General features: G+C 37.1%; 5 protein-coding genes, 1 long non-coding RNA gene, 1 other non-coding gene and 1 pseudogene across 23 annotated transcripts in view; 3 read left to right on the top strand and 5 right to left on the bottom strand.

Annotated features, from left to right (window-relative positions):
* Positions 1-645, bottom strand: part of LOC141608490 (putative alpha,alpha-trehalose-phosphate synthase [UDP-forming] 11) — a 1,110-nt pseudogene extending 465 nt beyond the window's left edge.
* Positions 1-2,557, bottom strand: part of LOC141606318 (uncharacterized) — a 4,420-nt gene extending 1,863 nt beyond the window's left edge. Inside the window, exon 1 of the mRNA XM_074425404.1 lies at positions 1,373-2,557. Coding sequence (XP_074281505.1) covers positions 1,401-2,060 — 660 coding nt within the window. The 5' untranslated portion in view covers positions 2,061-2,557 and the 3' untranslated portion in view covers positions 1,373-1,400. The remainder of the gene's footprint in view (positions 1-1,372) is intronic.
* A 2,394-nt stretch (positions 2,558-4,951) lies between these two features.
* On the bottom strand, positions 4,952-9,025 carry LOC141606316 (uncharacterized). Of its 17 annotated transcripts, XR_012526669.1 has the most exons (8): positions 8,609-9,021; positions 7,639-7,737; positions 7,457-7,543; positions 5,862-6,677; positions 5,681-5,781; positions 5,512-5,592; positions 5,316-5,417; positions 4,952-5,221 (listed from the first exon to the last, which is right to left on the bottom strand). It is a non-coding gene; the product is annotated as an uncharacterized LOC141606316 (long non-coding RNA). The 17 variants fall into 17 exon arrangements; XR_012526665.1 differs by having other exon boundaries at positions 5,862-6,376; positions 6,549-7,737; positions 8,609-9,024; XR_012526666.1 differs by having other exon boundaries at positions 5,862-6,337; positions 6,549-7,737; positions 8,609-9,024.
* Positions 9,026-16,678: 7,653 nt separating this feature from the next.
* On the bottom strand, positions 16,679-16,785 carry LOC141610284 (small nucleolar RNA R71). The gene has a single exon (XR_012528187.1). It is a non-coding gene; the product is annotated as a small nucleolar RNA R71 (small nucleolar RNA).
* A 22,157-nt stretch (positions 16,786-38,942) lies between these two features.
* On the top strand, positions 38,943-39,497 carry LOC141608489 (uncharacterized). Its single transcript, XM_074427837.1, has one exon. It carries the CDS (start codon positions 38,943-38,945, stop codon positions 39,495-39,497), a length of 555 nt encoding a protein of 184 aa, XP_074283938.1.
* Positions 39,498-45,454: 5,957 nt separating this feature from the next.
* On the top strand, positions 45,455-46,011 carry LOC141608488 (uncharacterized). Its single transcript, XM_074427836.1, has 2 exons — positions 45,455-45,818; positions 45,884-46,011. The coding sequence occupies exons 1-2, from the start codon at positions 45,455-45,457 to the stop codon at positions 46,009-46,011; spliced, it is 492 nt and encodes a 163-aa protein (XP_074283937.1).
* Positions 46,012-54,530: 8,519 nt separating this feature from the next.
* LOC141608487 (uncharacterized) lies at positions 54,531-55,498 on the bottom strand. The gene is made up of 2 exons (XM_074427834.1): positions 55,000-55,498; positions 54,531-54,658 (listed from the first exon to the last, which is right to left on the bottom strand). Exons 1-2 carry the CDS (start codon positions 55,496-55,498, stop codon positions 54,531-54,533), a joined length of 627 nt encoding a protein of 208 aa, XP_074283935.1.
* Positions 55,499-69,338: 13,840 nt separating this feature from the next.
* On the top strand, positions 69,339-69,824 carry LOC141608485 (secreted RxLR effector protein 161-like). The gene has a single exon (XM_074427833.1). The coding sequence runs from the start codon at positions 69,339-69,341 to the stop codon at positions 69,822-69,824; it is 486 nt and encodes a 161-aa protein (XP_074283934.1).
* The last annotated feature ends 2,265 nt before the right edge of the window (positions 69,825-72,089 follow it).

Below are 72,089 nucleotides of genomic sequence, written 5' to 3'. Positions count from 1 at the left end.
TTAGCGGTTTCAATAGACGACATCAAAAACTTAAGCTGAACCATATGGATCCCAACTGGTAAAGTCTTAAAACTCACTGTTCTACCATAATATTCCACCCCAAGATACCCTCTTTCCGACTTATAATCCAACCCCAACATCCTACTACAACATGACAAAAAATGACTTGTAATCAAAAGTATGAAACCCAATAAGATCAGCATTTAATAAACCTCTCAAAATCTACTACTCTGTAACTGGTATGGCCCTGAAATCTCGGATGACGGAAAAGTCTTGTACATGAAAAAACGTGATATTAACCCAAAACCCTCCTTAAAAGGGTAGGCAGCAACATTAGATGATAATCTTCACCGATATATAATCTTCCTCCCCTTCAACCTAACTTACCTAAGTACTTCAATAACTTTATGTGCAGAACGAATTTTAGCACTAATATCGGCACTCCAGTGTGTAGGATCATAATAATAACAACCAAGATTACATGGAATTGGCATTTTATAATGAAACAAAAGCCACTAATAATGCTTACAAAAACCATGATGAAGCAATATTTATCATCATCATTTGGTAAAAAACAGGTGAACACTTAAATTCATAAAACAAAAACTGGAAAATTATTTCTTCTTGTTCTAGATCAATCTGAATTTAAATTCATTTAAAAAAAAAAACTGATGGCGAGTTTATAATTTCACAAAATAAACTGAACACGAACTAAGATGTAGAAGACTTGAGTCAAACCGTGATCCTAAAAAACTTGCCTGAACCCAATCAGTTTGCCATGTGCCAGGTCAAAGTTTACTTCACTGAAATTAGAGAATTTACCTCATCAAAAGCTAGTGAATAGTTTCAACAAGACATCATCACGAAAGTCCGGTTTTTCCCAATACAAGCCCCGGAGCAAGCCAATATAATTGAAAACAAAACTAATACTTCCTAGATGAAGCAAAACAAGGTACTTCACAGTATCTCGGAAAAAAGAGACAGTGATATTGCAGGCAAAAGACATACATCACACTATAACTTTACCAAAATCAATTTCTATAAGGAGATCATAAAATAATTCCGAAAAAAGACAAAGTAACAATAGACTAAGTTTATTTGTAACGATCAAAGTCAGCAGTTGCAGAGTATCCTTTGTCTACAAGATGGCGAACAATGGCCAAGTACAAAGGTGTAGATAAACACCTGACTCAGAAACCATTCATCCCGCCATTCTGGCCAAACATTTAGCTTTCAACTACAACAGAAATGAGGAAGACTCCAATACTCCAACAGCAAAAAGAGCGGCTACATTCTTGTTTCTCACGTAAGTGCAGTAAGTAAAAGGGATAAGAACTTAACTGATAAGGTGATAAAATTTTCAAAACCCTACCTCAGTAACTGAAACTGGATTACCAAATTCACTCCATAACAACATTAGCACCAACGGCTTTCATCTTCTCGATTATCTGTAGAGCTTCTTCCTTAGACACACCCGTCTTAAAAATAGAAGGTGTCTTCTCCACCAAGGCCTTCGCCTCCTTCAACCCCAAATCAGTAAACGTCCTAATCTCTTTGATAACTTTAATCTTGGAACTACTTTCATACGCCTCCAATTTCAACTCAAAAACAGTCTTCTCGGGAACCTTCTCTTCTTGAGCATCAGTACCAGGCCCACTCGCCCCCATTTGACCCAACCCAGCAACTGCCCCAGCCTTCAAAACTCCAATAACTGGCGCTTCTGTCATCGCCATCTTCTTCATCAAAATGGATGCCAACTCAGCCGCCTCCCTTAATGTAAGCAACGCCACCTCATCAACCAGCTTAAAAACCCGGTCACTAGGCGGACTCCTATGGCAAGTTGGGTCAAACATAGCATGATCATAATCAGCAGGAAGTCTCCTAGGATCAATTTCCACTTCTTCTAATTCCTCTTCCTCCACTTTCCTCGCCGGTTGCCCGTAGTTTCGACATATCACAAAATTAGGGTTTAAGGGCTTTGCACCAATTACTGATTCAAAATAGAATTTTGACATCAACCCAGTTCGCAAATGTTGCCTAAATCTCGGAATCAAACTCATTTTATATCAAATCTCCCAAATTTTGATCTTTCGATCACCCAATAGATTGAATTAAATTCCAGAAATGTCAACTATAGCTTAAACCCTGAGGGAAATGAGTTTAGGGTTTTACAATTGATGGTATATAAACCCAAATTCCTATACTAATTGCAAAATAAACACAAAATTATAGCAATTTAAGAATCGTTAAACAAAATGTGCAACGTGAGATGCAATAGAGAGATGAGATACATAAACAAACCCGGATTTAAACCGTATAAGGTGAGATGAATTCGGATGAATTTAGCAGTTTGGAGCTCTAATTTTGGAGCTTTAATGGCGGATTTACGGCCATGAAGTTGAAGTAGAGGACAACTGAAGAATGATCTGAACTATGAGTCTATGAAGGATAAAAATGGAACGTCGTTTATTCGTTTATGAGTTAAATCGCAAATTACAAGGTCTTTTTCGTCAAGGTCCGTTTTATGTAAAGCGGAACTCGACGAGAAGTTTATGGGTTTGGGTTACGACATACTCCTTCCCACGATCTCGATGAATATGGTGGTAGCTAAATTAATTAGGGGCAATATCAGATCGGGTTTTTCATACGAACGTCCCTCTAACTCTCATATCATGTCAATGAATCATCTTAACCAAAGCTTAAGCCGATGGTTTTAAGATCGGTTTTATACTCTAACATGTAGTAGGAATGTAGAATATGTGGAAAAGGAGAAATAACTTAGGGGGTGTTTGGTTGGCTCTCTTGGAATGGATTTGCTCCATTCCAATGTTTGGTTGGAGTCTTTTGGAATGGAGTTAGATACTCACAATGGATTCTAACTCCATTCCAACCCCCTAGAATCTCATACCAAACTTTCCCCCTTGGTATTTAACTCCATTCCTCTCTTCTACAATTTTAGATGAACCAAACAAATTTATAAAAGAATGGATTTAGAACCCCATACCATTACGGGTTCATATTCCAATCCATTCCATTCCATGCTATTGAACCAAACGCCCCTTAGTGTTTCGAAACACGAAATTGATTCATTTTCATGATTTTAATTGTAGAAATCAAAATGTTTTGCATTCAATTTAAAATTCAATTCCAAAAGTTCGTTTGGGAATCTACGAAATTGGATTTGGAATTGGGCGAGGCGGATATGGGTCGAGGTAATCAAATACTCCCTCTGTTTTTTTATATATAACTTTCTCATATTTCGAGACACTCCCTTCTCTTTTCAATATCTCTTAAAATATAAAACTAAATATTATGATATGCATACTCATATGAAAGAGTTTTTCGTAAGAAATTTAATGGTATCATCTTTATATTTTTTGAACAAATATATTTTTGTAAATATTAAAATCAAATATTTACCTCGTAAATGCAAAACGTCATATATAAAGAAATAGAGGGAGTATTTTTATTTGAAATTAAATAAATATTGTCACGGAAAATATTTATGGTTGAGAAAAATATTGTGATGAAATATTGTGATGAAATTCTAGGATAAAGGGGATCTCTCAGCAATCCCTACATTTCAGATTTATAGATATCTAAATTGACTGTTTAAGTGTGGTAAATCATCTCATCTGCAATAAACATGAAATGATACAGTCAAAGAGACAACGATCTTTTCAACAGAGAATTTAGTAACACAGGCATTGTAGCAAATCTCCGACCACTTTTTTACAGCCGATTATAGTCGGCCATATAACTGTAGCTTTCTGCATCATTTGTATAATCAATTAATTTGCATTTCACCTAAATATCACTATGTGTAGCTAAGTTCTCTCTCCGCCAACCTCTGACTTGATTATTAGCCTCTTAACTTCTGATATATGTTCATGCTATCTTCATTCTTCCTCTGCCCTATTTCCAACTATTTTTCTCTAATTTTCATGAGAAATGGTGAAGAGCTCATTGTAGATGCTCTTAGCATTGTGTGAGTCATCTATTTTGCGCATATAAAAAGTCTACCTACCTTGAGTCGTCTTTGACCTAATTACATACACTCATTTTATTTCTCACTACTTCACTCATTCCCTCCCATTTTCACTACTCAATCAGTCATCAGTATGGCATCCTCAGTTGTTGAAATCGATTCCTCTACACAAACTGTCGAATACGCTCGGCTACTAATCTTGGAAGAAAAGGCTAGAAGATTTGATGAGCTTGTAGTCAACGGTAAATATTATTTTTTGTTACAAGATCCTTTAATTTTATCTTTTAATTATAAACTAGTTTTGGCACCCGTGGATTCACGGGTTTTGCTGCTTTTGGTTTGTCGGTAGTATATACGACCCTATTCCTCCTGCGCGGTCTTAATTTTTGATCTCATATACACATTTTCTACCAATAAATCCCTGTTAATCTCCCCTCCCCCCTCTCTCCACGTAAGCTGACAAAGCATCGTAAAACTCTTCAATAAACCAAAATAGAATCAAACAAAAACGCGGGTATTTGTGAATGCTTGAGGAGCTATTAATAATTTAATATGACCATTAATGCAACCTTCATGATTGACGACATCAATAGAACAACACCCTACGGCACCGTTTGTATAGCACCCTTTGGCATCGGTTCATGGAGGTTCCCATGGCGTATATGCATTTGATAGGCACATTGGTATCGGTTATGAAACCGATGCTAAAGAGTACTTTTAGCATCGGATACACTGAACAAATGATGCTATAGCAGGTACACCTTTGTCATCGCTTCCTTTTAATAACCGATGCCAAAGGTATATATATTACACCGGCTGCTTTTCTAGAACCGATGTCAAAGCTTGTTTTTAACATCAGTTATTATTATTTTACGACCGATGCGTAATGTGAAAATTTTTAAGAAAAAAAATATTGGAAATTCAGATACATGACAATTCCAAATAAAGGGTGAGACCATCAAATGATTTGAATAATAAATTAATAATAGCTGTCGGAAATTTACAACACCTCATTACAAAGTGATTAATCCAAAATTATACACCTGCAAAATTTTGAGTACCAGTAGAATGATTTTCTCAATATATCTGGCTACAATTGTACAACCCATCGATATCTTGCTACAAATGTTCAACATAAAATCAAAACAAACTACATCGCTTCTATACATTTCTGAGACCAAAACTCACGAACTTGGTCTATATCTTCAGTCGTCATTCTTACTTCGAAACACACTATCAGATAAAAAGGTAATAATAACAGTGGGTTAGTAGCTACGCCTATAGTTATTTTTAAATCACAAAAACTTTATTAGAAGATAGGAAATACCTCTATTAAGCTCTCTTGACGGGTAGAGTAGGATACGGTTATGTCGTACATCCATTTCATGACGTAATATCCACACTCAAAGTCTCCAGATTGTTGAGGATACTAAAATTATATGAAAAAAAGGTGGTATGAGTTAATCTAACTCATATAACTTAAGTAGATACTAAAGAGTTAAAAAGTTAATAATGTTATTTACCTCAATCAAATTCACTGTAAGTTCATTTTTTTTTTATGTGGATGACGCCTTCCAGCAACAACACTATACACAATCCATGCCCTGAAAATATAAACATGAAAAATAATTTACCATTTTTCCTTTTGCGACAATAATTTAAGATATATCATACGCAAGAAACTTAGCTTACAATTGTAGATTTTCTTTGATCTTCAAGTCAAGTTGTCTCTTGAGTCCAAAATATATACCACATTGTCCCAAGGGCAAATAACAACCAACAACCAATACTTGCTATACAAGTATATCCGCTTAAGTTAACTCTACGAAATAACTAAACAATCAATTAAAAGAACTTCAGAAATTAAACTTACTTCTCATAGAATGCACCGCACCCATCATATATTTCTTATCTTGTTGGATTTTCAAGACATTATTAACATAATCTTCCATAACCCTTGGGTTATACAAGTAAGAACTAAGTTGCACAGGGCACATGAAGCCAACACCTTCTTCAGTTACTTGAAGTGATCTCCCATAGTCATGTAAGAAACTGTTTCGGTAAAAAAAAAAAGCTCTAAACGAATATATAGAACATATAATTCAATTGATATAAGTTTAATATGGAGAATATTAATAGCATAACTGAAAATAAGATAGAATAATACTTATACCTTCCCCAAACTTGAATTATTGTTACATTTAGAGAGTCGTAGTTGAACATTTCCCTAATATCCTTGGAATTTTAAGTACATTGTGACGTCTCCAGGCTTGTAAACCGACTCACTGATATCTATAGATACAAAATCTATGGAATCCACGATAATAAGACCAATATTCTGTCCAATTGCTGACAATATGCACCAATACTTTCAGCCTTTTCTTGAACCTTTCGTCCATCAACATTATTAACTTACAAATTACATATTTCATTTTTGTGATTTGCAGCAAGATGAACATGATACATTGAGGAAAAAGTACATGTGTTACATTACTGATCTTTTAGTTAGACTGGACATAATCAAAGAACTTAAAACAAAAAGTGAACATAAAGTACTTACAGTGAACATATATCAAGAGCTTACAGTGAGATGAGAATCCTTGTTCACAAGTTCAAAAGTACATGTGTTGCATTACTGATCTCAGCAGCTTCCTTTCTTTCAGCACCGGTCTTAAACTCAGCAAGGTACCTGTGATAGTCACCCTTCATCTTGTTATAAAACACCTTAGACTCAGCAGCAGACGCCTTAGGGATGACGTGCGACTCAAGAAGGTTATAGAACTCATACTCGACACTATCTGTTATAATATGGCTACTGCTCCATATTAAAACTGTCGGTTTAAATTTTGGTGAAAGAGGTCAGTAGACATGTTAAATAGACCATAATTAAACAAATAATTGGAAATATGCCTAAAATTAGACGTTGGAGGTGCTGCAAAGGTAGTGTCTAGTAAAGTTTCCACTTGTTGCCCGAATGGTAGTAAACAGATTACGAGGCAAGTGGTCTGTTAGGCTGCTTAGTTGTGCAAGTTAAAAACGTGAAACATAGAACGACAATTAAAGTTCAGAACTTTGTTTATCAATGAGGATTGAGGTATGGTTATTACCTGGTTCTGACTCCCGGCGTTGGGTATGTAGTAGTTAAGGTCATGGTAATGTCACGTGTATTGCTAACTATTTGAAAATGGCTCTTACAACAAATGGCCCATTTATTGAGATCCTATACTCATGCAAAAATAAGACCGCACACCTTGTGAGCTTCAATACAGGTATGCCGATGGAGACTTGATCGGCCAAGATAACATCATATGGTGGCCACATGAGCAAAGTACAAAGTGCAACGAAAATGAATCGGAAATACGCGCATACAGCATGGAGTTCGTAGAATATAAGCCGTGGTAATAAATTATCATATACGGTAACTGGGTGAGATGCTATACTGATGCAAAAATATGACCACACACTTACCATTTCTACCTGTTTTTCGTTTATTTTTGTCTTCCATTTTAAGCAAACGATTACGCTACTTTCCCACAACTTCTTTGGGTTCAATTGCTATACAGAGTGCCAAACAAAAAGGTGGGTCAAGAACACTTTTGTAGAATACCAAACTTCAAATAAAATCAACAGAAAGCAAAGAAAAAAATTACACCGAATCGAGTATATTAGGAAGAACGAAGTTGAAGGTAAAGCACAATCCCCAAATACGCAAACACGGACGAAACGAATGACGCACAAGTAAGTCGAATCTGCAGACAAAATAACATCAAAAAACAACACATTGAAGATCAGGCCATCGACTAATTATAAACACAATAAACATACGGGCATCGATTAGTTAAGAACTAAATAAGCCTTAATTGAATCAATAATGGTAAATATGCAAATATGCCTAAAGTTAGATGTTGGAGAGGTGCTTCAGAGGTTGGGCTGAGTAAAGTTCAGTCCACTTGTTACCTTCGATGAGCCGGAAACGCCACCAACCCCGCACAGAAACCAGACCGACATACGAAAAATCTATTGAAAGACCGTCTCATGCTATTATTGTATCATAATAACCCAACTGGGAAAGTCTAGTCAACTATCAATTAACACACTTAGATCATAATTAACACCACAGCTTCAAACTCATGAACATTGGCAATCACAAAATGAAAACAAAACAAAGCAAGCAGCATGTAATTAAATGGGATTACACATAAAATAGGCTGAAATTTTGAACATATTTCAATCAGTTACGCATCAAATCGGGAAAAGTCGGCAGAAATTGATTGAAATGTAATGCTAGAGAATAAGTAGCAAAAAAAATGAGCTCGCCAAATGCAAAATAATTGAGTAAAGCATACAAGAAAGGATGATTGATGATTTCGACGTCGATGAGAAGGGATGGTTGAGATTTTGTTCGTGAAGACGGGAGGTTTATCCTATCTAAATTTAATCATATTGAGGATTTTGTGCGTGAAGACGGGAGGTTTATCCTATCCAAATTTAATCATATTATATGGAGTAATCAATTTAGGGAGGCAGACAGACGACAATTAAGTGTCATGAATACAGGAGCTAGTAACCGTAAGAAGGGGAGATTGAAGAAAAGGCGTAATAAATTTAAGGCAGTAACACCTCCGATAAGCGGAACCGCCACCAACCCCGCACAGAAGTAGCACCTGGCGGCCGAAGACGGAGATCATGGGCTGAATAGAATCCTAAGCCAGCGGCATCGAGAGGGCTCTCCAAACTGGCCATCACGGCAACAGTGCGAAAGACAAATCGGGGGAGATAATATTTTGGAGGTTGGGTACCTAGGTGATTTATGTGAGTTGACTAAAAAAAGGGATTAAGAAGCTAAGGAGGGGGATAAAGAAATGACGGTGAAATATGGTCTATGTCGGAGTAGTCGTCTATGTCGATTGTCGGTAGACGGTAGCAGCCTAGCAGGTGATGAGCAAGGTAACGATGGGTGAAGTTGGTGACGTGGGTTTTTTTTTGCAAGGTGGCATTTTGTAGGTCTAGGTGGCATTTCTGACGTGGCTTTTAATTGGGGATTTAGTTTACCCTTTTAATAGTATTTATAGATAAAAGGAAAAATTACAACTTGCCACCATGTATTTTCCGTATTTTAAAACTTACCACCATGTATTTTGATTTTTACAACTTACCACCGCCTTTTATCGTATATATCCGAATTCCCACCGTATTTCATTCCCGACCTTCATTTTTCTTAATTCCCAACTTTTTTAAGTGAATAACCTTATTAATGACCATAATACCCCTACAATTATCCTCCCCAAACTTGCTCTTGAGTCTCCAAATCAAAATCAAATACAAAAACAAAACAATCAAAGATAAACCCAAATCAAAATCAAAATCCAATCAAAATCAAAAGTGAAACAATCAAAGATATCCCATATCAAAATCAAAACAATAAAAAAAAAAATACTTTCATCCATATAAAAATAAGAAATCCTGACAATTAAACACCCCAAAAATCAGAACACCAGGACGGCCGAACCACTCTTCCACCATCTACCCTTGGCGGCTCTATCCAACGCAACACGATTTACATTTGCGGCACCGCAATCAATTTTTATTTTTTATGGAACATCACCAGTAACCCATGGAACCTTCTCCTCCACCGACAAAAATCCTTAGATCTAGGGTTTTCGTGGGTGGAGAAGGGGATTTCGTGGGTAGGGGTAATGGTAGTGGCAATTTTTTGCTCAAGGTTGTTTTATCTATCACAGCGTTTCACTTGCGAGCTTCTTTAATTTTGGTTGTGGTTGAGTTAAAGGTGCGCAGTGAAGATACTGAAATGGCGTTGGTGATGGAGATCGTGGGGCGAGTGGTGAAGTGGCGATGGCGGTGCGAGAGATGTTTCGGTGGTGGTGGTGGTGGTGATGAATGAAATCAAAGAAGATGGTGGAGTTTAAGTGAATTATTTGGTGTTTGATTGTCAAATTTTGATTTCTTAAAATTAAAAGATAATTTAACTTGGTATTTTGCTTGATTTTGATTCTTTTGGGGTTTTAATTATGTTTGTCTTTTGTTTAGATAAGGGTATTTTGGTCATTTATAGGTTAATTCACTTAAATAAGTCGGGGATTAAGAAAAATGAAAGTCGGAAATAAAATACGGTGGGAATTCGGATATATACGATAAAAGGCGGTGGTAAGTTGTAAAAATCAAAATACATGGTGATAAGTCGTAAAATACGGAGAATACATGGTGGTAAGTTGTAATTTTTCCTAAATAAAAGGTTACCTAAATTAAGGAAAAGTTGATAATTAATTATATCGTCCTTCTCTCTAAAAACGTCCCCCTTCTCTCTAAACCCAAAAACAAAACAACCCTAATTTCTTTTGAGCCGCCGCCACCCCTACCACACACATCCTCACCTGCTCCCCCTATTCTATCGCCGGAGATGGGTTCCTCCTCTAACCTGTCTCCGGCGATACGTCGCCTCTGAGGTCGGTCTTTGGCTTGCTTTCACCCCCCTTTGGTCGGATCGTGGTTCCGCTTCGATCGTCCGGCGGCTGTTTGGGTTTGTTGTCTTTGCTCTGAGGTCATTCCGTTCCTCCGTTCTCCTGTCCTGTCATTGAAGGACTTGCTGGCCAATCAAGGGTGTTCCCCTCTCCCTCTCCCGTTCCCTTCCCTGGTTTGTTGCCGTTCCTGTTATGGGTCGTTGAAAAGCGTTTTTGTTTTTTGTCTCCTTTTCGTTTGTGGTGGCGGGTTTTGGATTGTTTCGGAGTTTCCCCCTTCCCCTCGCCCCCCTCCCCTCCGATCATCCATTGTCCTGTTTCATCTTGTCGGGCTGGGGTGTTTTGTTTGTGTCCTTTTCGTTTGTGGTGGCGGGTTTTGGATTGTTTCGGAGTTTCCCCCTTCCCCTCGCCCCTCTCCCCTCCGATCATCCATTGTCCTGTTTCATCTTGTCGGGCTGGGGTGTTTTGTCTAGGGTTGGTTTTGTAGCAGGTAGCCGATGGTCCTGGGGGATTTTGTTGTGGAATTTGGAGTCTCAGTTTGTCGGGGCTGTTGGTTGAAGGGTAGTCTGTGACGGTAGTGGTTGGCGTGTGGGTCCGTTTGTTGGTTGGAGTGATGTCGTTGCAGCCGGGACTTTCGTCCGTCAGAGGTGGGTGGTCATAGGGTGGAGTCGGGGTCTTTTGGTTGTGTCGTTGGTTGGTCGGTTGCGGTGGTTTCATCTCTGACTTATGTGTTTTTTCATCGTTTTATGTCTTTTGTTTATTCAAATAATAAATTCTCGTTGGTTTGGGGTGTCCTGTCCCCTTATCCTCGGGTCATTTAGGATGAAGGTAACTTTGCATCGGGTCTGTGTTGGGTCCAACTCACTGCGGTTTTCTGAGTTGGTGTTGGTAAGGGGATTGTTCAAATGGTTCCCCTCCTTGTTATCTACCTTTTTACTCAAGTTTCTGGGCTGTGAGTCTCTGGCCAACGGGGGTTATGTTCCAAAGTGTAGGAGTTTGCTCTCCTCTGGAGATAGATTTTTGTGGTCTGTCTTCCTCCTTTTCTTTCTACGTCCTTGGGGCGTAAGTGCACTTTGTTCTTTCTCGTTGGGTCAAGGGGCTATTTGGTGTCTGAATGAGGTGTTTCACAACCATGGAGATGAATCTCCAAGACGCTTTCTAGGGTCTTGTTGTAAGTATTTCTCTGAAGTTGTATCTATTAAGACGAGTAACAATGAGTTGGTGGAGGTTCGTTGGTTTTCTGAGGAAGATTATCACAGCCAAGGAGATGAATCTCCGAGACCCTTCCTTGGGTATTGTTGCAGGTATTTCTCCGAAGCTACATCAATCAAGACAAACAAAGATGGGTGTTTTCCTTTGGCCAGCGCGGCTCGTCCACTAGCGATTGGGGTAGATTATGACTTTGAAGAGCGTGTTCAGACTTTCGTCGTACGCCATCAACACTATGTTGTTAACCGATGTAACTTGTACCTTATTTCAGTTTATGTTATTAGTAGTACCCTAGTGTTTTATGTTGTAGTCTATAGGTATGGTTTAGTGAGCCGTACCACTATAATGTAAAACTCTTTCTTCACAGCTGTCAAAAAAATTAATTGTATATTGTTGTTTGTCAGGATCAACTACAATTCTATAATAGCCTGTTTGGCAATGAGGATTCCCATTCTCAAATTCATATTTTGGCCAAATTCACTATTTGGAACATGAAGAGGATTTGGGATTTGGATTTATATCAAATCCTGTTAAATTTTAAGCATGAACAAAAATGCTCATTTCAAATCCCATCCCACCCCCCACGTATTTGCAAATGCCAAGACTTCATATCTCTTCCCTACCCATCAATACCTGATCAATTGTTATTCAATTTTATTCTGTACGAAATTTTTAGTTGTACTGTACACGAATTATCAAGAATCTTCAATTTGACTGTCGAGAATCTTCAATTTGATTATCGTTGAGAGTTTTCGATTTCGGGTTTTATTGTTCTTCAAATTTTGGGTTATGATATTTAAAGCACAAATTTATTTCAGGTACTTATGAATTATGATTGTTAGTTATACTCTTAAATTGTTTTATTCATATTTTGTGATTTAGGAGGCAAAATTTAGGGTTTTTCTGTATTAATTTTGGGAAATTAGGGTTTTTATTCTGGAAAATAGGGTTTTTCTATAATAACTTTCTGTGTGTGGCCAAAATTAAGGCAAATCATGAACTTGCTAGCCTTTTGTATGTATAAACAAATTGGGATTTGAAAATTTCAAAATTTTCCAAACAACAAATTTCGATTTCATAAATACAAAATCTGAAATTCACATTCTATCCAAACAGTTGATTTGGATTTTGATTTCATGATTTGAGAATTTATTATTTCAAATGAACCATTTGAAATGAAATATAAGTTCCCAAACACTACCTAAAGACAAATCATTTGAATGAGTTGGAAACAACTAGGTATGTAGTACTACTATTCAAATTTTATGCTTTTGTATTTAAGTATTAATTTTATTTATGTATTTATTTAATTTTATTTATTTAATTGCATCCATATTAATATTTTATTTATATTTATTTGTAGAGAAAAGTAAATGGCTGAGAAGGCTTGAAGGGTTGTAAAATTGTTTCAAATATAAAACGATGGTAAGATTACTTCTATTTTTTAATTAAATAATTTTAATTTATTTATTTTAAGTAGTTTGGTCATAATAGCTACTGATAATCTGATATTAAAGTTAATCATATGATAGAAAGAAAAAATTGTCGGGAATTCAAAATTTATCATTATTATGTAATGATTGTGACCATTGACCAAAACTATGCTTTCGGTCAATTTCAGTGTTATTTGGTCTTGCTTGTGTAAAATAGCTTTTCCTTTTTTAGAATGAGTTTATTCACAAGCTACTTTCGAGAAAAGTTTTGGTTGTTTGGTCATACTTTTGTAAAAGTGATTTCTTATAAAATTTACTTCGTATATGTTTGGCCTAACAACTTTCATCCAACTTTTTTTTTTTTTTGCTTTTCCATTAACCATGTTATTTGTAGATTCATCATTTGAATAAAAATAAACGTTTAAAAAAATTATTTAATCACTCGACAATTATACTAAAATTATATAATTACCCTTCAATTTATAATTTTACACCCTTGTCAAACTAAAATTATGTCAACAAATATTGTGAAAGGGTATAGTATTTTGCCACGAATATTGCTATGTTTAATAATGTTTTGCCACGATTATTGTTATTATTGTTGTTGTCGTGTTCGATTTTTCTTCTTCTTTTTTATTATACTTCATCCGTCTCGGTCAGTTGTTTACCTTTTATTGTTCTTTTATTAAAAACAGTTAACTACGTAATTAATTCAGTATAAAAGAAATTTTTTTCAAAAAAGAAATTTCTATATTTTATTTGCGAATTTTAATTCAAGGTAGATTAAAATGTTATCATTGTTTTGAAAGAATATAGAGAGAACTATAAACGCTTAAAAAATAAATGATGATTTTGTCCGTACAATATATTCTAACTATTTTTATTTTTTAGCTTTCATTGAGTCTTATAAATGGATGGTTATTTTACGCATCATATGTATAATTAAAACTTGTTTTTTACGCAGATCCCGACCATCCCGTGTTTGATATATTTCCCAGTTCATCGACGGGTAATTTAGGATTTGAAATGTGTCAAGTGAATTCAAACAATTGGCTTATTAACAAGAAATTGACCAATTATTACAACTGCCCAAATCCTTTAGAGTTGTAACGTGAGAAGATAAACGTAGTCTATTTCAAGCATTGGTGTTGGGGCCAAATAATAAAATTTATAAGGATATTTTATATATATTTTACCTTGCTAATACCAGATAATTATCCTTATGAACTACCAACGGTGCGACACTATTACTCAAACATTGAGATTGGTGACATGGTGTCTGGTGGGGTTTTAGAAGATACTTACGTAGAAGGGTGACGTGTTTATTTTATATATACTTTTACCCTATATTTTAGCTCTAATATATATGATTATTGCCCTAATCTTAGTGTTTTTATGAGCTAATATTGTATTCTAGTTGTCTTTGCATGTTTTGTCATACTTTGTAGCAAGTTGAGCTTTTAGAAGCTTATTCCATCACTTGTGCAAGGAACTAGAAGCAAGGCTAAGTGTGAAACAAACATTGAACCAACCTTTAATTATTACATGGATTTGCATGCATAAAGATATGGATTTAAATGAGAAATGCAAAATAAAGTCTTATGCAAAGTCAAGCCCAAGATTTAAAGTCCAAATAAGGTGGAAGCTTAGGATGCTAGAGTGCATTGGATGTTAAGCTTAAAGATCATTATCGGACGCTTAATAGGGCATTTATCGCTAAGCATTGGATTCCATAAGCATTAACTAGAGGAATTAAGGTGAACGAGCTGGAAAGCCACGACCCCGATCGGGGTTACCCCGCCTTAGGTGCATACATTTCATCCCTAGCTCCCTATAAATAGAGAGCTCCCTATAAATAGAGAGCTATGTCCGACCTAATAAGCATCTTATTTTCATCATACATTCTCATATTTCTTGTATTCTTAAGCACACAAAAAGTCTCTCATAAGTTTTCATGTTAGTTTTAATTTTGTTAATCATTTGGTTCTTATTAAACATTTGGTTATTATATATTCACACTTTTGGTTCTCATTTGTTCTCCCTTGCAAGTTCCATTTCTTATTCGGTAATTCTAATTCTAGTTTATTTAGTTTACATTTTCTACTTTAGTTATCACATAGTTTCGTTATTAATATTTCAATTGTATCACATAGTTTATTATTACATTTCATGTTTCACCCTTTACTCCTTTAGTCTATATCATTTCTATAGTCATGTTTAACATTTCATACATCATATTTTGTAGTTTACACTTTAATATGATTAGCTAAATTTCCTTAGTCTAGGGACTAGGGAAGCCATGCAACAACCAATATATATATAATGATAAATTAGTTTGATATAATATTGTCTAATTGTTTCTATCACATATTTGTATCGTCACGATTAATCTTTGTTTAATGGTCATAATCATCGAGTAAGTTTGTTAATTCGTTCTATAAAGAGGCACGGAATCGGATTAGACTAAGCATGTGTAGTAGGACGACCTAGTCATAAACGAGAGTTTTTCTAGGACTCGGTTTATGGTTGACACTAATATCGATAGGTGGGTGTTTTTAAGCCTAAATAATTGACAATGTTATTATTTCCGAGTTTAACATGAATATATATTTATAATTGCATGTGTGACCCGACTCCCCTAGACTCCTCTAATCATATAGTTTACAATGTTTTATTTACTAGTTAACAAACCAACCAACAAACCAAACCAATCGTAATCGACCTTGATAGAAGTCTACTCATAGCATTTCGTAGCGCAATTCCCGTCTCCTTGTGTTCGACCCCTATTGCTACATTAATTTGTGTCTAGGGAATTTATTTTTGCATAGGTGTGCGATAACCTATCAAATTTTGGCACCGTTGCCGGGGAGCACGGTTTTATTGGATTTAGATTTTTCGATTTCTATCTTGTTTTCTTTTGTCTTGATGAACACTTGTTCCTTGAGACCGTTACTTACAATTTTCTAGAAATTGTTGTCTTATTCCCAAGTCTTCTCGTAGTGGAGATTTGCTTTCATCGGATTCCGAACCCGAGAAAACCTTTTGTAGAAGACGACGTGTTTGGAAAGAACTTAAAGAAGCCGCTTCTCCCATGCAAGTTGAAAGTGCAAGAAAGTCTTACTTAGACGATCTTAAAACTTTTGAAGAGGAGGAGGTTTCTAGTTCATCATCTCCACCACCACCACCATCTCCAACTAAAAAGATGGTGAAACTTTTCGATCATTCCAAGCCCACCGCGGCTATGCTTCCGGCCGGTATTACAACTACTCGAATTACCGCATCGGATTTCGAGATAACCGGCTTTCATTTGCCTTGTGGAGAGAAAGCAATTTGGGGGAAGTCCTTTGGAGGATCCCAATTTGCATGTAGAAAATTTTTGTGACTATTGCTCCATGATTCGGCAAACGGGCGTCACTCAAGCCCAAATAAGGGAAATACTTTTCCCTTTCTCTTTGAAGGACAAGGCAAAGCTATGGATCAATAGCCTTGATCGCACCGCCATGGAGATCACAAATTGGGAGACATTGGCTCTTGCTTTCTATCAAAAGTTTTTTCCACCGGAGAAAACTCAAACTTTGAGGAGCCAATTCACCGGATTCCGTCAACAAGCTCTTGAGAGCTTATTTGAAGCTTGGGAGAGGTACAAGGGGTTGCAAAGGCAATGCCCACATTATGGGTTGTATGCTTGGTTCCTAGCCATAACATTCTACAATGGATGTTGTGCCGAGTCCCGAAGGATTCTTGATTCCGCCAACAATGGGCGGTTTGATCAAATTGACACCGATATTGCTCATGCCACAATTGAATCCATGGCGATCCATGACGCGCAATATGTCAATTCCCGAAATGTGTCACTCAAAGGTAAGGAGGAATCTTCCGATAATCCCGTTTTGTTGGCTCAAATTGCCTTACTCCAACAACAATTGGCGGAACGAGATGCTAGGGATTCTCTTCAACAATTCAACGCCGTTTCCTCTACTAGCCAAATCATTCCCTGTGAAGGTTGCGGGGGTGCGGGTCATTATGCCGCTCTATGTCAAGCTACTATGGAGGAGGTATGTGTTTATCAAGCTTTTAGACAAAGTTCTTATCCACCGGGTACGTTTTCGAATGTTTATAACCCGAACTCAAAATTTCACCCGAACTTGTTTTACAAAAGCAACAATGTGCTTAACCCTCAACCCCAACAAAATTTTGTGCTTCAATCACAAAATAACTTTGTCCCTCAACAACAAAAGTATAATTCCCCACCAGGTTATCCAGATCAAAACCAACAACAAAGGCCACCTCAACAAAATTACCAACAAAATCAAGGTCCACCACCTCAAAATGGCAAACAAAACAACCAAGGAGGGGGTAAACTTGTGCCTTGGTAATGCAAATGGTTAAGACCCAAACAGAAATGTTGGCTCAACTACAAAAGAGTGATCAATCTCACAATGCCGCAATCAAGATGTTAGAGCAACAAATGGCTCAACTAGCCTCATCAAGCTCTCAAAGAAAGACAGGTCAATTACCACCTCAAGGTGAGCAACCACATGCTACCCTCAATGCAATCACTTTGAGAAGTGGTATGAAATATGATGAGCCACCCATGCCCAAGGAAAATGAAGAGGTACTTGTTGAGTTGGAGATTTCTCCTAATGGTAAAGAAGGTGAGGATATTCCAAAGAAGGTGAATGATCCAATTGTGGTTGAAGAAGTCAAAGATGTGGAGGATGCTCCTCCAAAGAAGGATGTTGAAACAAAGGTGCCGGAAAAAGTCAAAGTGTCTTTCCCTCATAGATTGACAAAACATCAAAATAATTCTCAATTCGGTAAGTTCATGGAAGTTGTGAAGAATCTCCAGGTAACTATTCATTTTACCAAATTAATTACTCAAATTCCGTCTTATACTAAGTTCATGAAAAATATTTTAACTAAGAAGAGGACTTTTGACGAAGTTGAAACAATATCCTTCACCGCCGAGTGTAGTGCTCTTTTGCAAAACAAGTCCCCTCCTAAGTTAAAAGATCCCGGTAGCTTTTCTATTTCATGCACAATTGGCACCTATCAAATTGATAAAACTTTATGTGATTTAGGTGTTAGTGTGAGTGTAATTCCATACTTTATTTGTGCTAAGCTTAACATGGGAGTCTTAAAATGTACTAGTGTTACATTGCAAATGGCGGATTGTTCTATTGAACGCCCTTTGGGAGTTTTGGAGGATGTTCCCGTGAAAGTTGGTAAAATCAAATTGGAAGTGGGTGACGATAAGGTCACATATAATTTGAATAGTGCCATGAAGAGTCCAATGATAGAAGAGTCTTGTTATTCTATTGATGTTTTGGATGTTGTTGACATTGTTATAGAAGACTTTATACCTCGATCTTTGTCTAAAGATCCTTTGGAGGCACTCTTGCTATTGGAATCACTTAAAGTTACATAACCCATAAATTTATCATTAATATATTTTTTATAACATATCCTAAAATTACGATGAAATAAATTTTTAGACAAATTCACTACTCCCGCTATTAATATTTTACTCTTATTAATGAAACAATAGTAATAACATTTCACTACTTGCCCGTAATCATGGTTACTTTCACTATTTCCGCCGTAATTATTATTACTGTCACTACTGTCGCATTAATATTGATAATTTCTCTACTCCCGCCGTAATTATTGTTATTTTCACTATTGCCGCATTAATATTGATTATTTCACTACTCCCGTTGTTTCTACCACTCTCACTAATCTCGTTGATAATATTGTTACTTTTACTATTCAAATGAGTAATTACTATCATATAACTATATCCAATGTTACTACAATTCTTTTCTTTACTGACGAAATTATTTTTACTACTTAGGCATGCAATTTTAAGAGGATTATATATTTATATAAATATATTACACACACACACACACACACACACACACACACACACACACATATATATATAGAGGCGGGATCTCGTGAGTTTGGTTCTTATGGTGAGTTGTGAGTTTGGAAAATCTAAACCATTGGATAAGATAGATCCACGGCTGAGATTGAACATCAAAACAAAAGAAAAGAAAACAAAGTCAGCCTTCCTAAAATGAATGAAAAATTCTATCTTCTAACTTTTCTATAACGATCGAATTTAACAATCCAAATTTAACAAACAGCCAAGTCAAATCATGTTCATGTGATCAGACACATGAGTCTCAACACCTGTGAACTCCATCAAAGTAGCGTTCTACTGGAGAAACATGTAATTAACAACGGATGATGAAGATTACGATGATGGCGGCGCCTGTGTGACTTAATTTCTCAATTAGATTTCTCAATTAGATTTTTAAATCAATTATTTTGATTTTGATTTTTATGACGGATTGTTTTATTCTGTACAGCATCGACGAAGCGGTCGCAGGAGTATCGGAATTCCGGCGGATTGTTGGAATCATCGTCGTCACAGATGTGGTCAGACACGCAGGCGGGAGCGACAACGAGAGTACCATCACCGTCATCAGCTCCGATGTCGCCGTCGTCTTCAAATGTTTTAGTGAAGAAGATGAGGAATTAGGTGCCGATTTGGGACTTATCGGACTGAGGTGATTTCCGATATTGACTTACTAGAACTGGGATAATTATTATTGATTTACGAGCTCATAGATGGAAAATTAACTATATAGACTTTTAGCAGGTATGCATCGCGTGATCCTTAACAGCCGCCAATTCTTATGTTTGGACATTAATTCGTTTTTTTCTAAACCGATATCAGTTCTCAACCGACTGTGTTCATTACAGCAAATGGGAAACTGGTACTAGTACTATTTTTCAGTTTCTTCGTCAAGTAATTCCTTTTCTCAACCGCTATCGATTATTACCGATTGTTTTTGATCGTTAACTGCGTTTGAGGTAATTCTCAACCGATATCGTTATTATCGAACGTTTTTTTTGATCGTTAATTTGCGTTTGGGTAAAGGTTGTTCTCTTATTTTATGATTCGTGTTATTATTAATTGCCGAGTATTCCTTTGCTTTATTCTACGGAGTATTTATTTATTTTTGGTTTAAATAGAGCTGCAAGATCGTCTATGAATTTATCAGGATCAAACTGACTGTTTTAATTACCTTACTTAACAATTGTACTGATTGAGCTAGCTGACATCTACAGTTCTTCGAGTTCAACATTATGTTTAGAATAACAGCACAAAAAATCTAAGTTACACCGGAATAACATCACAATAACAGCAGAATAACAGTAGAATAACAACACAATAACATGTGGTAAAAAAAAAGGAAAAAAAAAATCAAAGTTGTAAAAAAAATCAAAGTGGCACCGGAATAACATCACAATAACACCAGAATAACAGCACAATAACATGCGGTAAAAAAAGAGTAAAAAAATCAAAATAGTCAAAAAAAATCTAAGTTACACCGGAATAACATCACAATAACAGCAGAATAACAGTAGAATAACAGCACAATAACATGTGGTAAAAAAAAAAGAAAAAAAATCAAAGTCGTGGAAAAAATAAAAGTGGCACCGGAATAACATCACAATAACACCAGAATAACAGCACAATAACATGCGGTAAAAAAAAAAGAGAAAAAAATCAAAGTAGTAAAAAAAATCAAAGTAACAGCAGAATAACATCACAATAACAGAGGAATAACAATAACATCACAATAACATGTGGTAAAAAAAAAAGAGAAAAAAAAATCAAAGTCGTAAAAAAAATCCAGGTAAAAAAAAAGCACAATAATAGCATAATAACACGAGGTAAAAAAATAAGAGTAAAAAAAATTTCAAGTAAAACAAAATCCGGTACAAAAAGAAAAAGAAAAAAAGGTAACATAATGAGTAAATTAAAGAAAAACATAAGAGAAAACAAAAATCAAAGTGGTAAAAAAAAACATAATAACACGAGGTAAAAAAAAAAAGAGAAAAAAAAATTAAAGTAAAAAAAAAAAAGTAACATTAGAAAAAAGAGAAAATAAGTAAATGACAATGGTTTTATATGACATGTAAGATTTGATCTTGGCCACTCATCTCTAATATAATCTAGTGGTTGAGATTCCCCCAACTCAGAACTCACCATAAGAACCAAAATCACCAAATCCAATCTCTCTCTCTCTCTCTCTATATATATATATATATATATATATATATATATATATATATATATATGCATTAAATCAAATCGAAAGAATTGTGCAATATTATATATTATGGAATCTAACTTGAATTATTTATAACCTACTTATTATATTTTTGTATGTTAAATAATTAACATCTCTATACATCTAAGAAACTATAAAATTTAATAAAATTGGGTAGATTTTAAATTTAATATATAATTTTATGATGATAATAATTAATACCATAAGTGTGCATATTTATACTAATTAATTATTTTATTTTAAGAAAATTGACCATCTTCTACTCTTCTATAAATATTTAGGAAAATTATCGGGCATCTTCTTTCTTTTAGTCTCCTTGAAATTGACATCTTAATTAATTATTTTATTTTAAGAATTGACCATCTTAATTAATTATTTTATTTTAAGGAAATTGACCATGTTTAGGAAAATTACCAAGCTTCTATATAATCCCCCCTACTACTAAGAGAATAAAAATTCTCTTAGTTTTCCCTCCAAAAAGCATCTACTTAAATTAGGAAATAAGTATCATAAAATTATCTTTTCAATAAATATGTTTTAATAATTATAACTCTAATCTTTTTATTAAATTCATAATTATTACTTTTTTATTAAAATTAAATAAAGTTAGTGATGGGGCATATTCTGCACCGCTGACCAAGTCAACATATCGAGCAAGGTCAAAGATATCCACAGCAAGTCAACGACTCATGCAGCCTAGCCGATGCAGCCCATCGGCTGTCGGCTGGTCTCGGCATGGCAACTTGCCGGTCGGGGCACATACCGCGTACTCATATCCAAGACCCCTCGGCGGTGAGTCAACGGGGCCCGCCGGCCCGCCATAGAAACCTCGGCCGAGGGGGTAGATCGATCTTTCCACGCTAGCCACTTGGCCACTTGGCCACTACGTGACAAAAGGTGAAAGCCTATAAATACTCCTCAACCTTCATTGAGGAAAGGATCCCAACTAATCCACAACTAAACCTAAATACACTATTCATCTGGTAATATCTTCCTTATCTCTCTACAATACACATTCAGTCAAGTAACAACTTATCTCTTAAGTTTACTGACTTGAGCGTCGGAGTGAGTACGCTTGGCACAAAGCCAAGCCCTCAGTTCGTTCATTGTTGCAGGAGAGGCCGTGAGGAACGATTAAGACCAAAGGAGAATCCAACTCAAGACATCAATCAACAAGCCACGGGTGGTAACTATACTTGCTCTGGAATTACACCCGGAACAATTGGCGCCGTCTGTGGGGACGACACTAGAAGCTAGTCACATTCATTCCCAAACACAAAAAAAAAAAAAAACAACAAAAACCCACCCAAAAAGCTAAGATGTCAAAACAACAAGACGCAGTCGTGACCGATGAAACCGCATTCTACCACGATGATACTTTCAACAGTTCGGGTTGTGCGGCCCTCCACCGGCGTGAGTAATCCAACCGGAGTTCGGGATGCCGATAATGCGGACACGTCATTGTCGATCAACCAGGTCACCATCATGGGACACGTGGTTGACATAGCAAAACTGAAAATGGTCCTGGACCTAATTATTATACGCCTTTGCTCACACCGTCACGCCGACAAGAGCGGCGGAAAACGCCAGAAACCGGGGCCCAAAACATAACTCGAGAAATTTGAACGAGCACCTTTGGGAGAAGCTGACCCAGCCAAGTCGCGGGGAGCCCAAAGTGGGCGTGGTAGACCTAAGTCCTTCCCGCACTCATGGGAGGACAGCGTCCCCGCAACACGAACGAGGCTTACCCCAAAGGAACCGGAGGAGTCCGGCTCGGCGAGTTGGAGAAGAAGTCCGAGTCGAAGAAGAAGTCCTTCCCGCTACGAGGAGAGGAGCCGGATTAGGAATGCAAGGAGCCGATCGCCGCGTGTCGTTCGACACGTGGTCAGACAGCCCCTCAACGCCTACGTCCTAGAAGTCCAGGTGCCAACTAAGCTCAAGTTGCCACCCCTATCGTACAAAGGAGACAGTGATCCGGCCGACCACGCTGAGGCTTTCGAGTCTTACATGTCGGTATGGGAGCAGCCCGATGAGGTCTGGTGCCGAGTCTTCCCAACAACTTTGCATGGGATGGCTCAAAGTTGGTACAAGGGGCTTCCCGACGGCTCGGTATACTACTACGCCGACCTAAGAGACGCCTTTCTAGCCCAGTACTCTTGCAACAAGAGAAGGGCCGTGGAGACATCGGACCTCCTAACTATCAAACAGGAGGGGGGCGAGTCTCTACGAATCTATGTGAAGAGGTTCGATGGAAAGGTCCAGCAGATTCGAGAAATTAATCCCGGCGGCGGCCTTCGCGGCGATGAAGGGCCTCCCAAGGGGAGACTTAAAAAATGAGCTCATCAAGTGCGGAGGCCTGAGCTTGGATGCCGCCAGGAGGATGGCCGACCAGGCCATCAAGGTAGAAGACTATCACAAGACATGGGTAGGCCCCAGCGAAGTCGAGTCCTCCGAAAAGAAGAGTCACCGGGAGGACAACCCGGATGAGAGGCGCCGTGACAACAACGGGTCACGGTCCGATGAAAGACGCCGTGAGAACAATAGGTCACGGTCGGACAAACCTGCCCGGGAGACGAGGACTCGACGGGCGCGGGTGGAGTTCGGGAACGTACCACCGAGGCGGTACGGTGACAAAACCCCTCTCGTCGTATCGGCCGCCGAGGTCTTTGCCCTGAGCAAAAGCGAGGGCCAGAAGTGGGAGAGACCCCCAAGCCAAAAGTGACGGTGACACGAGCGATCTTTGTGAGTACCACGGCCACACCGGCCATTTAACCAACGACCACGGCATCCGAAGAATGCCATTGAAGAGCGATCCGGAAGGGGAGCCTCGGCAAATACGTTGCCAAAGGCCAAAAGGCGACGCCGACGGCTCGGGTAAGAAATCCGTCTTGAACGGATAGGAGTGATCCATGTTGTCATCGGGGGCAACGAGAACGGAGGGTCCGCTCATGGGCACAAACGGCACCTGAACGAGCTATATCAGGCCATCAACTTTGTGCCCAACACAGCGATCCCCGCTTCCAACATCCCCGATATAACCATCGGAAGGAAGGACTACGAAGGAGTCATCGCTCCTCACAGCGACCCACTTGTAGTCAATTTGGACATATCCAACCACCTGGTCAAGAGGTGCCTGATTGACACAGGCGCGTACACGAACATCATGTTCAGGGAGTGCTTCCTCAGCCTCGGCCTGAAAGTCAAGGACTTGAGCCCCTGCACCAAACCACTATACAGCTTCTCTGGGGCCGGCCTGGTACCACTGGGATCAATCAAACTCCCGGTGACGTTCGGCGAAAAGAACGCGGCTAAAAATGTCCTAGCTGAGTTCGTGGTCATCGACGGCTCGTCCGCCTACAACGTTCTCATAGGCCGAGTCACCCTGAGCGAGGCTGACGCAGTGATGTCCATCCGGGCCCTAACACTGATGTATGTCTCGGACCGGGGGGAAGCGCATAAGCTCGTCTCCAAAGACGAGAATGACGAGGTGGTCAACGTCTAGATAGCCGCCAGAGGATGCAACATGCAATCCCTCAAAGTGGCAAAGAAATCAGAGAAAGGGAAAGGTCTATCCTTACAACAGGAGGGCGACCTCATGGATGTAACTAGCGGCTGACTAGGACGTTGTGCCTTCGACAGGCCATTAGGACGCTGGTAATCTCGGGAATAATCTATGTAGCGGCGGAGGTGTCCAAAACAGCTGTGGGCACCCCGACGCATGTTTTTACCTAAATGAAAAATCATCCAAGTCTTCCATCAAAATGTTCGCTCTTCCCGTAGTCACTAGGAAGCAGCAGACGCCGACTCACACTGTCATACCGACAAGAGCGGCGGTCTTTATCGATAGCGAGATGTCGGCTCACTTTGTTGTCATACCGACAAGAGCGGCAGTCTCCTTGAAGAAGCGGCGCCGTCGCAGTCACCCCAAGTAGTAGACGCCACGGCGGTCACCCCAAGAGGTTGGACGCCGTCGCGAGTCACTCAAGTGGTAGACGCCACGGCGATCTCATGAAGAAATAGGCGCCGTCGCAGTCACCCCAAGTAGTAGACGCCACGGCGGTCACCCCAAGAGGTTCGACGCCGTCGCAGTCCTCAAGTGGTAGACGCCACGGCGATCTCATGAAGAAATAGGCGCCGTCGCAGTCACCCCAAGTAGTAGACGCCACGGCAGTCACCCCAAGAGGTTGTACGCCGTCGCAGTCACTCCAAGTGGTAGACGCCACGGCAGTCTCATGAAGAAGCAGATGCTGGCTCACACTGTCACACCGACAAGAGCGGCAATCACGACCATCACAGTCGATACTCGCAAAGCAATCAAAATGCCTTAGAAGCGTTAACACGATTGAGATACGCGCTCTAGACTGCCTCGGCCAAGCCGAGGCGGAAATAAAAGAGACACTCAATTAATAACGTAAGAAGACAACCCAGACGAAGACAGAGACGCTAAAAGTACAGTTGAGGCTCAAATACTACCGCAAGAAAAAGAGGTAAGGTAAAAACCTCGGCCAGGCCGGAGGCAGAAGAAACGAGCTCTTATTAAAAAATGTTCCAACGAATTACAAGAAATTACAAGGACAAACCAAAAGACAAAAGGCTATGGATATCATCTCCCTATGTCTGCCGTTGCTCGCCATCAGCAGCGGTAGCAGCACCTTCTTCAAGGGGCAACCCAGTAGCTCCCTTAGCAGCCTCAGCTTCAGCAGCCCCAGCCTTAGCCTCGGCAGCCTCAACTGCCCTTGCCCAATCGGCTTCCGCCTTGGCCGCTTTAGCCTTCTCAGCGATAGCTGCCGCCTCCTCGGCCGCTTTTTGCTCTATCTTCACTCTCGCCGCCTCCTTGACCCTCTCCTCCACGGCTTTCTCCTTAGCTTCGAGCTTATCGTCAAACAGCTTGTCATATCTGTCCCACGGAAAGGAACCTTCAAGAGGAAAAAGCTCCTCAATTACTTCCCTGGCAGCTGCTTCGGCCAGATCCCGGAATTCGGAACACAGGTCAGGGAGCATTTTGGTTTGGAGCATCTCAATGTCGTCCTCCTTTTGCCTGATGATGGCCTCCTTGCTCCGGATCACCTTCCCCTGGATCTGAAATTTGCCCCTAAATTCATTCCTTTGCTGGAGATAAAGGTCGGCATGCCTCTGAACAAGGTCACACTTCTCCAAAGAACTTTGCAACTTCGCCGCAGCAGCCTCGGCCTTGGCTCTCTCAAGAAGGACCTCCTTTTCAGCGTCCTCCCCGAGCTTTCTCTCGCCCAAGAGCGCTTTCTCGACATCTCCCCTAAGCCTTTGCTCATTGAGGAGATCCAGCCTCGCCTTCGCGGCCACCTTCTTAGTGACATCAAGCTCAAGAGCGGCGAGCCACGGCCTTCTCTTGCTCTATAATGCGAGCACCGCCAGCTCGTTCCACCTCGCCACTCCTCGACCAACCTCGCACCTCCCGCCACGAGCCGGGAGGGGGAAACCTTCTGGGATGAAGGGTCAACAGTGACATTTCGATCACTAGTCTGCGGTCGGGAAAGGGAAACCTTCTGGGATGAAGACCCAATGGCGACGTCATGATCATCAGCCTGCGCGGGTTTCTCTTCCACTTGCTGCTCAACAGGAGCGGCGACTGACAGCGGCTGATCTACAAAATTTAAAGAAAGCATCAGTATCAACATACATCGACATGCCGAAGAGCTGTCATCGGCGGCGCGATGAACCGGCCAAATCCCGAGCCACCGAATAGATCGATGCCGTGCTTGGCCTTCTTGGACCGAAGGGCGCATCTCCTCGTCGGCCAGCGAAGCAACGGCAGCGGTAAAGGTTGTGCTTTCTCTTACGGACAAGGGGAGACCCCTCCTCCTCGTCGAGAATCATCCCCATTAGAGATGTAAACGATCTCCACCGTCTCCTTACGAACGGGGGGGATGGGGGTGGAAGCGATGTCGGCGCCACCACCGCCGAAGACTTTGTTCTTCGCGTACGGCGCGGCACGTGACTAACGACCCTCGCACGGGCTTCCACCGCATTCAAGCATCTCGGTGCTGGTCCATAAGCTCATTCGGCGACGTCTTGCGGTCATGGGTTAGAGCCTTGGGATGCAATTTAGCAACGGTCTTATCTTTGTGCAGCCCCATTCTCCAGAGGATATTCTCAGACAGGTCCGGCCCAAAGCGGTCTGCAAAGGAAACAAAGCAGGAGTTAGGTGGAAGAAATAAATCAAAGTTCGAAGAACAAGAACATTGAGAGCGATGATGGGCCTTGCACCAACCCCACTCACCCCGCGCTAGGGCAGGTATGAGACCGACATAGCAAAGCGGCTCATCCTGAAGAATGATCTGCGTCGGGGGAATCCATTTTCTCGGCACCCCACTCTTATCTGTCTCAAAGAGCCTCATCGCCAGCTTCTCATCCGCGTTAAGATAGACACAGCTGGCATCCATCTTGAGCTTCTTGTATGAAACCCACCTGTCACGCTCCGCCTTAGTCTCGCACCGCAAATTAACCGGGTGCTGGAAGGAGCGAGGCAGCGTATAGTCATCCGGCACCCTAACGTACACCCACCGATCCCTCCAGTCCTTGCAGGAGGTAAGTTTGTCAACAGAGGCATAACCATGCTCCATTTGCACACTGTACCATCCGACACGGTTAGGTGCGATGGTAGGAGATAATGAAGCCGGCGGAATAAATTCACTGTCGGGGCCTCTCCCTTGAAGAGACACAGCCAAACAAAACCGACTATGGTCCTCATGGCCAACGGGTGTAGTTGGGCAACGGCAACGTTCATGGCTCTAATGATAGCCATAACGTACTCATTTAGCGGAAACCGGAGCCCGTACTCCAAATGCCGCATGTATACACCAGTATGACCCGGTGGAGGACAACAGACCGCCTGACCCTCCCTAGGAATAACAATCTCGTACCCCTCGCCAAAGAAGAAATGGTCCTCGAAAAATCTCTCGCCGGAACAACGGGCAAGCTTATGGGTCCAAGCACAGTCAAGGCGGACCTTACAAGCGTCGCCGTGATCCATAACACACTGCCTCTCTTTATTAGGGCGAGCCTTTTCAGCATCATCACCAAAATCGTCATCAACCTCATCGGAGTCATCCCATTCCTCCAAAACTCGAGGATCAACTTCAGGAGAAGGAGACCTAGGACCCCCCGGTGCAGAAGTACTAGCCCCGGCGTCGACAGGAGACATGATAGCAATAGTTACTTAACAAAATAAGAAGGAAGTTTGTTTGTTTACCTTAAGGAAAACACTCGCCGGAGTAACAACTCTGAGAATTAGAAGACAAAGAAAACCCTTGAAAGCTTAGAGGAAAATTTTAGAGAATGAAATTGGTGGCCAATTTCACGGGATAACTGCCCTATTTATAGGGAAAAGCCCATGAAGAAGGACCAATCAGAGAACAGCCCATGAAGCGTCAACCAATCAGCGTACAGACACGTGTCGGACATGCAACCACGGGATGTCAATCGTTGCAACAGTTAGACGTCAATCAATGCAACAGTGACCAAGCGTCTTCAACACGCCTATTCACATCTCTCCGCCTATTCACCTTCCTCAACAAATTCCCAAGCATCTGTTCTCCGCCAGCCACATGGTCAACCAAGCTAAGTAGCGCCGGCCGGGGGCAATCAAAAACAGCCGGCACACTCAATCCTGGTCTCGGCCAGCGTCACTTTCTTTTCCACATCGGATGCCCTTTACACATCCATGTGGAGGGGGGATATGGTACGGCCTAAGAAAGACCAGGCCGAGGTAAAAGAGACCGACGCAGAAGAAGCCGATGCAGGAAATTTCCCGCAAATTATTTACGCAGAATACACGCTTAAACGAACATCGGAGCCCATACCACGGCATAGACTACGCTGGGGGCAAATTGATGGGGCATATTCTGCACCGCTGACCAAGTCAACATATCGAGCAAGGTCAAAGATATCCACAGCAAGTCAACGACTCATGCAGCCTAGCCGATGCAGCCCATCGGCCTGTCAGCCTGGGTCTCGGCATGGCAACTTGCCAGCCGGGGCACATACCCGCGTACTCATATCCAAGACCCCTCGGCGGTGAGTCAACAGGGCCCGCCGGCCTGCCATAGAAACCTCGGCCGAGGGGTAGATCAGTCTTTTCACCTGCTAGCCACTTGGCCACTTGGCCACTACGTGACAAAAGGTGAAAGCCTATAAATACTCCTCAACCTTCATTGAGGAAAGGATCCCAACTAATCCACAACTAAACCTAAATACACTATTCATCTGGTAATATCTTCCTTATCTCTCTACAATACACATTCAGTCAAGTAACAACTTATCTCTTAAGTTTACTGACTTGAGCGTCGGAGTGAGTACGCTTGGCACAAAGCCAAGCCCTCAGTTCGTTCATTGTTGCAGGAGAGGCCGTGAGGAACGATTAAGACCAAAGGAGAATCCAACTCAAGACATCAATCAACAAGCCACGGGTGGTAACTATACTTGCTCTGGAATTACACCCGGAACAGTTAGTATTAAATTATAAATTAAAAGTTGTTAAATTTTTCAATAATGCAATAATTATTATTTTAGAGAATCACTTGACATCCCCTTTTTACTAAAAAAAAATAACAAATCTCAAACTTTTTCCGTCTACGTCACTAACTACTATTTATAGTACTTAGTATATTTATATAATTAACTACTCCCCTAATTCATTTTAATGCTATTCTGTTTTTGTACACTATAAATATATGATGTATAATTGAAATAGAAAAATACCAATAGTTTAATTGTTAATGTTTCTTACATTTCCATCTAGAAAAACCGTGCTATAGCACGGGAGCTATACTAGTTTAATTTTAACCCAAACTATATAATATTTGCATTGAGATCCCTTAATCGGGTCCATCACACGGTGCTATTGATTTAAAACTATATAATATAATTAATTTGTATAATTTTCTTTAATTACATTGAAGTCACTTGGTTTCTGGATTTAATATATAGTATTGATCTAAACACAAAAACTCTGGAGAGACGGTCTCTCAATAGCGTTATCGAGAGACCTCTTACATGATGGGGTGAGGGACCCACTCAATTTATTTTTTCTCTATCATATCTCTCACTAAATTGGTAGGAGACGGTCTCTCATAAAACCTAATGTTATTTAAATTTGTATGGGTGTGTATAAAAGCAAAATAACTTCAATACTTCATTTCTTATTCCATTTTCTTTTCATAATAAGAATCATCTCATTCTTGATTCAGTCGGACCTTATTATATCAGGGGAGTGGGCGTGTATCCGAGCCGACCGAGCTAACCTCGAAATCGGCTCGTACATTAAAAGTCAAACTCACAAATTCATCTCATATGCTAAAACTTGAACTCAACTAAGAGCTCGGACTCTTGAAATTCATGTTAAGTCTTAGCTCTTCTAGTTTTCCTCGAGCTTGAGCCTTTTTTTAGCATGTTTTTCTTCAAACATTATTAGGAGTCTAAACCCCATAAGATAATGCAAATCACAACTTCTTATTTCAGACCGCCATATTCGTCTGAAAGACGAATACCATTTGCTCTCACAAAAACCCATTTAGGGTGTGAGTGGGAAAGCATATTGGGGTGTCCCACCATCCATGTGCTTCTCACTTGTGAGAGGTCTTATTGCGGTCTGAAATAAGGCGATCTGAAGCAAGACGGACTGAATGCAAATCACATTGCTACATCTTCCATACTAAGGCCTAAGGCCGCTGAGCCTCAAGCCCTCAATGTTCGTTCACTAAGGCCACCCAAAAATAAAATAACTATTGTAATAATTGGTGTTTTAGCTCAGATAATTTCAGAGTTTGTAATGGTGTTGTCTATTTTTCTTATTGAAATATGACAACCTATTTATACAGAGTAAAAGGAGCTGCTTAAGAAGATAAGTATGCAACTCTCATAAGTAATCTACCATTGCCGTATAATTTAAAAGTGCTACTGTTCATACACAATTACTTAGCATTATCTTACTGTTCATGGTGAAGTGGAGAGGTGAACTTTCACCTTACTTCTGGAAGTAATTATAACACTCCCCCTTGAATGTTCACCTTTCATGTATAGGATTGTGTGTTTTATACGCTTTCATAGACTACCTCATTAAAAACCTTGTTAGGAAAACCCAGTGGGATAAAACCTAATGAAGGGAAAAAGAGTGCAGTACGTATGAAACTCCCCCTCAGTTCAGCATTTGTCTCGAAGGTGGCACATTCCAATATTCTTTACTAATTCTTGAAATGTTGTTGATGGGAGTGACTTTGTGAAAAGATCTGCCAAGTTGTGTTTTGATGAAATTTGTTGAATATCAACCACACCTTCCTTTTGAAGTTCATGAGTAAAGAAAAATTTTGGTGCAATATGCTTGGTTCTGTCTCCTTTGATGAAACCCTCTTTCATTTGATGAATGCAGGCCGCATTATCTTCGTATATAATAGTAGGTTGATCAGTTATTGTTTTTAATCCACATTCCTTCTGAATATGATGTATCATTGATCTTAACCATACACATTCACGAGCAGCTTCATAAAGAGCAATTAGTTCAGCATGATTTGATGATGTAGCGATCAAAGTTTGTTTGGTTGATTTCCATGATATCGGTGTACCGCCATAGGTGAACAGATACCCATTTTGAGACTTTGCTTTGTGTGGATCTGATAAATATCCTGCATCGGCATAACCAACAAGAGTTGCATTTTTTCTTCCTTGGTAAAATAGGCCAAGATCTTGGGTTCCCTGAAGGTAACGTAGGAGGTACTTAATACCATTCCAATGCCTTCTTGTTGGTGTTGCGCTATGTCTTGCTAGAAGATTAACTGAAAAAGCAATATCTGGTCTTGTATTATTTGCCAGATACATTAGTGCACCAATTGCACTAAGATACGGTACATGAGGTCCGAGAACTTCCTCATTTTCTTCTCGTGGACGGAATATATCCTTTTTCAGATCAAGATTGCGAACTAACATTGGTGACTTCACAGGATATGATTTACCCATATTGAATCTGTGTAAGACTCTCTTAGTATATGTTGTTTGATGAACAAGAATCCCATCTTTCAAATGTTCAATTTGAAGACCAATACAAAACTTAGTTTTCCCTAAGTCTTTCATCTCAAATTCTTTCATCAGATATTTTGCAGTAATATCAAGTTCATCGTTTGTTCCAATGATATTTAAATCATCAACATATACTGCAATAATTGCAAAACCCTTTTCAGAACGTTTTATAAAAACACATGGACTGATTGGATCATTGACATATCCTTCCTTAAGAAGATATTCCTTAAGGCGATTATACCACATTCGCCCTGATTGTTTCAGTCCATATAAGGATTTTTTCAATTTTACACTGTATATTTCTTGTGGGTTTGAGTTATGGGAAAATGGTAACTTTATCCCATCCGGAACTCGCATATATATTTCAGTGTCAAGTGTTCCGTATAAATATGCAGTAACTACATCCATTAAACGCATTTGCAATGATTCAGACACAGCTAAACTTGTTAAGAACCTTAAGGTTGTTGCATCAACAACCGGAGAATATGTTTCATCATAATCTACTCCCGGTATTTGTGAAAAACCTTGTGGAACAAGTCTGGCTTTGTATCGTACAATTTCGTTATTTTCATTGCGTTTACGGACAAAAACCCATTTGTACCCAACTGGTTTTACACCTTTAGGTGTTTGGGTTACAGGTCCAAAAACTTCTCGTTTTCCAAATGATTTTAATTCTGCCATCATTGCCACTTTCCATTTTGGCCAATCATCTCTTTCTCGACATTCTTCAACAGATTTTGGCTCAATATCATCGTTATCAATGACAACTTCAACAGCGATATAATGGGCAAAAATATCATCAATTTTTGTTATTTTTCTATCCCACTGTTTTCCTGTATATGCATAATTCATTGATATTTTTTGATTATCAATGCCTTCATGTTCTTTAGTAAGTACATGATTATCCCCTTCAATAAGGGTTTTAGTGGCATTTTCCACCTTTTGTACTTCATTTTCTTCTTCAGAACATGTAATGATTTCTTCATCAGTAGTGGGCATTCTTTTGGACTTTCTAGGTTTAAGATCTTTTGATCCAATCGGTCTACCACGTTTCTTACGAGTAGGTTCACATACCAATTGATTTCCCGATTGTTTTTGGGGAATCTGAATTCTTGACGGAGCATTTAACGCAGGTATATGTGACTTTGTCACTTGTTTTATATCTGTAAATGCATCTGGCAATTGGTTTGCTATGTTTTGAAGATGTATAATTTTATACACTTCTTGTTCACACATATTTGACTTAGGGTCTAGATAAGATAATGCTTTGGCATCCCATATAATGTCCTTTTGACATGGAATCATCTTATCTCCCCCTAAACATGGGAAATTTATTTCATTAAAATGACAATCATCAAACCTTGCAGTGAACAAGTCACCTGTCATTGGCTCGAGATATCTTATGATTGATGGAGATTCATATCCAACATAAATTCCCACTTTTCGTTGTGGGCCCATCTTGGTACGATTGGGCGGGGCAATAGGAACATAAACGGCACATCCAAATGTTTTTAGATGTGCAATACTAGGTTCCTTTCCGACGACTAATTGCATCGGAGATAATACATGATTAGCAGTAGGCCGAAGCCGTAACAAGTTTGCTGCATGTAAAATAGCATGTCCCCAAGCAGAAGATGGAAGCTTACATTTCATCAATAATGGTCTAGCAATCCATTGTAATCTTTTAATTAATGATTCTGCTAACCCATTTTGTGTGTGAACATGAGCCACTGAATGTTCCACATCTATTCCGAGTGACATACAATAGTCATTGAATATTTTAGATGTGAACTCTCCAGCATTATCAAGCCTTATTTTCTTGATTGTATGGTCCGGAAATTGTGCCCTTAATCGAATGATTTGTGCCAACAATTTGGCAAAGGCAAATTTCTTGTGGATAATAAACTAACATGACACCATCGAGTAGATGCATCAATTAGCACCATAAAATATCGAAATGGTCCACATTGTGGGTTAATTGGTCCACAAATATCTCCTTGAATCCTCTCTAGAAACATAGGAGATTCAATTCCGACTTTAGTTTTGGAAGGCCTGATAATCAATTTGCCAAGTGAACAAGCCGTACAAGATTGTTCCTTAAACTGTGGAACTTTAACTTTAGTTAAAGGATGTCCAGTTGAGCTTTTGATAATTTTTATCATCATACTTGTTCCAGGGTGACCCAGTCGGTCATGCCATAAGGAATAAAGCTCTTGGTTGTCTGTTTTCACTTTAGACACCAAATTGATTTCAAATGGACGTATATAAGTATAATACAGTCCAGAAGAGTATCTTGACATTTTTTCAAGTATGTATTTCTTATCATTCTCTACTTTGGTAAGATACATATACTCCTTATCATCTGACTCAATGGTTTCTATATGATAACCATTTGCCCGTAAGTCTTTGAAACTTAATAAGTTTCTACGAGTTTTACTCGAATACAGTGCATCATTTATTATAATTGAAGGCTCAGGAAAGGCTTGTATAATGCTCCCAAAAGGGACACAAGTCATAATAAATACGTTATCAGCACGAAAGTCTCAAAAACTTCAAAGGTTCAAGGTATTGAGTTGTTATAATAACATAACTACGGAGTATTATATATGTAACTTGTTCACAATATATCATTTTTACGAAAAAAAATGGACCATCAGTGTAATGGTATTAATTTGTTTTTAAGTTACATATTTTTCTTAATATACATCTTACCATAAAAGATAATAATTTACCTTTTGTGATAATCCACCGCGTGCTCGTGGTACTCAACCACGTAATATTCGCACGTCGGAGGGACCGTTGGATGGTGTTGCACCTCCCGCACAAAAAGGTTAAGATCGGAAAAATATCGACCTTAATAGTGAGCCTAGTGTTGAAAAACCAGGTTCCGAAATCCGACCGGAAGATATTCCGGGACCGTCTCATCATGTTGTGTATATAAAAAAAAAAGGGGGATGCATAATAAGGTGGTGTTGGCGGCGGCGACGGCGGCGACAACCGGTTTTATTAAAATTACCGGATCAACCTTGAAAATACTCTATATATAAATTTTATAGAGCAGAAGGAATTACGGTCGCCCGTAAAATATTTACACTTCTTGTTATCTTTTCATCACCCTTTTGTTAAGTTACTCTTATCACATATCGTTGTATGTTTGGGTTATTATTAACATGATGATAATATGTTTGAAGGAAGTTTATGCTATATTAACAGAAGGAAGAAGAGAAAAAAAAAAATGATGATGAACGAATCGATAGTGTATAAGTAATAGAGAAAAACTAAAAAAAAAAAAATATAGGTGGTGGGGAACATGAAGAGGACAAAAGGTGAGGGAATTGTGGTTTTTCCTCAAAGCATGCGTACTAGTATACTACTAGTCTACTACCCACCCCACTACTGAGAATAATATTGATAAACAATTCAATATTTTAAGGAAAAGTGGAGGTGATAGGTCCACCATATACATAAACAATTCTTTTGGGTATTAATTGTTTTGTTTTGTACGTAACATCTTATGGAGTTTGGCCATTTTTATTGTTCAAAATTTATCTTTCAAAATTTGTTCTGTAAGGTAATATGACAAGACATAAGTTTTATATGGGTCTATAATGAGTATAAATATTATACTTCAATATTATATACCATATATGTACAGTAACTCATACCGCTATAAAAGGGTTTGATCTGTATCTTTTTATCTTATTCATATAAGTTTTGTTATATCAAGATTTGAACTCTTGACTTTTTGTAAAGGTCAGACGTCTCGGCCCACTATGACTTGTCATTCCATGTGATTACTTTTGTAAAGTAAATTTCATATATCGTCTAATTAAGTTTATCACTATTAACTTATTGTTAAATATGTTAATCAGAAAATGGCACATATGACGAAACGAGACTTTGATATCCTTGATAATAATGGCACAAAATACCTTCAATGGAGGGTGGATGCTAGAGCAAATTTAAAAGCCAAGGGACTAGAGCATACAATTTTAGTAGATGGAAATTCTACTTCACAAGAACAAGCAAAAGCAATAGTGTTCTTAAGGCATCATCTCCATGAAAATTTAAAAATTGAATATCTGTTTGTGGAGGATCCCAAAGAGTTATGGGATAATCTCTGCCAAAGGTTTGAAAGCCTGGAGAGAATTATTGGGCCGTAAAGCTCGTATGATTTGGATGAATATACGATTCCAGGATTTCACTTCGTTAGTGATTATGACTCGGCTATGCTTCGTATAATTTCACGATTAAGGTTATGCGGACAAGCAACAATCGATGCGACCATGATAGAGAAAACTCTATCAACTATGCATGCCGATAATGCAGTCTTACAAGAATTATATCGTGAAAGGCATTATAATCGATATTGTGATCTAATTGCCATTTTAAGGATGGCTGAAGCAAATATGAAAGTTATGTTTCACAATCATAACAAAAGGCCGGCAGGACCTGTTGCTCCTCTGAAACATATGTTGTTAAACACGGACAACCATGGCGAAATTTCAAAAAGGGAAATACCACCTTTCATAAGGGGAAAGGAAAATGGCGTCCGAACTTCAAACCCCTAAATCCCAAATTTAAGGGGAAAAAGAAGTTTACGCCTAATAAAGGAAAGCCAAATCAAACCACCAAGTGTTTCAAATGTGGTATTATACGGCAATGGTAGATTACTTATGAGAGTTGCATACTTATCTTCTTAAGCAGCTCCTTTTACTCTGTATAAATAGGTTGTCATATTTCAATAAGAAAAATAGACAACACCATTACAAACTCTGAAATTATCTGAGCTAAAACACCAATTATTACAATACGTTATCAGCACGAAAGTCTCAAAAACTTCAAAGGTTCAAGGTATTGAGTTGTTATAATAACATAACTACGGAGTATTATATATGTAACTTGTTCACAATATATCATTTTTACGAAAAAAATGGACCATCAGTGTAATGGTATTAATTTGTTTTTAAGTTACATATTTTTCTTAATATACATCTTACCATAAAAGATAATAATTTACCTTTTGTGATAATCCACCGCGTGCTCGTGGTACTCAACCACGTAATATTCGCACGTCGGAGGGACCGTTGGATGGTGTTGCACCTCCCGCACAAAAAGGTTAAGATCGGAAAAATATCGACCTTAATAGTGAGCCTAGTGTTGAAAAACCAGGTTCCGAAATCCGACCGGAAGATATTCCGGGACCGTCTCATCATGTTGTGCATATAAAAAAAAAAGGATGCATAATAAGGTGGTGTTGGCGGCGGCGGCGCGACAACCGGTTTTATTAAAATTAGGATCAACCTTGAAAATACTCTATATATAAATTTTATAGAGCAGAAGGAATTACGGTCGCCCGTAAAATATTTACACTTCTTGTTATCTTTTCATCACCATTTTGTTAAGTTACTCTTATCACATATCGTTGTATGTTTGGGTTATTATTAACATGATGATAATATGTTTGAAAGAAGTTTATGCTATATTAACAGAAGGAAGAAGAGAAAAAAAAATGATGATGAACGTAACTGATAGTGTATAAGTAATAGAGAAAAACTAAAAAAAAAAAAAAAAATATAGGTGGTGGGGAACATGAAGAGGACAAAAGGTGAGGGAATTGTGGTTTTTCCTCAAAGCATGCGTACTAGTATACTACTAGTCTACTACCCACCCCACTACTCAAAGCATGTGCTCTACCACCTAAAACTTTTGTTTCTCGCAAATTTTTTTTTTTCAAGGTGAAAACTTGGTGGAGAATAATATTGATAAACAATTCAATATTTTAAGGAAAAGTGAAGGTGATAGGTCCACCATATACATAAACAATTCTTTTGGGTATTAATTGTTTTGTTTTGTACGTAACATCTTATGGAGTTTGGCCATTTTTATTGTTCAAAATTTATCTTTCAAAATTTGTTCTGTAAGGTAATATGACAAGACATAAGTTTTATATGGGTCTATAATGAGTATAAATATTATACTTCAATATTATATACCATATATGTACAGTAACTCATACCGCTATAAAAGGGTTTGATCTGTATCTTTTTATCTTATTCATATAAGTTTTGTTATATCAAGATTTGAACTCTTGACTTTTTGTAAAGGTCAGACGTCTCGGACCACTATGACTTGTCATTCCATGTGATTACTTTTGTAAAGTAAATTTCATATATCGTCTAATTAAGTTTATCACTATTAACTTATTGTTAAATATGTTAATCAGAAAATGGCACATATGACGAAACGAGACTTTGATATCCTTGATAATAATGGCACAAAATACCTTCAATGGAGGGTGGATGCTAGAGCAAATTTAAAAGCCAAGGGACTAGAGCATACAATTTTAGTAGATGGAAATTCTACTTCACAAGAACAAGCAAAAGCAATAGTGTTCTTAAGGCATCATCTCCATGAAAATTTAAAAATTGAATATCTGTTTGTGGAGGATCCCAAAGAGTTATGGGATAATCTCTGCCAAAGGTTTGAAAGCCTGGAGAGAATTATTGGGCCGAAAGCTCGGTGATTTGGATGAATATACGATTCAGGATTTCACTTCGTTAGTGATTATGACTCGGCTATGCTTCGTATAACTTCACGATTAAGGTTATGCGGACAAGCAACAATCGATGCGACCATGATAGAGAAAACTCTATCAACTATGCATGCCGATAATGCAGTCTTACAAGAATTATATCGTGAAAGGCATTATAATCGATATTGTGATCTAATTGCCATTTTAAGGATGGCTGAAGCAAATATGAAAGTTATGTTTCACAATCATAACAAAAGGCCAGCAGGGACTGTTGCTCCTCCTGAAACATATGTTGTTAAATCTGGACAACCATGGCGAAATTTCAAAAAGGGAAATACCACCTTTCATAAGGGGAAAGGAAAATGGCGTCCGAACTTCAAACCCCTAAATCCCAAATTTAAGGGGAAAAAGAAGTTTACGCCTAATAAAGGAAAGCCAAATCAAACCACCAAGTGTTTCAAATGTGGTATTACTGGACACTGGGCAAAAGAGTGTCGAACTGCTAAACATTTGGTTGACCTTTATACAGCTTCCCAAAAGGGAAAAGGAAAAGAAGTTGAAACAAACTTCGTGAAAGAAACATCTCCAGTTCTAAGTCTGGATTTGTCTGATTATCTTATCGATGATATAGATAATGGTTGCGGACCATCAACTTAAGTTTACTTTATGTAAAAAAAAAATATGTTAATAAATAATGACAGTTGTAAAATATTTCCCTTTACCATGTTTATTATGTATCATAAATAAAACTGAATTTTCTTTCTCTGTTTAATTTATTCATAACTATTTAATTTATTCATATTTATTTATTTTGAAGATATGGAAATTCAACAAAGAAATGCGAGAACAATGCCACGATTGATGAGTGCCACAACTCATAGCATTCTGAGCAATAAAGCCTATTTTATTGAACTAATGCCCATTAGGGCTAATGTTACCACAATTGCTGGTGTTGTAACATTAATTGAAGGCTCAGGAAAGGCTTGTATAATGCTCCCAAAAGGGACACAAGTCATAATAAATGATGCACTGTATTCGAGTAAAACTCGTAGAAACTTATTAAGTTTCAAAGACTTACGGACAAATGGTTATCATATAGAAACCATTGAGTCAGATGATAAGGAGTATATGTATCTTACCAAAGTAGAGAATGATAAGAAATACATACTTGAAAAAATGTCAAGATACTCTTCTGGACTGTATTATACTTATATACGTCCATTTGAAATCAATTTGGTGTCTAAAGTGAAAACAGACAACCAAGAGCTTTATTCCTTATGGCATGACCGACTGGGTCACCCTGGAACAAGTATGATGATAAAAATTATCAAAAGCTCAACTGGACATCCTTTAACTAAAGTTAAAGTTCCATGATTTAAGGAACAATCTTGTACGGCTTGTTCACTTGGCAAATTGATTATCAGGCCTTCCAAAACTAAAGTCGGAATTGAATCTCCTATGTTTCTAGAGAGGATTCAAGGAGATATTTGTGGACCAATTAACCCACAATGTGGACCATTTCGATATTTTATGGTGCTAATTGATGCATCTACTCGATGGTGTCATGTTAGTTTATTATCCACAAGAAATGTTGCCTTTGCCAAATTGTTGGCACAAATCATTCGATTAAGGGCACAATTTCCGGACCATACAATCAAGAAAATAAGGCTTGATAATGCTGGAGAGTTCACATCTAAAATATTCAATGACTATTGTATGTCACTCGGAATAGATGTGGAACATTCAGTGGCTCATGTTCACACACAAAATGGGTTAGCAGAATCATTAATTAAAAGATTACAATGGATTGCTAGACCATTATTGATGAAATGTAAGCTTCCATCTTCTGCTTGGGGACATGCTATTTTACATGCAGCAAACTTGTTACGGCTTCGGCCTACTGCTAATCATGTATTATCTCCGATGCAATTAGTCGTCGGAAAGGAACCTAGTATTGCACATCTAAAAACATTTGGATGTGCCGTTTATGTTCCTATTGCCCCGCCCAATCGTACCAAGATGGGCCCACAACGAAAAGTGGGAATTTATGTTGGATATGAATCTCCATCAATCATAAGATATCTCGAGCCAATGACAGTGACTTGTTCTTGCAAGGTTTGATGATTGTCATTTTAATGAAATAAATTTCCCATGTTTAGGGGGAGATAAGATGATTCCATGTCAAAAGGACATTATATGGGATGCCAAAGCATTATCTTATCTAGACCCTAAGTCAAATATGTGTGAACAAGAAGTGTATAAAATTATACATCTTCAAAACATAGCAAACCAATTGCGGATGCATTTGAGATATAAAACAAGTGACAAAGTCACATATACTGCGTTAAATGCTCCGTCAAGAATTCAGATTCCCCAAAAACAATCGGGAAATCAATTGGTATGTGAACCTACTCGTAAGAAACGTGGTAGACCGATTGGATCAAAAGATCTTAAACCTAGAAAGTCCAAAAGAATGCCCACTACTGATGAAGAAATCATTACATGTTCTGAAGAAGAAAATGAAGTAAAGTAAAAGGTGGAAAATGCCACTAAAACCCTTATTGAAGGGGATAATCATGTACTTACTAAAGAACATGAAGGCATTGATAATCAAAAAATATCAATGAATTATGCATATACAGGAAAACAAAGGATAGAAAAATAACAAAAATTGATGATATTTTTGCCCATTATATCATTTGTTGAAGTTGTCATTGATAACGATGATATTGAGCCAAAATCTGTTGAAGAATGTCGACAAAGAGATGATTGGCCAAAATGGAAAGCGGCAATGATGGCAGAATTAAAATCATTTGAAAAACGAGAAGTTTTTGGACTCAGAACCCAAACACCTAAAGGTGTAAAACCGATTGGGTACAAATGGGTTTTTGTCCAAAACGCAATGAAAATAACGAAATTGTACGATACAAAGCCAGACTTGTTGCACAAGGTTTTTCACAAATACCGGGAGTAGATTATGATGAAACATATTCTCCGGTTGTTGATGCAACAACCTTAAGGTTCTTAACAAGTTTAGTCAGTAATGCGAATCATTGCAAATCGTTTAATGGATGTAATTCTTGCATATTTATACGGAACACTTGACATTGAAATATATATGCGAGTTCCGGATGGGATAAAGTTACCATTTTCCCATAACTCAAACCCACAAGAAATATACAGTGTAAAATTGAAAAAATCCTTATATGGATCAAACAATCGGGCGAATGTGGTATAATCGCCTTAAGGAATATCTTCTTAAGGAAGGATATGTCAATAATCCAATCAGTCCATGTGTTTTTATAAAACGTTCTGAAAAGGGTTTTGCAATTATTGCAGTATATGTTGATGATTTAAATATCATTGGAACAAACGATGAACTTGATATTTCGCAAAATATCGATGAAAGAATTTGAGATGAAAGACTTAGGGAAAACTAAGTTTTGTATTGGTCTTCAAATTGAACATTTGAAAGATGGGATTCTTGTTCATCAAACAACATATACTAAGAGAGTCTTACACAGATTCAATATGGGTAAATCATATCCTGTGAAGTCACCAATGTTAGTTCGCAATCTTGATCTGAAAAAGGATATATTAGTCACGAGAAGAAAATGAGGAAGTTCTCGGACCTCATGTACCGTATCTTAGTGCAATTGGTGCACTAATGTATCTGGCAAATAATACAAGACCAGATATTGCTTTTTGATTAATCTTCTAGCAAGACATAGCGCAACACCAACAAGAAGGCATTGGAATGGTATTAAGTACCTCTTACGTTACCTTCAGGGAACCCAAGATCTTGGGCTATTTTACCAAGGAAGAAAAAATGCAACTCTTGTTGGTTATGCCGATGCAGGATATTTATCAGATCCACACAAAGCAAAGTCTCAAAATGGGTATCTGTTCACCTATGGCGGTACACCGATATCATGGAAATCAACCAAACAAACTTTGACCGCTACATCATCAAATCATCTTTGAACTAATTGCTCTTTATGAAGCTGATCGTGAATGTGTATGGTTAAGATCAATGATACATCATATTCGGGAAGGAATGTGGATTAAAAACAATAACTGATCAACCTACTATTATATACGAAGATAATGCGGCATGCATTCATCAAATGAAAGAGGGTTTCATCAAAGGAGACAGAACCAAGCATATTGCACCAAAATTTTTCTTTACTCATGAACTTCAAAAGGAAGGTGTGGTTGATATTCAACAAATTTCATCAAAACACAACTTGGCAGATCTTTTCACAAAGTCACTCCCATCAACAACATTTCAAGAATTAGTAAAGAATATTGGAATGTGCCACCTTCGAGACAAATGCCGGCGAGGGGAGTTTCATACGTCTTGCACTCTTTTTCCCTTCATTAGGTTTTATCCTGGGTTTTCCTAACAAGGTTTTTAATGAGGTAGTCTATGAAAGCGTATAAAACACACAATCCTATACATGAAAGGTGAACATTCAAGGGGGAGTGTTATAATTACTTCCAGAAGTAAGGTGAAAGTTCACCTCTCCACTTCACCATGAACAGTAAGATAATGCTAAGTAATTGTGTATGAACAGTAGCACTTTTAAATTATACGGCAATGGTAGATTACTTATGAGAGTTGCATACTTATCTTCTTAAGCAGCTCCTTTTACTCTGTATAAATAGGTTGTCATATTTCAATAAGAAAAATAGACAACACCATTACAAACTCTGAAATTATCTGAGCTAAAACACCAATTATTACAATGGGATAAAGTTACCATTTTCCTATAACTCAAACCCACAAGAAATATACAGTGTAAAATTGAAAAAATCCTTATATGGACTGAAACAATCAGGGCGAATGTGGTATAATCGCCTTAAGGAATATCTTCTTAAGGAAGGATATGTCAATGATCCAATCAGTCCATGTGTTTTTATAAAACGTTCTGAAAAGGTTTTTGCAATTATTGCAGTAATATCAAGTTCATCGTTTGTTCCAATGATATTTAAATCATCAACATATACTGCAATAATTGCAAAACCCTTTTCAGAACGTTTTATAAAAACACATGGACTGATTGGATCATTGACATATCCTTCCTTAAGAAGATATTCCTTAAGGCGATTATACCACATTCACCCTGATTGTTTCAGTCCATATAAGGATTTTTTCAATTTTACACTGTATATTTCTTGTGGGTTTGAGTTATAGGAAAATGGTAACTTTATCCCATTGTAATAATTGGTGTTTTAGCTCAGATAATTTCAGAGTTTGTAATGGTGTTGTCTATCTTTCTTATTGAAATATGACAACCTATTTATACAGAGTAAAAGGAGCTGCTTAAGAAGATAAGTATGCAACTCTCATAAGTAATCTACCATTGCCGTATAATTTAAAAGTGCTACTGTTCATACACAATTACTTAGCATTATCTTACTGTTCATGGTGAAGTGGAGAGGTGAACTTTCACCTTACTTCTGGAAGTAATTATAACACTCCCCCTTGAATGTTCACCTTTCATGTATAGGATTGTGTGTTTTATACGCTTTCATAGACTACCTCATTAAAAACCTTGTTAGGAAAACCCAGTGGGATAAAACCTAATGAAGGGAAAAAGAGTGCAGTACGTATGAAACTCCCCCTCAGTTCAGCATTTGTCTCGAAGGTGGCACATTCCAATATTCTTTACTAATTCTTGAAATGTTGTTGATGGGAGTGACTTTGTGAAAAGATCTGCCAAGTTGTGTTTTGATGAAATTTGTTGAATATCAACCACACCTTCCTTTTGAAGTTCATGAGTAAAGAAAAATTTTGGTGCAATATGCTTGGTTCTGTCTCCTTTGATGAAACCCTCTTTCATTTGATGAATGCAGGCCGCATTATCTTCGTATATAATAGTAGGTTGATCAGTTATTGTTTTTAATCCACATTCCTTCTGAATATGATGTATCATTGATCTTAACCATACACATTCACGAGCAGCTTCATAAAGAGCAATTAGTTCAGCATGATTTGATGATGTAGCGGTCAAAGTTTGTTTGGTTGATTTCCATGATATCGGTGTACCGCCATAGGTGAACAGATACCCTTTTTGTAAAGGTCAGACGTCTCGGCCCACTATGACTTGTCATTCCATGTGATTACTTTTGTAAAGTAAATTTCATATATCGTCTAATTAAGTTTATCACTATTAACTTATTGTTAAATATGTTAATCAGAAAATGGCACATATGACGAAACGAGACTTTGATATCCTTGATAATAATGGCACAAAATACCTTCAATGGAGGGTGGATGCTAGAGCAAATTTAAAAGCCAAGGGACTAGAGCATACAATTTTAGTAGATGGAAATTCTACTTCACAAGAACAAGCAAAAGCAATAGTGTTCTTAAGGCATCATCTCCATGAAAATTTAAAAATTGAATATCTGTTTGTGGAGGATCCCAAAGAGTTATGGGATAATCTCTGCCAAAGGTTTGAAAGCCTGGAGAGAATTATTGGCCGAAAGCTCGTATGATTGGATGAATATACGATTCAGGATTTCACTTCGTTAGTGATTATGACTCGGCTATGCTTCGTATAACTTCACGATTAAGGTTATGCGGACAAGCAACAATCGATGCGACCATGATAGAGAAAACTCTATCAACTATGCATGCCGATAATGCGATCTTACAAGAATTATATCGTGAAAGGCATTATAATCGATATTGTGATCTAATTGCCATTTTAAGGATGGCTGAAGCAAATATGAAAGTTATGTTTCACAATCATAACAAAAGGCCAGCAGGACTCGTTGCTCCTCCTGAAACATATGTTGTTAAATCTGGACAACCATGGCGAAATTTCAAAAAGGGAAATACCACCTTTCATAAGGGGAAAGGAAAATGGCGTCCGAACTTCAAACCCCTAAATCCCAAATTTAAGGGGAAAAAGAAGTTTACGCCTAATAAAGGAAAGCCAAATCAAACCACCAAGTGTTTCAAATGTGGTATTCTTGGACACTTTGGGCAAAAGAGTGTCGAACTGCTAAACATTTGGTTGACCTTTATACAGCTTCCCAAAAGGGAAAAGGAAAGGAAGTTGAAACAAACTTCGTGAAAGAAACATCTCCAGTTCTAAGTCTGGATTTGTCTGATTATCTTATCGATGATATAGATAATGGTTGCGGACCATCAACTTAAGTTTACTTTATGTGAAAAAAAAAATATATGTTAATAAATAATGACAGTTGTAAAATATTTCCCTTTACCATGTTTATTATGTATCATAAATAAAACTGAATTTTCTTTCTCTGTTTAATTTATTCATAACTATTTAATTTATTCATATTTATTTATTTTGAAGATATGGAAATTCAACAAAGAAATGCAGAACAATGCCGATTGACGGTGCCACAACTCATAGCATTCGAGCAATAAAGCCTATTTTATTGAACTAATGCCCATTAGGGCTAATGTTACCACAATTGCTGGTGTTGTAACATTAATTGAAGGCTCAGGAAAGGCTTGTATAATGCTCCCAAAAGGGACACAAGTCATAATAAATGATGCACTGTATTCGAGTAAAACTCGTAGAAACTTATTAAGTTTCAAAGACTTACGGACAAATGGTTATCATATAGAAACCATTGAGTCAGATGATAAGGAGTATATGTATCTTACCAAAGTAGAGAATGATAAGAAATACATACTTGAAAAAAAAAGATACTCTTCCTTGTATTATACTTATATACGTCCATTTGAAATCAATTTGGTGTCTAAAGTGAAAACAGACAACCAAGAGCTTTATTCCTTATGGCATGACCGACTGGGTCACCCTGGAACAAGTATGATGATAAAAATTATCAAAAGCTCAACTGGACATCCTTTAACTAAAGTTAAAGTTCCACAGTTTAAGGAACAATCTTGTACGGCTTGTTCACTTGGCAAATTGATTATCAGGCCTTCCAAAACTAAAGTCGGAATTGAATCTCCTATGTTTCTAGAGAGGATTCAAGGAGATATTTGTGGACCAATTAACCCAAAATGTGGACCATTTTGATATTTTATGGTGCTAATTGATGCATCTACTCGATGGTGTCATGTTAGTTTATTATCCACAAGAAATGTTGCCTTTGCCAAATTGTTGGCACAAATCATTCGATTAAGGGCACAATTTCCGGACCATACAATCAAGAAAATAAGGCTTGATAATCTTTGGAGAGTTCACATCTAAAATATTCAATGACTATTGTATGTCACTCGGAATAGATGTGGAACATTCAGTGGCTCATGTTCACACACAAAATGGGTTAGTAGAATCATTAATTAAAAGATTACAATGGATTGCTAGACCATTATTGATGAAATGTAAGCTTCCATCTTCTGCAGGGACATGCTATTTTACATGCAAGCAAACTTGTTACGGCTTGACCCTACGCTAATCATGTATTATCTCCGATGCAATTAGTCGTCGGAAAGGAACCTAGTATTGCACATCTAAAAACATTTGGATGTGCCGTTTATGTTCCTATTGCCCCGCCCAATCGTACCAAGATGGGCCCACAACGAAAAGTGGGAATTTATGTTGGATATGAATCTCCATCAATCATAAGATATCTCGAGCCAATGACGGGTGACTTGTTCTGCAAGGTTTGATGATTGTCATTTTAATGAAATAAATTTCCCATGTTTAGGGGGAGATAAGATGATTCCATGTCAAAAGGACATTATATGGGATGCCAAAGCATTATCTTATCTAGACCCTAAGTCAAATATGTGTGAACAAGAAGTGTATAAAATTATACATCTTCAAAACATAGCAAACCAATTGCGGATGCATTTACGAGATATAAAACAAGTGACAAAGTCACATATACTGCGTTAAATGCTCTCGTCAAGAATTGATTCCCCAAAAACAATCGGAAATCAATTGGTATGTGAACCTACTCGTAAGAAACGTGGTAGACCGATTGGATCAAAAGATCTTAAACCTAGAAAGTCCAAAAGAATGCCCCTCTTGATGAAGAAATCATTACATGTTCGAAGAAGAAAATGAAGTACAAAAGGTGGAAAATGCCACTAAAACCCTTATTGAAGGGGATAATCATGTACTTACTAAAGAACATGAAGGCATTGATAATCAAAAAATATCAATGAATTATGCATATACAGGAAAACAGTGGGATAGAAAAATAACAAAAATTGATGATATTTTTGCCCATTATATCGCTGTTGAAGTTGTCATTGATAACGATGATATTGAGCCAAAATCTGTTGAAGAATGTCGACAAAGAGATGATTGGCCAAAATGGAAAGCGGCAATGATGGCAGAATTAAAATCATTTGAAAAACGAGAAGTTTTTGGACAGTAACCCAAACACCTAAAGGTGTAAAACCGATTGGTACAAATGGGTTTTTGTCCATAAACGCAATGAAAATAACGAAATTGTACGATACAAAGCCAGACTTGTTGCACAAGGTTTTTCACAAATCGGGGAGTAGATTATGATGAAACATATTCTCCGGTTGTTGATGCAACAACCTTAAGGTTCTTAACAAGTTTAGGCGTATGCGAATCATTGCAAATGCGTTTAATGGATGTAGTTTCTTGCATATTTATACGGAACACTTGACACTGAAATATATATGCGAGTTAGGATGGGATAAAGTTACCATTTTCCCATAACTCAAACCCACAAGAAATATACAGTGTAAAATTGAAAAAATCCTTATATGGACTGAAACAATCAGGGCGAATGTGGTATAATCGCCTTAAGGAATATCTTCTTAAGGAAGGATATGTCAATGATCCAATCAGTCCATGTGTTTTTATAAAACGTTCTGAAAAGGGTTTTGCAATTATTGCAGTATATGTTGATGATTTAAATATCATTGGAACAAACGATGAACTTGATATTACTGCAAAATATCTGATGAAAGAATTTGAGATGAAAGACTTAGGGAAAACTAAGTTTTGTATTGGTCTTCAAATTGAACATTTGAAAGATGGGATTCTTGTTCATCAAACAACATATACTAAGAGAGTCTTACACAGATTCAATATGGGTAAATCATATCCTGTGAAGTCACCAATGTTAGTTCGCAATCTTGATCTGAAAAAGGATATATTAGTCACGAGAAGAAAATGAGGAAGTTCTCGGACCTCATGTACCGTATCTTAGTGCAATTGGTGCACTAATGTATCCGCAAATAATACAAGACCAGATATTGCTTTTTGGTTAATCTTCTAGCAAGACATAGCGCAACACCAACAAGAAGGCATTGGAATGGTATTAAGTACCTCCTACGTTACCTTCAGGGAACCCAAGATCTTGGGCTATTTTACCAAGGAAGAAAAAATGCAACTCTTGTTGGTTATGCCGATGCAGGATATTTATCAGATCCACACAAAGCAAAGTCTCAAAATGGGTATCTGTTCACCTATGGCGGTACACCGATATCATGGAAATCAACCAAACAAACTTTGACCGCTACATCATCAAATCATCTTTGAACTAATTGCTCTTTATGAAGCTGCTCGTGAATGTGTATGGTTAAGATCAATGATACATCATATTCAGAAGGAATGTGGATTAAAAACAATAACTGATCAACCTACTATTATATACGAAGATAATGCGGCCTGCATTCATCAAATGAAAGAGGGTTTCATCAAAGGAGACAGAACCAAGCATATTGCACCAAAATTTTTCTTTACTCATGAACTTCAAAAGGAAGGTGTGGTTGATATTCAACAAATTTCATCAAAACACAACTTGGCAGATCTTTTCACAAAGTCACTCCCATCAACAACATTTCAAGAATTAGTAAAGAATATTGGAATGTGCCACCTTGAGACAAATCTTTGAATCGAGGGGGAGTTTCATACGTACTGCACTCTTTTTCCCTTCATTAGGTTTTATCCCACTGGGTTTTCCTAACAAGGTTTTTAATGAGGTAGTCTATGAAAGCGTATAAAACACACAATCCTATACATGAAAGGTGAACATTCAAGGGGGAGTGTTATAATTACTTCCAGAAGTAAGGTGAAAGTTCACCTCTCCACTTCACCATGAACAGTAAGATAATGCTAAGTAATTGTGTATGAACAGTAGCACTTTTAAATTATACGGCAATGTTAGATTACTTATGAGAGTTGCATACTTATCTTCTTAAGCAGCTCCTTTTACTCTGTATAAATAGGTTGTCATATTTCAATAAGAAAAATAGACAACACCATTACAAACTCTGAAATTATCTCTGCCAAAGGTTTGAAAGCCTGGAGAGAATTATTGGGCCGAAAGCTCAGTATGACTGGATGAATATACGATTCCAGGATTTCACTTCTGTTAGTGATTATGACTCGGCTATGCTTCGTATAACTTCACAGTTAAGGTTATGCGGACAAGCAACAATCGATGCGGACCATGATAGAGAAAACTCTATCAACTATGCATGCCGATAATGCAGTCTTACAAGAATTATATCGTGAAAGGCATTATAATCGATATTGTGATCTAATTGCCATTTTAAGGATGGCTGAAGCAAATATGAAAGTTATGTTTCACAATCATAACAAAAGGCCAGCAGGGACTGTTGCTCCTCCTGAAACATAACGTATTGTAATAATTGGTGTTTTAGCTCAGATAATTTCAGAGTTTGTAATGGTGTTGTCTCTTTTTCTTATTGAAATATGACAACCTATTTATACAGAGTAAAAGGAGCTGCTTAAGAAGATAAGTATGCAACTCTCATAAGTAATCTACCATTGCCGTATAATTTAAAAGTGCTCTTTGTTCATACACAATTACTTAGCATTATCTTCTTGTTCATGGTGAAGTGGAGAGGTGAACTTTCACCTTACTCGGGAAGTAATTATAACACTCCCCTTGAATGTTCACCTTTCATGTATAGGATTGTGTGTTTTATACGCTTTCATAGACTACCTCATTAAAAACCTTGTTAGGAAAACCCAGTGGGATAAAACCTAATGAAGGGAAAAAGAGTGCAAAGACGTATGAAACTCCCCTCGTTCAAAGATTTGTCTCGAAGGTGGCACATTCCAATATTCTTTACTAATTCTTGAAATGTTGTTGATGAGAGTGACTTTGTGAAAAGATCTGCCAAGTTGTGTTTTGATGAAATTTGTTGAATATCAACCACACCTTCCTTTTGAAGTTCATGAGTAAAGAAAAATTTTGGTGCAATATGCTTGGTTCTGTCTCCTTTGATGAAACCCTCTTTCATTTGATGAATGCAGGCCGCATTATCTTCGTATATAATAGTAGGTTGATCAGTTATTGTTTTTAATCCACATTCCTTCTGAATATGATGTATCATTGATCTTAACCATACACATTCACGAGCAGCTTCATAAAGAGCAATTAGTTCAGCATGATTTGATGATGTAGCGGTCAAAGTTTGTTTGGTTGATTTCCATGATATCGGTGTACCGCCATAGGTGAACAGATACCCATTTTGAGACTTTGCTTTGTGTGGATCTGATAAATATCCTGCATCGGCATAACCAACAAGAGTTGCATTTTTTCTTCCTTGGTAAAATAGCCCAAGATCTTGGGTTCCCTGAAGCTAACGTAGGAGGTACTTAATACCATTCCAATGCCTTCTTGTTGGTGTTGCGCTATGTCTTGCTAGAAGATTAACTGAAAAAGCAATATCTGGTCTTGTATTATTTGCCAGATACATTAGTGCACCAATTGCACTAAGATACGGTACATGAGGTCCGAGAACTTCCTCATTTTCTTCTCGTGGACGGAATATATCCTTTTTCAGATCAAGATTGCGAACTAACATTGGTGACTTCACAGGATATGATTTACCCATATTGAATCTGTGTAAGACTCTCTTAGTATATGTTGTTTGATGAACAAGAATCCCATCTTTCAAATGTTCAATTTGAAGACCAATACAAAACTTAGTTTTCCCTAAGTCTTTCATCTCAAATTCTTTCATCGATATTTTGCAGAATATCAAGTTCATCGTTTGTTCCAATGATATTTAAATCATCAACATATACTGCAATAATTGCAAAACCCTTTTCAGAACGTTTTATAAAAACACATGGACTGATTGGATCATTGACATATCCTTCCTTAAGAAGATATTCCTTAAGGCGATTATACCACATTCGCCCTGATTGTTTCAGTCCATATAAGGATTTTTTCAATTTTACATCGTATATTTCTTGTGGGTTTGAGTTATGGGAAAATGGTAACTTTATCCCATCCGGAACTCGCATATATATTTCAGTGTCAAGTGTTCCGTATAAATATGCAAAAGAACTACATCCATTAAACGCATTTGCAATGATTCGCATACGCCTAAACTTGTTAAGAACCTTAAGGTTGTTGCATCAACAACCGGAGAATATGTTTCATCATAATCTACTCCCGGTATTTGTGAAAAACCTTGTGCAACAAGTCTGGCTTTGTATCGTACAATTTCGTTATTTTCATTGCGTTTATGGACAAAAACCCATTTGTACCCAATCGGTTTTACACCTTTAGGTGTTTGGGTTACAGTCCAAAACTTCTCGTTTTTCAAATGATTTTAATTCTGCCATCATTGCCGCTTTCCATTTTGGCCAATCATCTCTTTGTCGACATTCTTCAACAGATTTTGGCTCAATATCATCGTTATCAATGACAACTTCAACAGCGATATAATGGGCAAAAATATCATCAATTTTTGTTATTTTTCTATCCCATCGTTTTTCCGTATATGCATAATTCATTGATATTTTTTGATTATCAATGCCTTCATGTTCTTTAGTAAGTACATGATTATCCCCTTCAATAAGGGTTTTAGTGGCATTTTCCACCTTTTGTACTTCATTTTCTTCTTCAGAACATGTAATGATTTCTTCATCAGTAGTGGGCATTCTTTTGGACTTTCTAGGTTTAAGATCTTTTGATCCAATCGGTCTACCACGTTTCTTACGAGTAGGTTCACATACCAATTGATTTCCCGATTGTTTTTGGGGAATCTGAATTCTTGACGGAGCATTTAACGCAGGTATATGTGACTTTGTCACTTGTTTTATATCTCGTAAATGCATCGGCAATTGGTTTGCTATGTTTTGAAGATGTATAATTTTATACACTTCTTGTTCACACATATTTGACTTAGGGTCTAGATAAGATAATGCTTTGGCATCCCATATAATGTCCTTTTGACATGGAATCATCTTATCTCCCCCTAAACATGGGAAATTTATTTCATTAAAATGACAATCATCAAACCTTGCAGTTGAACAAGTCACTGTCATTGGCTCGAGATATCTTATGATTGATGGAGATTCATATCCAACATAAATTCCCACTTTTCGTTGTGGGCCCATCTTGGTACGATTGGGCGGGGCAATAGGAACATAAACGGCACATCCAAATGTTTTTAGATGTGCAATACTAGGTTCCTTTCCGACGACTAATTGCATCGGAGATAATACATGATTAGCGATAGGTCGAAGCCGTAACAAGTTTTTGCATGTAAAATAGCATGTGCCCAAGCGAGAAGATGGAAGCTTACATTTCATCAATAATGGTCTAGCAATCCATTGTAATCTTTTAATTAATGATTACGCTAACCCATTTTGTGTGTGAACATGAGCCATGAATGTTCCACATCTATTCCGAGTGACATACAATAGTCATTGAATATTTTAGATGTGAACTCTCAAAGCATTATCAAGCCTTATTTTCTTGATTGTATGGTCCGGAAATTGTGCCCTTAATCGAATGATTTGTGCCAACAATTTGGCAAAGGCAACATTTCTTGTGGATAATAAACTAACATGACACCATCGAGTAGATGCATCAATTAGCACCATAAAATATCGAAATGGTCCACATCGTGGGTTAATTGGTCCACAAATATCTCCTTGAATCCTCTCTAGAAACATAGGAGATTCAATTCCGACTTTAGTTTTGGAAGGCCTGATAATCAATTTGCCAAGTGAACAAGCCGTACAAGATTGTTCCTTAAATTGTGGAACTTTAACTTTAGTTAAAGGATGTCCGATTGAGCTTTTGATAATTTTTATCATCATACTTGTTCCGGGGTGACCGATCGGTCATGCCATAAGGAATAAAGCTCTTGGTTGTCTGTTTTCACTTTAGACACCAAATTGATTTCAAATGGACGTATATAAGTATAATACGAGTCGAGAAGAGTATCTTGACATTTTTCAAGTATGTATTTCTTATCATTCTCTACTTTGGTAAGATACATATACTCCTTATCATCTGACTCAATGGTTTCTATATGATAACCATTTGTCCGTAAGTCTTTGAAACTTAATAAGTTTCTACGAGTTTTACTCGAATACGATGATGCATCATTTATTATGACTTGTGTCCCTTTTGGGAGCATTATACAAGCCTTTCCTGAGCCTTCAATTAATGTTACAACACCAGCAATTGTGGTAACATTAGCCCTAATGGGCATTAGTTCAATAAAATAGGCTTTATTGCTCAGAATGCTATGAGTTGTGGCACTGTCAATCAGGCATTGTTCTGCATTTCTTTGTTGAATTTCCATATCTTCAAAATAAATAAATATGAATAAATTAAATAGTTATGAATAAATTAAACAGAGAAAGAAAATTCAGTTTTATTTATGATACATAATAAACATGGTAAAGGGAAATATTTTACAACTGTCATTATTTATTAACATATTTTTTTTCACATAAAGTAAACTTAAGTTGATGGTCCGCAACCATTATCTATATCATCGATAAGATAATCAGACAAATCCAGACTTAGAACTGGAGATGTTTCTTTCACGAAGTTTGTTTCAACTTCCTTTCCTTTTCCCTTTTGGGAAGCTGTATAAAGGTCAACCAAATGTTTAGCAGTTCGACACTCTTTTGCCCAAAGTGTCCAAGAATACCACATTTGAAACACTTGGTGGTTTGATTTGGCTTTCCTTTATTAGGCGTAAACTTCTTTTTCCCCTTAAATTTGGGATTTAGGGGTTTGAAGTTCGGACGCCATTTTCCTTTCCCCTTATGAAAGGTGGTATTTCCCTTTTTGAAATTTCGCCATGGTTGTCCAGATTTAACAACATATGTTTCAGAGGAGCAACGGTCCTGCTGGCCTTTTGTTATGATTGTGAAACATAACTTTCATATTTGCTTGACCATCCTTAAAATGGCAATTAGATCACAATATCGATTATAATGCCTTTCACGATATAATTCTTGTAAGATCGCATTATCGGCATGCATAGTTGATAGAGTTTTCTCTATCATGCATTTTGCATCGATTGTTGCTTGTCCGCATAACCTTAATCGTGAAGTTATACGAAGCATAGCCGAGTCATAATCACTAACAGAAGTGAAATCCTGGAATCGTATATTCATCCAGTCATACTGAGCTTTCGGCCCAATAATTCTCTCCAGGCTTTCAAACCTTTGGCAGAGATTATCCCATAACTCTTTGGGATCCTCCACAAACAGATATTCAATTTTTAAATTTTCATGGAGATGATGCCTTAAGAACACTATTGCTTTTGCTTGTTCTTGTGAAGTAGAATTTCCATCTACTAAAATTGTATGCTCTAGTCCCTTGGCTTTTAAATTTGCTCTAGCATCCACCCTCCATTGAAGGTATTTTGTGCCATTATTATCAAGGATATCAAAGTCTCGTTTCGTCATATGTGCCATTTTCTGATTAACATATTTAACAATAAGTTAATAGTGATAAACTTAATTAGACGATATATGAAATTTACTTTACAAAAGTAATCACATGGAATGACAAGTCATAGTGGTCCGAGACGTCTGACCTTTACAAAAAGTCAAGAGTTCAAATCTTGATATAACAAAACTTATATGAATAAGATAAAAAGATACAGATCAAACCCTTTTATAGCGGTATGAGTTACTGTACATATATGGTATATAATATTGAAGTATAATATTTATACTCATTATAGACCCATATAAAACTTATGTCTTGTCATATTACCTTACAGAACAAATTTTGAAAGATAAATTTTGAACAATAAAAATGGCCAAACTCCATAAGATGTTACGTACAAAACAAAACAATTAATACCCAAAAGAATTGTTTATGTATATGGTGGACCTATCACCTCCACTTTTCCTTAAAATATTGAATTGTTGCGAGAAACAAAAGTTTTAGGTGGTAGAGCACATGCTTTGAGTAGTGGGGTGGGTAGTAGACTAGTAGTATACTAGTACGCATGCTTTGAGGAAAAACCACAATTCCCTCACCTTTTGTCCTCTTCATGTTCCCCACCACCTATATCTTTTCAAGTATGCCTGATTGACAGTGCCACAACTCATAGCATTCTGAGCAATAAAGCCTATTTTATTGAACTAATGCCCATTAGGGCTAATGTTACCACAATTGCTGGTGTTGTAACATTAATTGAAGGCTCAGGAAAGGCTTGTATAATGCTCCCAAAAGGGACACAAGTCATAATAAATGATGCACTGTATTCGAGTAAAACTCGTAGAAACTTATTAAGTTTCAAAGACTTACGGACAAATGGTTATCATATAGAAACCATTGAGTCAGATGATAAGGAGTATATGTATCTTACCAAAGTAGAGAATGATAAGAAATACATACTTGAAAAAATGTCAAGATACTCTTCTGGACTGTATTATACTTATATACGTCCATTTGAAATCAATTTGGTGTCTAAAGTGAAAACAGACAACCAAGAGCTTTATTCCTTATGGCATGACCGACTGGGTCACCCTGGAACAAGTATGATGATAAAAATTATCAAAAGCTCAACTGGACATCCTTTAACTAAAGTTAAAGTTCCACAGTTTAAGGAACAATCTTGTACGGCTTGTTCACTTGGCAAATTGATTATCAGGCCTTCCAAAACTAAAGTCGGAATTGAATCTCCTATGTTTCTAGAGAGGATTCAAGGAGATATTTGTGGACCAATTAACCCACAATGTGGACCATTTCGATATTTTATGGTGCTAATTGATGCATCTACTCGATGGTGTCATGTTAGTTTATTATCCACAAGAAATGTTGCCTTTGCCAAATTGTTGGCACAAATCATTCGATTAAGGGCACAATTTCCGGACCATACAATCAAGAAAATAAGGCTTGATAATCTTTGGAGAGTTCACATCTAAAATATTCAATGACTATTGTATGTCACTCGGAATAGATGTGGAACATTGGTGGCTCATGTTCACACACAAAATGGGTTAGCGAGAATCATTAATTAAAAGATTACAATGGATTGCTAGACCATTATTGATGAAATGTAAGCTTCCATCTTCTGCTTGGGGACATGCTATTTTACATGCAAAGAAACTTGTTACGGCTTGACCTCTCGCTAATCATGTATTATCTCCGATGCAATTAGTCGTCGGAAAGGAACCTAGTATTGCACATCTAAAAACATTTGGATGTGCCGTTTATGTTCCTATTGCCCCGCCCAATCGTACCAAGATGGGCCCACAACGAAAAGTGGGAATTTATGTTGGATATGAATCTCCATCAATCATAAGATATCTCGAGCCAATGACAGGTGACTTGTTCACTGCAAGGTTTGATGATTGTCATTTTAATGAAATAAATTTCCCATGTTTAGGGGGAGATAAGATGATTCCATGTCAAAAGGACATTATATGGGATGCCAAAGCATTATCTTATCTAGACCCTAAGTCAAATATGTGTGAACAAGAAGTGTATAAAATTATACATCTTCAAAACATAGCAAACCAATTGCGGATGCATTTACGAGATATAAAACAAGTGACAAAGTCACATATACTGCGTTAAATGCTCGTCAAGAATTGATTCCCCAAAAACAATCGGGAAATCAATTGGTATGTGAACCTACTCGTAAGAAACGTGGTAGACCGATTGGATCAAAAGATCTTAAACCTAGAAAGTCCAAAAGAATGCCCACTACTGATGAAGAAATCATTACATGTTCTGAAGAAGAAAATGAAGTACAAAAGGTGGAAAATGCCACTAAAACCCTTATTGAAGGGGATAATCATGTACTTACTAAAGAACATGAAGGCATTGATAATCAAAAAATATCAATGAATTATGCATATACGGGAAAACAAGTTAGGATAGAAAAATAACAAAAATTGATGATATTTTTGCCCATTATATCGCTGTTGAAGTTGTCATTGATAACGATGATATTGAGCCAAAATCTGTTGAAGAATGTCGACAAAGAGATGATTGGCCAAAATGGAAAGCGGCAATGATGGCAGAATTAAAATCATTTGAAAAACGAGAAGTTTTTGGACCTGTAACCCAAACACCTAAAGGTGTAAAACCAGTTGGGTACAAATGGGTTTTTGTCCGTAAACGCAATGAAAATAACGAAATTGTACGATACAAAGCCAGACTTGTTGCACAAGGTTTTTCACAAATACCGGGAGTAGATTATGATGAAACATATTCTCCGGTTGTTGATGCAACAACCTTAAGGTTCTTAACAAGTTTAGCTGTGTCTGAATCATTGCAAATGCGTTTAATGGATGTAGTTACTGCATATTTATACGGAACACTTGACTTCGAAAATATATATGCGAGTTCCGGATGGGATAAAGTTACCATTTTCCCATAACTCAAACCCACAAGAAATATACAGTGTAAAATTGAAAAAATCCTTATATGGACTGAAACAATCAGGGCGAATGTGGTATAATCGCCTTAAGGAATATCTTCTTAAGGAAGGATATGTCAATGATCCAATCAGTCCATGTGTTTTTATAAAACGTTCTGAAAAGGGTTTTGCAATTATTGCAAAGATATGTTGATGATTTAAATATCATTGGAACAAACGATGAACTTGATATTACTGCAAAATATCTGATGAAAGAATTTGAGATGAAAGACTTAGGGAAAACTAAGTTTTGTATTGGTCTTCAAATTGAACATTTGAAAGATGGGATTCTTGTTCATCAAACAACATATACTAAGAGAGTCTTACACAGATTCAATATGGGTAAATCATATCCTGTGAAGTCACCAATGTTAGTTCGCAATCTTGATCTGAAAAAGGATATATTCCGTCCACGAGAAGAAAATGAGGAAGTTCTCGGACCTCATGTACCGTATCTTAGTGCAATTGGTGCACTAATGTATCTGGCAAATAATACAAGACCAGATATTGCTTTTTCAGTTAATCTTCTAGCAAGACATAGCGCAACACCAACAAGAAGGCATTGGAATGGTATTAAGTACCTCCTACGTTACCTTCAGGGAAACCAAGATCTTGGGCTATTTTACCAAGGAAGAAAAAATGCAACTCTTGTTGGTTATGCCGATGCAGGATATTTATCAGATCCACACAAAGCAAAGTCTCAAAATGGGTATCTGTTCACCTATGGCGGTACACCGATATCATGGAAATCAACCAAACAAACTTTGACCGCTACATCATCAAATCATGCTGAACTAATTGCTCTTTATGAAGTCGCTCGTGAATGTGTATGGTTAAGATCAATGATACATCATATTCAGAAGGAATGTGGATTAAAAACAATAACTGATCAACCTACTATTATATACGAAGATAATGCGGCCTGCATTCATCAAATGAAAGAGGGTTTCATCAAAGGAGACAGAACCAAGCATATTGCACCAAAATTTTTCTTTACTCATGAACTTCAAAAGGAAGGTGTGGTTGATATTCAACAAATTTCATCAAAACACAACTTGGCAGATCTTTTCACAAAGTCACTCCCATCAACAACATTTCAAGAATTAGTAAAGAATATTGGAATGTGCCACCTTCGAGACAAATCTTTGAATCGAGGGGAGTTTCATACGATCGCACTCTTTTTCCCTTCATTAGGTTTTATCCCACCGGGTTTTCCTAACAAGGTTTTTAATGAGGTAGTCTATGAAAGCGTATAAAACACACAATCCTATACATGAAAGGTGAACATTCAAGGGGGAGTGTTATAATTACTTCCAGAAGTAAGGTGAAAGTTCACCTCTCCACTTCACCATGAACAGTAAGATAATGCTAAGTAATTGTGTATGAACAGTAGCACTTTTAAATTATACGGCAATGGTAGATTACTTATGAGAGTTGCATACTTATCTTCTTAGCGGCTCCTTTTACTCGTATAAATAGGTTGTCATATTTCAATAAGAAAAAGAGACAACACCATTACAAACTGAAATTATCGAGCTAAAACACCAATTATTACAATACGTTATCAAAGCACGAAAGTCTCAAAAACTTCAAAGGTTCAAGGTATTGAGTTGTTATAATAACATAACTACGGAGTATTATATATGTAACTTGTTCACAATATATCATTTTTACGAAAAAAATGGACCATCAGTGTAATGGTATTAATTTGTTTTTAAGTTACATATTTTTCTTAATATACATCTTACCATAAAAGATAATAATTTACCTTTTGTGATAATCCACCGCGTGCTCGTGGTACTCAACCACGTAATATTCGCACGTCGGAGGGACCGTTGGATGGTGTTGCACCTCCCGCACAAAAAGGTTAAGATCGGAAAAATATCGACCTTAATAGTGAGCCTAGTGTTGAAAAACCAGGTTCCGAAATCCGAATAGGAAGATATTCGGGACCGTCTCATCATGTTGTGCATATAAAAAAAAAGGGGATGCATAATAAGGTGGTGTTGGCGGCGGCGACGGCGGCGACAACCGGTTTTATTAAAATTACCGGATCAACCTTGAAAATACTCTATATATAAATTTTATAGAGCAGAAGGAATTACGGTCGCCCGTAAAATATTTACACTTCTTGTTATCTTTTCATCACCCTTTTGTTAAGTTACTCTTATCACATATCGTTGTATGTTTGGGTTATTATTAACATGATGATAATATGTTTGAAGGAAGTTTATGCTATATTAACAGAAGGAAGAAGAGAAAAAAAAAATGATGATGAATGTAACTGATAGTGTATAAGTAATAGAGAAAAACTAAAAAAAAAAAATATAGGTGGTGGGGAACATGAAGAGGACAAAAGGTGAGGGAATTGTGGTTTTTCCTCAAAGCATGCGTACTAGTATACTACTAGTCTACTACCCACCCCACTACTCAAAGCATGTGCTCTACCACCTAAAACTTTTGTTTCTCGCAAACTTTTTTTTTTTTTTTTTTTTTTTTTTTAAGATCAACCACACAAAGCAAAGTCTCAAAATGGGTATCTGTTCACCTATGGCGGTACACCGATATCATGGAAATCAACCAAACAAACTTTGACCGCTACATCATCAAATCATCTTTGAACTAATTGCTCTTTATGAAGTCGCTCGTGAATGTGTATGGTTAAGATCAATGATACATCATATTCAGAAGGAATGTGGATTAAAAACAATAATCGATCAACCTACTATTATATACGAAGATAATGCGCCTGCATTCATCAAATGAAAGAGGGTTTCATCAAAGGAGACAGAACCAAGCATATTGCACCAAAATTTTTCTTTACTCATGAACTTCAAAAGGAAGGTGTGGTTGATATTCAACAAATTTCATCAAAACACAACTTGGCAGATCTTTTCACAAAGTCACTCCCATCAACAACATTTCAAGAATTAGTAAAGAATATTGGAATGTGCCACCTTCGAGACAAATGCTGAACTGAGGGGGAGTTTCATACGTACTGCACTCTTTTTTCCTTCATTAGGTTTTATCCCACTGGGTTTTCCTAACAAGGTTTTTAATGAGGTAGTCTATAAAAGCGTATAAAACACACAATCCTATACATGAAAGGTGAACATTCAAGGGGGAGTGTTATAATTACTTCCAGAAGTAAGGTGAAAGTTCACCTCTCCACTTCACCATGAACAGTAAGATAATGCTAAGTAATTGTGTATGAACAGTAGCACTTTTAAATTATACGGCAATGGTAGATTACTTATGAGAGTTGCATACTTATCTTCTTAAGCAGCTCCTTTTACTCTGTATAAATAGGTTGTCATATTTCAATAAGAAAAAGAGACAACACCATTACAAACTCTGAAATTATCTGAGCTAAAACACCAATTATTACAATACGTTATCAGCACGAAAGTCTCAAAAACTTCAAAGGTTCAAGGTATTGAGTTGTTATAATAACATAACTACGGAGTATTATATATGTAACTTGTTCACAATATATCATTTTTACGAAAAAAATGGACCATCAGTGTAATGGTATTAATTTGTTTTTAAGTTACATATTTTTCTTAATATACATCTTACCATAAAAGATAATAATTTACATTTTGTGATAATCCACCGCGTGCTCGTGGTACTCAACCACGTAATATTCGCACGTCGGAGGGACCGTTGGATGGTGTTGCACCTCCCGCACAAAAAGGTTAAGATCGGAAAAATATCGACCTTAATAGTGAGCCTAGTGTTGAAAAACCAGGTTCCGAAATCCGACCGGAAGATATTCCGGGACCGTCTCATCATGTTGTGCATATAAAAAAAAAAAGGATGCATAATAAGGTGGTGTTGGCGGCGGCGACGGCGGCGACAACCGGTTTTATTAAAATTACCGGATCAACCTTGAAAATACTCTATATATAAATTTTATAGAGCAGAAGGAATTACGGTCGCCCGTAAAATATTTACACTTCTTGTTATCTTTTCATCACCCTTTTGTTAAGTTACTCTTATCACATATCGTTGTATGTTTGGGTTATTATTAACATGATGATAATATGTTTGAAGGAAGTTTATGCTATATTAACAGAAGGAAGAAGAGAAAAAAAAATGATGATGAACGTAACTGATAGTGTATAAGTAATAGAGAAAAACTAAAAAAAAAAAAAAAAAAAAATATAGGTGGTGGGGAACATGACGAGGACAAAAGGTGAGGGAATTGTGGTTTTTCCTCAAAGCATGCGTACTAGTATACTACTAGTCTACTACCCACCCCACTACTCAAAGCATGTGCTCTACCACCTAAAACTTTTGTTTCTCGCAAACTTTTTTTTTTTTTTTTTTTTTTTTTAAGATCAACCACACAAAGCAAAGTCTCAAAATGGGTATCTGTTCACCTATGGCGGTACACCGATATCATGGAAATCAACCAAACAAACTTTGACCGCTACATCATCAAATCATGCTGAACTAATTGCTCTTTATGAAGCTGCTCGTGAATGTGTATGGTTAAGATCAATGATACATCATATTCAGAAGGAATGTGGATTAAAAACAATAACTGATCAACCTACTATTATATACGAAGATAATGCGGCCTGCATTCATCAAATGAAAGAGGGTTTCATCAAAGGAGACAGAACCAAGCATATTGCACCAAAATTTTTCTTTACTCATGAACTTCAAAAGGAAGGTGTGGTTGATATTCAACAAATTTCATCAAAACACAACTTGGCAGATCTTTTCACAAAGTCACTCCCATCAACAACATTTCAAGAATTAGTAAAGAATATTGGAATGTGCCACCTTCGAGACAAATTTGAATCGAGGGGGAGTTTCATACGTGATCTTTGCACTCTTTTTCCCTTCATTAGGTTTTATCCTTTGGGTTTTCCTAACAAGGTTTTTAATGAGGTAGTCTATGAAAGCGTATAAAACACACAATCCTATACATGAAAGGTGAACATTCAAGGGGGAGTGTTATAATTACTTCCAGAAGTAAGGTGAAAGTTCACCTCTCCACTTCACCATGAACAGTAAGATAATGCTAAGTAATTGTGTATGAACAGTAGCACTTTTAAATTATACGGCAATGGTAGATTACTTATGAGAGTTGCATACTTATCTTCTTAAGCAGCTCCTTTTACTCTGTATAAATAGGTTGTCATATTTCAATAAGAAAAAGAGATAACACCATTACAAACTCTGAAATTATCTGAGCTAAAACACCAATTATTACAAATTTTGGTGCAATATGCTTGGTTCTGTCTCCTTTGATGAAACCCTCTTTCATTTGATGAATGCAGGCCGCATTATCTTCGTATATAATAGTAGGTTGATCAGTTATTGTTTTTAATCCACATTCCTTCTGAATATGATGTATCATTGATCTTAACCATACACATTCACGAGCAGCTTCATAAAGAGCAATTAGTTCAGCATGATTTGATGATGTAGCGGTCAAAGTTTGTTTGGTTGATTTCCATGATATCGGTGTACCGCCATAGGTGAACAGATACCCAATTTGAGACTTTGCTTTGTGTGGATCTGATAAATATCCTGCATCGGCATAACCAACAAGAGTTGCATTTTTTCTTCCTTGGTAAAATAGCCCAAGATCTTGGGTTCCCTGAAGGTAACGTAGGAGGTACTTAATACCATTCCAATGCCTTCTTGTTGGTGTTGCGCTATGTCTTGCTAGAAGATTAATCGAAAAAGCAATATCTGGTCTTGTATTATTTGCGGATACATTAGTGCACCAATTGCACTAAGATACGGTACATGAGGTTCGAGAACTTCCTCATTTTCTTCTCGTGGACGGAATATATCCTTTTTCAGATCAAGAGTGCGAACTAACATTGGTGACTTCACAGGATATGATTTACCCATATTGAATCTGTGTAAGACTCTCTTAGTATATGTTGTTTGATGAACAAGAATCCCATCTTTCAAATGTTCAATTTGAAGACCAATACAAAACTTAGTTTTCCCTAAGTCTTTCATCTCAAATTCTTTCATCAGATATTTTGCAAGTAATATCAAGTTCATCGTTTGTTCCAATGATATTTAAATCATCAACATATCTTTGCAATAATTGCAAAACCCTTTTTTTAACGTTTTATAAAAACACATGGACTGATTGGATCATTGACATATCCTTCCTTAAGAAGATATTCCTTAAGGCGATTATACCACATTCGCCCTGATTGTTTCAGTCCATATAAGGATTTTTTCAATTTTACACTGTATATTTCTTGTGGGTTTGAGTTATGGGAAAATGGTAACTTTATCCCATCCGGAACTCGCATATATATTTCAGTGTCAAGTGTTCCGTATAAATATGCAGTAACTACATCCATTAAACGCATTTGCAATGATTCAGACACAGCTAAACTTGTTAAGAACCTTAATGTTGTTGCATCAACAACCGGAGAATATGTTTCATCATAATCTACTCCCGGTATTTGTGAAAAACCTTGTGCAACAAGTCTGGCTTTGTATCGTACAATTTCGTTATTTTCATTGCGTTTACGGACAAAAACCCATTTGTACCCAACTGGTTTTACACCTTTAGGTGTTTGGGTTACAGGTCCAAAAACTTCTCGTTTTTCAAATGATTTTAATTCTGCCATCATTGCCGCTTTCCATTTTGGCCAATCATCTCTTTGTCGACTTTCTTCAACAGATTTTGGCTCAATATCATCGTTATCAATGACAACTTCAACAGCGATATAATGGGCAAAAATATCATCAATTTTTGTTATTTTTCTATCCCTTTGTTTTCTGTATATGCATAATTCATTGATATTTTTTGATTATCAATGCCTTCATGTTCTTTAGTAAGTACATGATTATCCCCTTCAATAAGGGTTTTAGTGGCATTTTCCACCTTTTGTACTTCATTTTTTCTTCTTGAACATGTAATGATTTCTTCATCGTAGTGGGCATTCTTTTGGACTTTCTAGGTTTAAGATCTTTTGATCCAATCGGTCTACCACGTTTCTTACGAGTAGGTTCACATACCAATTGATTTCCCGATTGTTTTTGGGGAATCTGAATTCTTGATTTGGAGCATTTAACGCGGTATATGTGACTTTGTCACTTGTTTTATATCTGTAAATGCATCTGGCAATTGGTTTGCTATGTTTTGAAGATGTATAATTTTATACACTTCTTGTTCACACATATTTGACTTAGGGTCTAGATAAGATAATGCTTTGGCATCCCATATAATGTCCTTTTGACATGGAATCATCTTATCTCCCCCTAAACATGGGAAATTTATTTCATTAAAATGACAATCATCAAACCTTGCAGTGAACAAGTCACCTGTCATTGGCTCGAGATATCTTATGATTGATGGAGATTCATATCCAACATAAATTCCCACTTTTCGTTGTGGGCCCATCTTGGTACGATTGGGCGGGGCAATAGGAACATAAACGGCACATCCAAATGTTTTTAGATGTGCAATACTAGGTTCCTTTCCGACGACTAATTGCATCGGAGATAATACATGATTAGCGAGAGGCCGAAGCCGTAACAAGTTTCTTTGCATGTAAAATAGCATGTCCCCAAGCGAGAAGATGGAAGCTTACATTTCATCAATAATGGTCTAGCAATCCATTGTAATCTTTTAATTAATGATTCTGCTAACCCATTTTGTGTGTGAACATGAGCCACTGAATGTTCCACATCTATTCCGAGTGACATACAATAGTCATTGAATATTTTAGATGTGAACTCTCCAGCATTATCAAGCCTTATTTTCTTGATTGTATGGTCCGGAAATTGTGCCCTTAATCGAATGATTTGTGCCAACAATTTGGCAAAGGCAACATTTCTTGTGGATAATAAACTAACATGACACCATCGAGTAGATGCATCAATTAGCACCATAAAATATCGAAATGGTCCACATTGTGGGTTAATTGGTCCACAAATATCTCCTTGAATCCTCTCTAGAAACATAGGAGATTCAATTCCGACTTTAGTTTTGGAAGGCACGATAATCAATTTGCCAAGTGAACAAGCCGTACAAGATTGTTCCTTAAACTGTGGAACTTTAACTTTAGTTAAAGGATGTCGATTGAGCTTTTGATAATTTTTATCATCATACTTGTTCCGGGGTGACCCAGTCGGTCATGCCATAAGGAATAAAGCTCTTGGTTGTCTGTTTTCACTTTAGACACCAAATTGATTTCAAATGGACGTATATAAGTATAATACGAGTCAGGAAGAGTATCTTGACATTTTTCAAGTATGTATTTCTTATCATTCTCTACTTTGGTAAGATACATATACTCCTTATCATCTGACTCAATGGTTACTATATGATAACCATTTGTCCGTAAGTCTTTGAAACTTAATAAGTTTCTACGAGTTTTACTCGAATACGATTGCATCATTTATTATGACTTGTGTCCCTTTTGGGAGCATTATACAAGCCTTTCCTGAGCCTTCAATTAATGTTACAACACCAGCAATTGTGGTAACATTAGCCCTAATGGGCATTAGTTCAATAAAATAGGCTTTATTGCTCAGAATGCTATGAGTTGTGGCAATTATCAATCGGCATTGTTCGCATTTCTTTGTTAAATTTCCATATCTTCAAAATAAATAAATATGAATAAATTAAATAGTTATGAATAAATTAAACAGAGAAAGAAAATTCAGTTTTATTTATGATACATAATAAACATGGTAAAGGGAAATATTTTACAACTGTCATTATTTATTAACATATTTTTTTTCACATAAAGTAAACTTAAGTTGATGGTCCGCAACCATTATCTATATCATCGATAAGATAATCAGACAAATCCAGACTTAGAACTGGAGATGTTTCTTTCACGAAGTTTGTTTCAACTTCCTTTCCTTTTCCCTTTTGGGAAGTCAGAATTTGTATAAAGGTCAACCAAATGTTTAGCGATTCGACACTCTTTTGCCCAAAGTGTCCGATAATACCACATTTGAAACACTTGGTGGTTTGATTTGGCTTTCCTTTATTAGGCGTAAACTTCTTTTTCCCCTTAAATTTGGGATTTAGGGGTTTGAAGTTCGGACGCCATTTTCCTTTCCCCTTATGAAAGGTGGTATTTCCCTTTTTGAAATTTCGCCATGGTTGTCCAGATTTAACAACATATGTTTCAGGAGGAGCAACAGTCCTGCTTTGGCCTTTTGTTATGATTGTGAAACATAACTTTCATATTTGCTTGACCATCCTTAAAATGGCAATTAGATCACAATATCGATTATAATGCCTTTCACGATATAATTCTTGTAAGATCGCATTATCGGCATGCATAGTTGATAGAGTTTTCTCTATCATGGTGCATCGATTGTTGCTTGTCCGCATAACCTTAATCGTGAAGTTATACGAAGCATAGCCGAGTCATAATCACTAACAGAAGTGAAATCCTGGAATCGTATATTCATCCAGTCATACTGAGCTTTCGGCCCAATAATTCTCTCCAGGCTTTCAAACCTTTGCGAGAGATTATCCCATAACTCTTTGGGATCCTCCACAAACAGATATTCAATTTTTAAATTTTCATGGAGATGATGCCTTAAGAACACTATTGCTTTTGCTTGTTCTTGTGAAGTAGAATTTCCATCTACTAAAATTGTATGCTCTAGTCCCTTGGCTTTTAAATTTGCTCTAGCATCCACCCTCCATTGAAGGTATTTTGTGCCATTATTATCAAGGATATCAAAGTCTCGTTTCGTCATATGTGCCATTTTTCGATTAACATATTTAACAATAAGTTAATAGTGATAAACTTAATTAGACGATATATGAAATTTACTTTACAAAAGTAATCACATGGAATGACAAGTCATAGTGGGCGAGACGTCGACCTTTACAAAAAGTCAAGAGTTCAAATCTTGATATAACAAAACTTATATGAATAAGATAAACAGAGATCTGAGATCAAACCCTTTTATAGCGGTATGAGTTACTGTACATATATGGTATATAATATTGAAGTATAATATTTATACTCATTATAGACCCATATAAAACTTATGTCTTGTCATATTACCTTACAGAACAAATTTTGAAAGATAAATTTTGAACAATAAAAATGGCCAAACTCCATAAGATGTTACGTACAAAACAAAACAATTAATACCCAAAAGAATTGTTTATGTATATGGTGGACCTATCACCTCCACTTTTCCTTAAAATATTGAATTGTTTATCAATATTATTCTCAGTAGTGGGGTGGGTAGTAGACTAGTAGTATACTAGTACGCATGCTTTGAGGAAAAACCACAATTCTCTCACCTTTTGTCCTCTTCATGTTCCCCACCACCTATATTTTTTTTTTTTTAGTTTTTCTCTATTACTTATACACTATCAGTTACGTTCATCATCATTTTTTTTTTTTCTCTTCTTCCTTCTGTTATTATAGCATAAACTTCCTTCAAACATATTATCATCATGTTAATAATAACCCAAACATACAACGATATGTGATAAGAGTAACTTAACAAAAGGGTGATGAAAAGATAACAAGAAGTGTAAATATTTTACGGGCGACCGTAATTCCTTCTGCTCTATAAAATTTATATATAGAGTATTTTCAAGGTTGATCCGGTAATTTTAATAAAACCGGTTGTCGCCGCCGTCGCCGCCGCCAACACCACCTTATTATGCATCCCCTTTTTTTTTTATATGCACAACATGATGAGACGGTCCCGGAATATCTTCCGGTCGGATTTCGGAACCTGGTTTTTCAACACTAGGCTCACTATTAAGGTCGATATTTTTCCGATCTTAACAAACTAAGTTTTGTATTGGTCTTCAAATTGAACATTTGAAAGATGGGATTCTTGTTCATCAAACAACATATACTAAGAGAGTCTTACACAGATTCAATATGGGTAAATCATATCCTGTGAAGTCACCAATGTTAGTTCGCAATCTTGATCTGAAAAAGGATATATTCCGTCCACGAGAAGAAAATGAGGAAGTTCTCGGACCTCATGTACCGTATCTTAGTGCAATTGGTGCACTAATGTATCTGGCAAATAATACAAGACCAGATATTGCTTTTTCAGTTAATCTTCTAGCAAGACATAGCGCAACACCAACAAGAAGGCATTGGAATGGTATTAAGTACCTCCTACGTTACCTTCAGGGAACCCAAGATCTTGGGCTATTTTACCAAGGAAGAAAAAATGCAACTCTTGTTGGTTATGCCGATGCAGGATATTTATCAGATCCACACAAAGCAAAGTCTCAAAATGGGTATCTGTTCACCTATGGCGGTACACCGATATCATGGAAATCAACCAAACAAACTTTGACCGCTACATCATCAAATCATGCTGAACTAATTGCTCTTTATGAAATTTGCTCGTGAATGTGTATGGTTAAGATCAATGATACATCATATTCAGAAGGAATGTGGATTAAAAACAATAAGCGATCAACCTACTATTATATACGAAGATAATGCGGCCTGCATTCATCAAATGAAAGAGGGTTTCATCAAAGGAGACAGAACCAAGCATATTGCACCAAAATTTTTCTTTACTCATGAACTTCAAAAGGAAGGCGTGGTTGATATTCAACAAATTTCATCAAAACACAACTTGGCAGATCTTTTCACAAAGTCACTCCCATCAACAACATTTCAAGAATTAGTAAAGAATATTGGAATGTGCCACCTTCGAGACAAATCTTTGGCGAGGGGAGTTTCATACGTACTGCACTCTTTTTCCCTTCATTAGGTTTTATCCCACTGGGTTTTCCTAACAAGGTTTTTAATGAGGTAGTCTATGAAAGCGTATAAAACACACAATCCTATACATGAAAGGTGAACATTCAAGGGGGAGTGTTATAATTACTTCCAGAAGTAAGGTGAAAGTTCACCTCTCCACTTCACCATGAACAGTAAGATAATGCTAAGTAATTGTGTATGAACAGTAGCACTTTTAAATTATACGGCAATGGTAGATTACTTATGAGAGTTGCATACTTATCTTCTTAAGCAGCTCCTTTTACTCTGTATAAATAGGTTGTCATATTTCAATAAGAAAAAGAGACAACACCATTACAAACTCTGAAATTATCTGAGCTAAAACACCAATTATTACAATACGTTATCAGCACGAAAGTCTCAAAAACTTCAAAGGTTCAAGGTATTGAGTTGTTATAATAACATAACTACGGAGTATTATATATGTAACTTGTTCACAATATATCATTTTTACGAAAAAAAATGGACCATCAGTGTAATGGTATTAATTTGTTTTTAAGTTACATATTTTTCTTAATATACATCTTACCATAAAAGATAATAATTTACCTTTTGTGATAATCCACCGCGTGCTCGTGGTACTCAACCACGTAATATTCGCACGTCGGAGGGACCGTTGGATGGTGTTGCACCTCCCGCACAAAAAGGTTAAGATCGGAAAAATATCGACCTTAATAGTGAGCCTAGTGTTGAAAAACCAGGTTCGAAATCGACCGGAAGATATTCGGGACCGTCTCATCATGTTGTGCATATAAAAAAAAAAGGGATGCATAATAAGGTGGTGTTGGCGGCGGCGACGGCGGCGACAACCGGTTTTATTAAAATTACCGGATCAACCTTGAAAATACTCTATATATAAATTTTATAGAGCAGAAGGAATTACGGTCGCCCGTAAAATATTTACACTTCTTGTTATCTTTTCATCACCCTTTTGTTAAGTTACTCTTATCACATATCGTTGTATGTTTGGGTTATTATTAACATGATGATAATATGTTTGAAGGAAGTTTATGCTATATTAACAGAAGGAAAAAGAGAAAAAAAAATGATGATGAACGTAACTGATAGTGTATAAGTAATAGAGAAAAACTAAAAAAAAAAAAATATAGGTGGTGGGGAACATGAAGAGGACAAAAGGTGAGGGAATTGTGGTTTTTCCTCAAAGCATGCGTACTAGTATACTACTAGTCTACTACCCACCCCACTACTCAAAGCATGTGCTCTACCACCTAAAACTTTTGTTTCTCGCAACAATTCAATATTTTAAGGAAAAGTGGAGGTGATAGGTCCACCATATACATAAACAATTCTTTTGGGTATTAATTGTTTTGTTTTGTACGTAACATCTTATGGAGTTTGGCCATTTTTATTGTTCAAAATTTATCTTTCAAAATTTGTTCTGTAAGGTAATATGACAAGACATAAGTTTTATATGGGTCTATAATGAGTATAAATATTATACTTCAATATTATATACCATATATGTACAAAGAACTCATACCGCTATAAAAGGGTTTGATCTCAGTATCTTTTTATCTTATTCATATAAGTTTTGTTATATCAAGATTTGAACTCTTGACTTTTTGTAAAGGTCAGACGTCTCGGACCACTATGACTTGTCATTCCATGTGATTACTTTTGTAAAGTAAATTTCATATATCGTCTAATTAAGTTTATCACTATTAACTTATTGTTAAATATGTTAATCAGAAAATGGCACATATGACGAAACGAGACTTTGATATCCTTGATAATAATGGCACAAAATACCTTCAATGGAGGGTGGATGCTAGAGCAAATTTAAAAGCCAAGGGACTAGAGCATGCAATTTTAGTAGATGGAAATTCTACTTCACAAGAACAAGCA

This window comes from Silene latifolia, chromosome 10, assembly GCF_048544455.1.
Source record: "Silene latifolia isolate original U9 population chromosome 10, ASM4854445v1, whole genome shotgun sequence".
Lineage (NCBI taxonomy): Eukaryota > Viridiplantae > Streptophyta > Magnoliopsida > Caryophyllales > Caryophyllaceae > Silene > Silene latifolia.
Note: the sequence above shows the minus strand (reverse complement) of the source record. Positions and strands in the feature narration are given on the sequence as shown.

Excerpts from the sequence above, each read along its gene's own strand:
- LOC141608488 (XM_074427836.1), top strand. The coding sequence starts at position 45,455 with ATGATAGAGAAAACTCTATCAACTATGCATGCCGATAATGCGATCTTA. Across the intron at positions 45,819-45,883 it reads CACCAAGTGTTTCAAATGTG|CTTCCCAAAAGGGAAAAGGA; the intron begins GTATTCTTGGAC and ends ACCTTTATACAG.
- LOC141608487 (XM_074427834.1), bottom strand. The coding sequence starts at position 55,498 with ATGGCACATATGACGAAACGAGACTTTGATATCCTTGATAATAATGGC. Across the intron at positions 54,659-54,999 it reads AAGGCATTATAATCGATATT|CTTCCCAAAAGGGAAAAGGA; the intron begins GTGATCTAATTG and ends ACCTTTATACAG.
- LOC141608489 (XM_074427837.1), top strand. The coding sequence starts at position 38,943 with ATGATAGAGAAAACTCTATCAACTATGCATGCCGATAATGCAGTCTTA.
- LOC141608485 (XM_074427833.1), top strand. The coding sequence starts at position 69,339 with ATGGGTAAATCATATCCTGTGAAGTCACCAATGTTAGTTCGCAATCTT.